General features: G+C 49.5%; 2 protein-coding genes across 3 annotated transcripts; both read right to left on the minus strand.

The window, feature by feature from the left end:
* Window positions 1–24,915: 24,915 nt before the first annotated feature.
* LOC142924091 (U3 small nucleolar ribonucleoprotein IMP4-like) lies at window positions 24,916–31,622 on the minus strand. Its single transcript, XM_076065524.1, has 5 exons — window positions 31,182–31,622; window positions 30,343–30,452; window positions 28,961–29,084; window positions 27,449–27,520; window positions 24,916–27,015 (listed from the first exon to the last, which is right to left on the minus strand). The coding sequence occupies exons 2-4, from the start codon at window positions 30,391–30,393 to the stop codon at window positions 27,462–27,464; spliced, it is 234 nt and encodes a 77-aa protein (XP_075921639.1). The 5' UTR covers window positions 30,394–30,452; window positions 31,182–31,622; the 3' UTR covers window positions 24,916–27,015; window positions 27,449–27,461.
* A 26,201-nt stretch (window positions 31,623–57,823) lies between these two features.
* On the minus strand, window positions 57,824–64,402 carry LOC142924092 (U3 small nucleolar ribonucleoprotein IMP4-like). 2 transcript variants are annotated; one of them, XR_012941239.1, is made up of 5 exons: window positions 63,273–64,402; window positions 61,890–62,013; window positions 61,259–61,354; window positions 60,352–60,422; window positions 57,824–59,918 (listed from the first exon to the last, which is right to left on the minus strand). XR_012941239.1 is itself a non-coding variant. In XM_076065525.1 (4 exons), the coding sequence occupies exons 1-2, from the start codon at window positions 63,321–63,323 to the stop codon at window positions 61,840–61,842; spliced, it is 225 nt and encodes a 74-aa protein (XP_075921640.1). In that variant the 5' UTR covers window positions 63,324–64,402; the 3' UTR covers window positions 57,824–59,918; window positions 60,352–60,422; window positions 61,259–61,839. The 2 variants fall into 2 exon arrangements, 1 of the variants encoding a protein (XP_075921640.1); XM_076065525.1 differs by having other exon boundaries at window positions 61,259–62,013.
* Window positions 64,403–71,762: the final 7,360 nt, after the last annotated feature.

Genomic DNA, 71,762 nt, shown 5'->3' on the forward strand with positions numbered 1-71,762 from the left:
TGCACGACTGCTTTTGTTTTATTTTGTGAATAGGAAAAAGCATTCAACCCCATAATACATGCTGTTTTATTGGTCGCTCGTCCATTTCATATCCCATAGCTTAACAACTCATATATTTGGATTCCTCTCGATGAGGCGAGCAGTACGAGTACCACCTTGATTGGTCTGCGACGTTTCCTTCCAGAGTTATTACCAAAAAAACACAAACATCCCAGAATCCTCTCGGTTTGGGGTCAAAATGTTGTCGCTCATTAAATCCCATAAGAAACGTCGCATCGAATGAATGTGATTGAATTCTCCCCGTCTGGACGAGCGGAATTGAATGGTGCAACTGATTTTGCTGTGCTGTGAAAATTCAGAAATTTGCATGACTGCTTTTGTTTTATTTTGTGAATATCAAAAAGCATTCAACCCCATAATACATGTTGTTTTATTGGTCGCTCGTCCATTTCATATCCCAAAGCTTAAGCATTCATATATTTGGATTCCTCTCGACGAGGCGAGCAGTACGAGTACCACCTTGATGGGTCTACGACGTTTCCTTCCAGAGTTATTACCAAAAAAACACAAACATCCCAGAATCCTCTCGGTTTGGGGTCAAAATGTTGTCGCTCATTAAATCCCATAAGAAACGTCGCATCGAATGAATGTGATTGAATTCTCCCCGTCTGGACGAGCGGAATTGAATGGTGCAACTGATTTTGCTGTGCTGTGAAAATTCAGAAATTTGCATGACTGCTTTTGTTTTATTTTGTGAATATCAAAAAGCATTCAACCCCATAATACATGTTGTTTTATTGGTCGCTCGTCCATTTCATATCCCAAAGCTTAAGCATTCATATATTTGGATTCCTCTCGACGAGGCGAGCAGTACGAGTACCACCTTGATGGGTCTACGACGTTTCCTTCCAGAGTTATTACCAAAAAAACACAAACATCCCAGAATCCTCTCGGTTTGGGGTCAAAATGTTGTCGCTCATTAAATCCCATAAGAAACGTCGCATCGAATGAATGTGATTGAATTCTCCCCGTCTGGACGAGCGGAATTGAATGGTGCAACTGATTTTGCTGTGCTGTGAAAATTCAGATATTTGCATGACTGCTTTTGTTTTATTTTGTGAATAGCAAAAAGCATTCAACCCCATAATACATGTTGTTTTATTGGTCGCTCGTCCATTTCATATCCCATAGCTTAACAACTCATATATTTGGATTCCTCTCGATGAGGCGAGCAGTACGAGTACCACCTTGATGGGTCTGCGACGTTTTCTTCCAGAGTTATTACCAAAAAACCACAAACATCCCAGAATCCTCTCGGTTTGGGGTCAAAATTTTGTCGCTCATTAAATCCCATAAGAAACGTCGCATCGAATGAATGTGATTGAATTCTCCCCGTCTGGACGAGCGGAATTGAATGGTGCAACTGATTTTGCTGTGCTGTGAAAATTCAGATATTTGCATGACTGCTTTTGTTTTATTTTGTGAATAGCAAAAAGCATTCAACCCCATAATACATGCTGTTTTATTGGTCGCTCGTCCATTTCATATCCCATAGCTTAACCATTCATATATTTGGATTCCTTTCGACGAGGCGAGCAGACGAGTACCACCTTGATGGGTCTGCGACGTTTCCTTCCAGAGTTATTACCAAAAAAACACAAACATCCCAGAATCCTCTCGGTTTGGGGTCAAAATGTTGTCGCTCATTAAATCCCATAAGAAACGTCGCATCGAATGAATGTGATTGAATTCTCCCCGTCTGGACGAGCGGAATTGAATGGTGCAACTGATTTTGCTGTGCTGTGAAAATTCAGATATTTGCATGACTGCTTTTGTTTTATTTTGTGAATAGCAAAAAGCATTCAACCCCATAATACATGTTGTTTTATTGGTCGCTCGTCCATTTCATATCCCATATCTTAAGCATTCATATATTTGGATTCCTCTCGACGAGGCGAGCAGTATGAGTACCACCTTGATGGGTCTGCGACGTTTTCTTCCAGAGTTATTACCAAAAAACCACAAACATCCCAGAATCCTCTCGGTTTGGGGTCAAAATGTTGTCGCTCATTAAATCCCATAAGAAACGTCGCATCGAATGAATGTGATTGAATTTTCCCCGTCTGGACGAGCGGAATTGAATGGTGCAACTGATTTTGCTGTGCTGTGAAAATTCAAATATTTGCACGACTGCTTTTGTTTTATTTTGTGAATAGGAAAAAGCATTCAACCCCATAATACATGCTGTTTTATTGGTCGCTCGTCCATTTCATATCCCATAGCTTAACAACTCATATATTTGGATTCCTCTCGATGAGGCGAGCAGTACGAGTACCACCTTGATTGGTCTGCGACGTTTCCTTCCAGAGTTATTACCAAAAAAACACAAACATCCCAGAATCCTCTCGGTTTGGGGTCAAAATGTTGTCGCTCATTAAATCCCATAAGAAACGTCGCATCGAATGAATGTGATTGAATTCTCCCCGTCTGGACGAGCGGATAGGGGGGTTCACGAGGGGGGCATAGGTGGGGGTTGCCAGGGGGGGCAAGGGGGGTGGTCGTGGGGGGGTCGTGTGGGGGGAATGGGGGGTTATGAAGGGGGAGGGGCATGGGGGGAAAGGGGGAGCATGGGGGAGGAGCTTAGGTGAGGGGGAGGAGCTAATGGCTATTACACCACGCCGCGTCTCGCGCCACGTGCTTCCCCTGGCAGTTTGGCCGTTAGGCGTGGAACCGAGCTGTGGGTGAGTGGTGGCGGTGGTGGTGTGAGTCTTTCTACGTGAGTCTGTGTGTGAGTCTCTCTAAGTGAGTCTGTGTGTGAGTCTCTCTGTGTGAGTCTGTGTACGTGTGTCTGGGTCAGTGTGAGTCTGTGTGTAGCAGTGACCCGGTCTCAAATGAGTACCTGGTGCGATGCGTAAACATCGCCACTGGGGAGACAAAGGCGGTCGGGCATGGTGCTAACCACCCACCCCTTCGTGTACCGTGCCGGCCTTCATACGTACTGCTGGCTAACAGCACTTGCCCCTACAGCCTGTTAAGGCACTATGAGGATCGTTGTCTTTGGTGTCCTGTATTAGCAGGAGGAGTGGTGGTGTTAATGTTGGTGTATTAGTGGTGGTGGTGTTAGTGATGGTGGTGTTAGTGGTGGTGTTTGTGGTGTTAATAATGGTGGTGTTGGTGTTAGTGATGGTGGTGTTAGTGGTGGTGGTTGTTCGAGGTATTGTTGCTGGTGTTAGTGATGGTGGTGTTGGTGGTATTAGTGGTGGTCGTGTTAGTGATGGTGGTATTATTGGTGGTATTATTGGTGGTAGTGTTAGTGGTGGTGGTGTTAGTGGTGTTGGTGGTGGTGGAGTTGATGTTGGTGGTGGTGTTTTTAGGGTTCGTAGTGTTAGTGGTGGTGTTAGGAGTGGTGTTAGTGCTGGTGTTAGTTGTGGTGTTAGTTGAGTGGAGCGGTAGTGTAGCGGTTAACGTGCTGCGCTACAAACCTGGCGACCCGGGTTCGATTTCCGCTCACGGCCAACACCAGTAACGATTATCTGAACCGGTCCTGGGCCTCCCCTAGGTAGACTCAGCCTCAAATGAATACCTGGTACGATGTGTAAACATCGCCGCTAGGGAGACAAAGGTGGCCAGGCGTGGTGTTAGCCACCCACCCCCTCGTGTGCCATGCCGACCTTTATAGGTGCTCGCTAGCAGAAATTGCCCCTACAGTATATTCAGGCTATACGGGGGATCTGTCTTTGTTAGTGGTGGTGGTGTTAGCAGTGGTGTTAGTGGTGGTGCTAGTGGTGGTGTTTGTCGCGGTGTTGCTGGTGTCCGAACAAAGGAGCGATGGTCACAACAACGACCTTTGACCTGGGCGGCTGAAATGTAGCACGTTGGCACAGTCATCTCAGTCAGTCAACTCTTGGCACCTGGGTCTGACCTGTGACCTGTCAGTGAGCCTTCAGCATTCCACGTGGTCTCAAAGTGCACCTGGCCTGGCATTTGCCGCTACTTAGTGGCAAATGGCGGTTTTTGTTGTTTTTGTTGTGTTTCGTGTTGTGGGTGAGTGGTGAGGTTGTGAGTCTGTGATGATGATGTGAGTCCGTGTTGATGATGAGAGTCCGCATTGTGACATGACGCGTGTTTAGACATGAGTATTGTCGCACACCATCGGTTTTGTGTGACCCTCGCTTGCGTCTCCCGCTCTCCACGCAGAGACCCGGACCGTGCGAGAAACGCAGTGAGCTCTGAGCACCCTACTCTGCAAGTTGCTGCCATGGAGGTACGTGTGGCTCTTCAACTCGTGTGGTAAAATATGGGTGGACGTGTGTTTTCCCCTCGACTTGTGCCTACCTGTCACCTACCTGTATACCTGGATGTGCTTCTCCTTGTCCGCCTGAGTATGTGTATGTCTATCAGAGCGTGTCTCCGAGATCCTGTTGGTGTGCCTGCCTGTCTACGCGTGAGCATTTACAGCACTATTATCTATCCACTGATGAATGAGAATGCCTTCCTCCCTGAGACCTTGCTACCCCTCAAATGCTGTGATGGAATAATCCGCCAAGCGCCGATTTTGTCGCACCATCTCTCTGGTGGCTCTCCTCTCCGATGTGTTTCCTTCCTTGGCTGCTGCTCCGTTATTATTCTTCACTATCAGCCATTGTTGTCCCTCCTTGCCATGGCTCGTCATGCCCGATCCCCAATCACTCTTTAACAATTTGAACAATCCCTGCGTGTGACCTCAAAATCCACGCATCTTTCATTGTGAATCCAAGCATGGCATCTGATATTGGCCAAATATCCCAATGCTGAGAAACGCCAACATCTCGGCAGGACCCTCCTGAATGTGGAGCCCAGGATCTCAGAGATGCTGGCTCAGTGCTCGCCTTCTGCACTTGCTCCAACATCTTAATCAAGCCAATGTGGTGGACCTTTGTCTTTGTGTGTGTGTAGATGAGCCGAGCTGGAGAGGCTCGGAGTAACGACACGTCTTGCACCACGTGGAGTGCGCTGTCCTCAGAGGGCACCGGCTCCATCTGTAGCAAATCGCCGAAAGGTAAGAACAGTAATGAGGGACGTCACAGTGGCCACGGTAAATAGTGGGACATCACGATGGCCATGTTGCATGGGGGACGTCACAGTGCCTTTGGTGTATGAGAGATTTTATGGTGATTGTATGGGTGATGTCAAGATAGCAATGCTACATGGGGGACTTAATGGTAATCATGTTTTGATTTAAAGCTTTCGTGGCTGCAGGGATTCATATTCTTGGTTCTTTCGGTAAACTCACGTAGAAGGGCAACAATAAAATTATAAAAATATAAAACAATAAAATTCTTACGACGTTTCGACTGCAACACAAGTAATCATCATCAGGTGTGAAAACCACAGCAAGAACCACAGCAAGAAAAATTGAAATTTTCTTGCTGTGGTTTTCACACCTGATGATGATTGCTTGTGTTGCAGTCGAAACGTCGTGAGAATTGTATTATTTTATTATTTTATTGTTTCCCTTCTACGTGACTTTACCGAAAGAACCAAGAATATGGTAATCATGTTGCATTAGAGACTGCATCATGGTTGCCATGTTACATGGGGGACTTCATGGTGGCCATGTTGCATGGGGATAATTATCTGTGCTCTGGCCTCAGTACTGAAACAACATCAAACGCTTTCAGAATTGCTTCTGCGGCCATCTTGAATGCTCTTCCAATATTAGGAAACCACTGAAGCTATGCGCGTTTAAATCATCTAGTTTGACAACTAATATCTATACTCATTCGCTCTTTCGGTAATGTCACGTAGGTAGAAATAAAATAAAACAAATCACGACGTTTCTATCGCAACACAATCAATCTTCATCAGGTGGAACAACCACAGCAATAATAAAATGCTGAAGTAGGTGAGAGAGCTGCTGTGGCAAGAGGTTATCGGTAAGAAAGGGGGGAGGAGCAAGGGGGGGAGAGAGAGGGGAGCTGCGTGAGCGCTAGGGGGAGAAGAAGTGAGGCTGGGGGGGACGTAGGCGGAGGTAGAAGTGGTAAGCTGAGTATGGGACATGGTGGGAAAGTAAATCTGAAAAATCTACCAGTACCTGGCGCGTGTGATGGAAACAACCACAACCAGTTAAGGCGTTACCTAGTTAATAACATCCATCGAATGATTGCTCAATTTGTATCCATCTTCTCGGTTGAAGTTATGTCTATGTTTGTATATCTGTATGGCTTCATGAAAAAACCTTTGATAGTTACCTGAAGGTTTGCAGAGTACCTTGGTCTCGGAAAAAAACAATATCACGCGAGCCCACAGCGTTATAACAATGGTCAGACACGGCAGAGGTATTGGTTCTGCGATGTTTCAGATCTGCCTTGTGTTCGCTAACACGGTCCGCGACATGTCAATTCGTTTTCCCAATGTAACTGCTACCGCAGGTAAAACTCAGTTTGTCGACTCCAGGATATTGCATGTCAGGATGGGATTAGATCACGGATTTTGTGTACTGTATTGAATCGGACTTGGATCTTGTGTTTGTTTAAGATTTTGGAAATATTTTTGGTAACACCTGCTATGTATGGTAAAGTGATGGTTTTGATAGGCGTCTCAGTGGATTGTTTCTACATGGTTGGAGAAACAGCTTTGCGAATAATGCTGTCCCAGTACCCATTCATCTTAAGAGTCTGGTGTACGTGTTCCAGTTCACTGGCTTGGTGGTGTTGGTTGCAAATGCAGTGGCCCTATGGTGTAGTGGGTTGATGAGGGAATTCTTCTGCGCCGGATGGTGGTGGGAATTAGGTTTTAGATAGGTCTCTTCTCAAACAAAACATCCAGGAATTAGTAGCTTACCATCCTTCTCCACTTCCATGGTGAATTTGATGGATGGGTGTATGGAATTTATGTTGTTGAGAAATTGATTCAATGTTGGCAGGCCATGTGGCCAAATGACGAAAGTGTGATCTATGTATCTCTTCCACAAGGAAGGACGTTGGGTGCATGTCTGGATGACATCAGTTTCAAATTTCTCCATGAAAACATTCGCTATCACTGGTGATAAGGGGGGACCCATGTGGGTACCTTGATTTTGTTTGTAGAAAGTACCATTCCTGGTGAAGTAAGTGCCGGTTCAGCGTTTCTACTGCTGCATGATTTTTTTTCCGCCTGAGGACGACCGCTTGTGTTGCGATCGAAACGTCGTCATTTATTTTATTTTATCCATATGTGACTTTACCGAAAAAAACAAAGAGTAAATGTTAGTAAGGCAGTTCCTAACCAAAGTTGGTCCATGTTGGACCAAGTCTTCAATTATTGCTAAGGTGTCAGGTACAGGAACCTTGGTGAACAGAGAGACTACATCAAAGCTGACGAGCAAATCATCTGGGGACAGTGAAATGCCTTTGATTAGATAGATAAAGTGAGCTGAGTTTCATACTGCTGAGGTAGTCTTGCCCGTGAATGGAAGCAAGGTCTCAGACAGAAATTGGGCCAGTTTGTAGGGAGGTGAGTTGATAGTGGAAACGATGGGTCGAAGTGGAGTATCTTCTTTATGGATTTTTGGAAGACCATATAATCTGGGTGGTCTATTAGCAGAAGGTTTTAGGGAGAACTGCTTGAATGGTTCGATTAGAGAAGTCGAATTGGTAATGATATTGTTTGTTTTTATAGCCAGGCAGTTGGTCGGATCTTTGTTGATTTTGGTGTAATTGCTATCATTAAGAAGGTCCTGGATTATGTTGCTGAATGTGGTTTTATCCATGATGACAGTAGCATTGCCCTTGTCGGCTGAGAGGATGACTTTGTCCTCTCTATTTTTTTATTTGGTGAATTCAGAGCGCTCGTCCTTGCTGATGTTATTAATAGGATTCTTAGCATTTTTAAAGATGGTGGCAATTTTAAATCTTGCCACGTCTGTCGGGATGTGTCCCAAGCCTTTGAGGGCTACATCTACCTGGGTTTTTATATCATCCACTGGGATGTGTTTGAGGGTGACAGCAAAATTCAGCCCTCTAGCTAGTACCGATTTTAGGCTATCGGAGATTGTGCTGTTACTCTGATTAATAGCAGTCTTTTTTATGTGTGGATCTGGTTTCTTTTTTGACAAGTTATTGAATTTAGCAATAAGGTTAACCTTGCATTTGGAAGACATTGTTGTGGCAGAAGAAGCAGTCATGTTATCTACAAGGTTCCAATCAGATGCGGACATTTTATCTTTGATTTAAAGCTTTCGTGACTGCAGTAATTCATATTCTTAGTTTTTTCGGTAAAGTCACGTTGAAGGGAAACAACAAAATAATAAAATATATATAACAATAAAAAATTCTCACGACGTTTCGACCATAACTCAAACGGTCGTCTTCAGGTGTGTTGGACCAACACCTCGGCCGTGACAGATCATTGTTATAATTCAGTAGGCTCACATGACATTGACTTTTCCAAGACAGAGGTTCTTTGTAAGCCATCTGGCTTCCATGAGAGATTCGTTCATGAGGCTATCCACATATACAAGCACAGAGACAATTTCAACCGAGAAGATGGATTCTATCTTAGCAATCATTGGAAAGATTTGATAAACCATTTCAGGTCTTAATTGATTGTTCACGCTTACAGTGGCTTTCAGACAGCATACATTATAAAAAATAAAAAAATAAAAAAATGTCGTCTCCCCCCTCCTCTTTTCAGAATATAGATGGACTAGTCCTAAATAAACTGCCAAATCGTTGCGCATGGCGCTAACGTTTTTTTATAAATAAATAAATGCGCCGTTTAAAAATAAATTTATGCAAACCAACACACCTGAAGACGACCGTTTGAGTTATGGTCGAAACGTCGTGAGAATTTTTTTTATTGTTTTATATATATTTTATTATTTTGTTGTTTCCCTTCAACGTGACTTTACCGAAAAAACTAAGATTATGACTTTTTATCTGTTAATGTTAAGTGTGATTGTAGGAGACATTTGTCTAAATTATCAAGTTCAAGCCGGAGTATTCTTATCCTCTCTGAGATTAGAGAAAGGCTAGCTCTGAATAAGATCCGTTTAGAGTTGGGTTAAGTGACAGAAGCAGATGTGAGTTTAAATGTGGTCGGTATTATCTTGTTGTCGCGGCATCTCTTCAGAAAGGTGAGTGACTCGATCATGTGAGCCTTCTTGTCTCGCAGTCTGTTAAAGGTTCTAACAGATGTGTGGAACCTATTTGCGTGGTTAGTTTATTAACCTTCCCCCACACTGTTGATTAGCACCATTGGCTACATGCGGTGCAAAAGAATTTCAACATACATAGCTGGGATTGGCAAAAACATCCCAATCCTGAAATATTTACCCTATAAATTGCTCAAAAGTTTGGTTCACACACCTGTTGTTGTTATTCTCCTCGTGCCTACAGAAATCCTGGCTCACTTTGGCCCTCACTTGACCGACCGCGAAAAGCTGGAGCTCGCAGCCATGCAAGAAGTGTGGTACTTTGCGCTCGACAACAAACCCAAGGGATGCAACAGGCATGGATATGATGACGACGAACGTAATTACATTCTGGTGAGGCTCACCACAAAACTACAGCCTTGGGGGCGGTCACAGGGCCCAGAGATAGCGGGGTTTGTGGCTTCTTATTATTGCACCTGAATTACCAACCAGGGCACACACCAACGCGCTTCAAAATCAGAATGTTTAATCCCGAGTAAAGCCCTTTTAGATAAGAAGCAATTTTTCAAGGGAATCTTCGCCAGCAGACAGTATCAAAGCATTCGACAATTACACCCACTCACACACTTACTCACCCACCCCCAGACGCACTCACTTGCTGACTCACTCACTCATTCACCCACTCAATCACTCATCGACCCACTCGCCCACTCACCAATGCACTCACCCGCACACATCTGAATCAGAAGTTTATTTCCCGAGTAAAGCCCATTGAGCTCAGAAGCTCTTTTTAAGGGTGACTCAGCCAGCAGACATCTGAGCATTCCAAATTATGGTTAAAAATAACTTCATAATTCCAAGCAAATGTTTTTGTTAAAATTACATTCGCACTTCTTAAACGTTGTGATTTTAACAATAGTCAGTTTAAATGATTATACCTTTTGTTCAGTTCCGACATGATCACCTCCACTACCGCTACGAGGTGCTCAAGATGATTGGGGAAGGAGGTCAAGGCCAGGTGATCCAGTGCCTTGACCACAAGAGGAACACCCTGGTAGCTGTAAAGATCCTGGTGTCACCGTCGAGGTAAGACTTCAGAGACGTGCCATCACGAGGCCGACGTTGTTAAGTCCATTGTCGTGCAATGCGGTGGTGACACTCATGCTTCACAGCGAGAAGGGGGGCCTTGGTTCGGCTCCTGACTCGGGCACCATCGTGTGTGGAGTGTGTACCTTCTACCCCTGTTCTGCATCGGTTCCTTCTAGGTACTCTGGTTTTTCGTCTCTAAAGCTTAAAATACATACACACAGTGTGAACTGGTATCGTCCAAAACATCCCATTGCTACAAGATTACCTCCACATTACAGTAAGTCATCATTTAATGCTGTAGATACATTCATGAAAAGTTCCGCGTTAAGCGAAAAAGCATTGAGCGAAAAGAATCTCTCCATAAATAATGTAACAATAAAGTTTGGCGAGATGCAATGTATGCATACACTGTGAGATGATGAGACCAATAACTGAGGCTATGCTATAGTAATAGGTTTTACCCTTTTAACTGGCACAAAAACTGACACCTTCTTTGGTTCTTTCGGTAATGTCACGTAGAATGAGAATAAAATAATAAAATAATACAATAAAATTCTCACGACGTTTCGGCCACAACGCAAGCGGCCGTCTTCAGGTGAAAGTTACACACCTGTCGGGACGACAGAGCTCAACACACCCGAGACGGCTTTTCTTAGAGCTTAGTCTCCACTGGTGTTGGACCAGAAGAGTGGAGACTAGGCTCTAAGAAAAGCCGTCTCGGGTGTGGACCAGTCAAATTCAAGGACAGTGCATATTATTATCAGAGTTGTCTCTTTTGTTTGCATTTTGACTGCTTGTGTTGTGGTTATTGCAAACATGATGCCTTGAATAAAGGTGTCAGTTTTTGTGCCAGTTAAAAGGGTAAAACCTATTACTATATCTTGTTACTGGCAAAGGAGGTCTCATAATGAGGCTATGCTGTCACGTTACTTTTATCATTCCGAGTACTGTATCATACCGCTCAACAGTGCAGCTCAAAAAAGTATTTTGTTGTCGACTACTCACAAACCACGTTATGATGGGCTTATTCCGTGTTATAATGGGTGCGTATCTTGTTAGAATGTGCGTGTTCCATGTTGTAATGGTCGCGTTTCTTGTTACAACGGACACATTCTGCATTGTGTAAAAAGTGTTGAAGAACCACGTTATAACGAAAACGCGTTGTTTTAACGGGCGTTTGCATTTAGTTTTCCCGAATGACCAATCCGATTTGAATGGCTCTTCACCTTCAAATCCTATTGGGTACCCTACGCCAGCTCCTGCGCCCCGTATGGTACCAATGAGAGTCGAGAACGCTACTCTAGCTCACAATGCCGTTAGACCTGGTGAAAGTATATTTAATTATTAATTCTGAATAGCATTTGCCTCTGGGTGTCCCTTAAGCAAGTGTAAGTTATTAATTTGTGGACTTCCTCTGCGCAGCTCCAAGGAAGAAACATTGCAGAGGATGGAGCTCCAGATAGCTCTGGAACTTCAGAGTGAGGACAGCAATGAAGATTACAACGTCATCAAAGTCCTAAACAGCTTTGATTTCAGGGGACACCACTGCCTTGTCCTGGAGCTGTTGAAGTATGTACCGCGTGTTCCATCTCCCCCTCCCTCCGCTAATAGCGTGGTTAACTGATTAACTAAACAAACTTTTTTGTTTTCGTGGGAAAGTCCACTGACCTATTAGTTATTTTTTTGTAAGCGACCTGCCCACAAATGATAGCTTAACAAAGTAACTTATCACGTGGAAATGTATAGCAGCCAAATACTATGAATGCATGTCGATTCGAAATGTGGAGGGGAAAACCAGAGGACCTACAGAATAATCCACATGATCACAGGGAGAACATGCAAACTCCAAATGTACATGCGTCAGGTTCGGGATCAAACCCCACGACCTTACCAGGCGGAGTTGTTATCTTCTCCCCATGGATAACCCTCTACCACCTGGCAAAAATGCCAATGAAATCAAGTTGTCAAGTGGGCAAATGAGCCAACTAATTTGGTTCATCGACAAACCAACGACCTGAACCTACACTGAACTATGACTCTGAATATTGGTCGTGAACATGCACGAACAATATTAAGATTGTTGTTAGCAGAATCAGCACAGCATTTAAGGAGATGACACTGACACTGTGTTGGTGTTGTTTCTGCTTTTGTCTCTCTCACAGGGAGAGCCTTTATGATGTGATGAGAGAATCGGGGTTCCGGTTGGACATGGAAATGGTGAAAAGTTATACCAGGGGAATCCTCATGTTCCTGTCCCACATCTCTTCCAGGAACATAGTTCACGCGGACATCAAGCCAGTGAGTGGACACAGCATTCAGTATGATTTTGTTGCAGAGGCGTATTGTTAGTAGGGAATCGTTCCACGGAGAAAACCGGCCACATTAGTCACAAGATCTATGCGTTCGCTGTTTCCATCTAACTGGAAGGAGGCAGGGTCATTGTACCCCTGGTGAAGATAATGCGGTATGAATTAAACTGTAGTGTAGAGTCGTGTCGGTATTGGGGACTCACCATAGACAAAACCGGCAACGTTGATCACAGCGTTGCCCCAGTCCTTCGGAGACAGAAACTGGAGCAAATAAAGACTATTTCCTAAGTGTGCCAAACGTGTATTTTGACCTGACAGCTGCCCGTTGTCGGCTTCCACACTGCGAATGGAAAACTTCCGAAGACAAACGCGCGGTGGATAGCGTCATGGAATACGCGAGCTCTCATGTGTAGCTTTTGGTCCGTAACCCGTTAAAGGGCACTCTTGCAGCTGTGAGCTCAATGCACTCTCCTGTCAGAGGAACCATGATCAGTTGTCAATAGAGCTGCCCTCCTTTACTTCGTTGGTCCCTTAGAGTGCTTTGAACATGAGCCTCAAATCAAATCTCTTTTCTAGATGCAATTGAAAGGGGCAACCCCCAGTAATAGCTGTCAACAAACATCAAATGTTGCACTTGACTGACGCTCGTTGACGGCACTACGCCTCGTCTAGTTCCCCTGTTTAGCGTAGGTGGTGGTACGTGATCGTTCCACTGCTGGCTGAATGTTATCGGCATAACCTCTGCATTTGAATTCATTCTGCCCCTTCTCCTGCAGGAAAATGTTCTCATCAAGGACACCGTGACCGGCACTGTGAGGGTCACGGACTTTGGCACGAGCTTTTTTGTGGAAAGTCAACGTGAGTGACCTCTCCTGGGTGTGTGAGCGTCTGCGTGTGGGTGTTTGTCTGATTGTGTATATGTGTGAGTATCTGCATCTCTGTACATGTGACTGTTCATGTGTGTGATGAAGATGCTGTTTAAGAAACAGTGAGTACACAAACACATATATGTGTTGTTCTTGTGATTGGTGTGCAGCTATGAATGTTGGTGGGACTCTGGAATACTCGGCTCCGGAGCTGCACTTGGGCTACAGCTTGACCTGTGGCGTAGACATGTGGGCGCTGGGTTGCACGGTGGCGGAGTTGGCGACGGGCAGGCAATTATTTCAGTCCGACAGTGACAAAGATTACCTCCCGCGCTGCATTGAGGTATTTCCCACTGGGCGTCCATCCGCTCGTGATGCCCCTCTCTTTCCTTGGAGTCGTGGGTTTTGGGGGTGGCAGGAGGGGAGGTGGCCACTTAGTGATCTGGCGAATAGCGGCCGTCGTATGTTGTGTATGAGTGTACACGTGTCCATCTTGTACGTGTGAGGGGAGCAGTAGTGTAGCGGTTAGCATGCTGCGCTCATGGCCCACACTAGTGATGATTATCTGAACCGGTCCTGGGCCTCCCTTAGTTAGACTCAGCCTTAAATGAGTACCTAGTGCAGTGTGTAAAATACCTGGGTCAATGTGGCCCACCACCCCCTGTCTCTGTGTGCCATAATGCTTGCCCTCAACAAGCGCTGCTGCTGTTGTTACGCTATACTAACATCACTTGCCCCTACAGTCAGCCGAGGATACACAGGTGACCTTTGTCTTTGTCTCAACCATGTGCAGATTCTGGGAATGCCTCCACGATACATGGTGAATTCAGCTCCCGACAGAAGGCAGTTTTTTGGTGAGTTAAAGGGTGGTGCGAGTGACGGACCGGATTCAGTTTTAAGAAGAGGCCTGGGGCTGTTGTTATTTTTTTGGTGGGAGGGGGGGGGGGGGAATGGCCTCTTTTTATTTTAAATTCCTTTGGTGAGTGGGTGGGTAAGTCGGTGTGTGGGCAAGTAGGTTGTAGGGTAAGTGGGCGAATTGGTCAGTGGTTAAGCGGGTGGGCGGGTGAGTGGGGGGGGGGGGTGGTTCGGTGATTGGGTAGGTGGGTAGGTGAGTGAGTGATTGTGTAGGTGGAAGAGTGGGTGGGTGGGTGAGTAGGTTGATGGATGGGTCGGTAAGTGGGTAAGTAGGTGACGTGGTGGTTGGTGACTGCATCTGTCCCGCTGTGCATGGCTCCCGCAGACCGTCAAGGAAAGATGTTGTGCCCAGGCAAGAAAAGGGTACCGGGGAGCTTCCCACTTGAAAGGGTGCTCAAAAGCCACGACCCGGCGTTTGTGGAATTCGTCAGCTTCTGTCTGCGGTAAGACACACCCACCACCCCCTCCCAATGAGGATCCCCCCCCCTCCAATTGATCGGCGATCACTCTCCACCGATCGCCAGGAAAATGTGGAGCTGAGTGGGACTGCCGATGTGCAGTACCACCGGTGTCAAGATCGACCTCTGTGGAGGATGGGGAGGTCCGTGCAAGATGCTGCTGGCCAATGCGATGCTCGGGGCATTTTTAGTCTACTGGGCATCAGAGGATTGCCACTGTTCCTGCTGCTTCCGCTGCTGCCGTGCATTCCTAACCTTGTAGGAGAAGGGAAGCAACTTCAATGCTCTCACCACGCTTCTCTCACTACGTGTGGCGCGTGTGTCTCCCACGCGTCTCTCAACAGATGGGTTCCGGATTCTCGTATGACGCCAGCGCAGGCGCTGGATCACAGCTGGCTCCGGACCGCGGCCACCAGCACCACCAGCAATGCCACCACCACTGCTACTCCTGGCCGTGTCCAGTGCTTTGGAGCTGCTGAACGACGGTAACCCACATTCTGCTGACCAATTTTCAAGGCAGACCATAGAGAGGTGTGGGGCCCAGGGCAAGTCACAACTCCCACATGGAGAAAGTGGCCCAAGTATGGGCATCAAACCCAGGTCCCTCTTTGGCTGTGAGTTCCAGCCCTGCCGCCCACAAACTAACACACGGAGAGTTCAAATCTCACCTGTACATTCGGTTATATACGGATGTATTTTTATAATTGCTTTCTGGGTGAGGACAAATAATGAAGTGGCCATATCTTTGCCATGTAGGTAACCCTTCATCCACTGTGACATCGCCAGCTCCCCCCCTCCCCCCCGATGGTGGGGGAGGGGATGGCTGCGATCCCTGCTGTAGCAGTAAGTTGGAACAATGTCGTGCGCATATCTTCACAGAGCGGAGCCGGCGCTGCCCCCATTCTCTTTGCTCGCCTGGGCCTCTGATTGGAGGCTGAAGGTTGTGGAGGAAGAGGAAACCCAGGTGGAGGAGCTGGTGTTGCAGGAGGAAGAGACCCTGGTGGAGGAGCTGGTGGTGCAAGAGGAGGAGACTCTGGTGGAAGAGCTGGTGGTGCAGGAGGAGGAGACCTTGGTTGAGGAGCTGGTTTTGCAGGAGGAGGAGGCCTTGGTGGAGGAGCTGGTGGTGCAGGAGGAGGAGACTCTGGTGGAGGAGCTGGTGGTGCAGGAGGAGGAGACCTTGGTGGAGGAGCTGGTTTTGCAGGAGGAGGAGACCTTGGTGGAGGAGCTGGTGGTGCAGGAGGAGGACACCCTGGTGGAGGAGATCGTTGTGGAAGAGATGGTGGTGGAGGAGAAGGAGAAAACAAGGAAAGAGGATCAAGTGATGGTGATGCAGGAGAAGAGGAAGCCAGGGGGCCTGGCCCGCATGGGGAGAGTCATCCGCTCACTCCTCCGACGCGTGCTGCTGTGTGGTGGCCGGTCCACCGCACAGTAGAGATGGTGGTGGTCGTTGATCGGTCTGATCCATGACCACTATCACCACACCTACCACACACACCCTGCACCCACCCACCCCGTGACACCCACCACACTCCACACACACCCTGCACCCACCCACCCCGTGACACCCACCATCCACCACACTCCACACACACACCCTGCACCCACCCACCCCATGACACCCGCCACACTCCACACACACCCTGCACCTACCCACACTGTGACACCCACCACCCACCACACTCCACACACACCCTGCACTCACCCACCCCGTGACACCCACCATCCACCACACTCCACACACACACCCTGCACCCACCCACCCCGTGACACCCGCCACCCACCACACTCCACACACACACCCTGCACCCACCCACCCCGTGGCACCAACCACCCATCACACACCACACACACCCTGCACCCATCCACCCCGTGACACCCACCATCCACCACATTCCACACACACCCTGCACCCACCCACCCCGTGACACCCATCACCCACCACACACCCTGCACCCACCCACCCCGTGACACCCACCACACTCCACACACCCTGTACCCACCCACGCCGTGACACCCACCACACACCACACTCCAAACACCCTGCACCCACCCACCCCGTGACACCCACCACACTCCACACACCACACACCCTGCAACCACCCACCCCGTGACACCCACCACACACCACACACCCTGCACCCACCCACCCCCTTGACACCCACCACCCACCACAATCCACTCACACCCTGCACCCACCCACCCTGTGACACCCAACACACTCCACACACCCTGCACTCACCCACCCCATGACACCCACCACTCACCACACACCCTGCAACCACCCACCCCGTGGCACCCATCACCCACCACACACCCTGTACCCACCCACCCCATGACACCCACCACCCACCACACTCCACACACACCCTGCACCCACCCACCCCGTGACACCCATCACCCACCACATACCCTGCACCCACCCACCCCGTGACACGCACCACCCACCACACTCCACACACCCTGCACCCACTCACCCTGTGACATCAACCACACTCCACACACACCCTGCACCCACCCCGTGACACCCACCAGCCACCACACTCCACACACCCCCTGCACCCACCCACTCCGTGACACCCACCACCCACCACACTCCACACACACCCTGCACCCACCTACCCCGTGACAACCACCACACACCACACTCCACACAAAGGGTTAAGGGTTTTGAGGGTTACGTGTTTAAAGGATTAGGGGTGGAGAGATCTAGGGGTTTATAGAATTATGGTTTTAACAGTAAAGGGGTATAGAGTGTTAGGGGGTTTGGGATTTTTTGTTGTATTTGGGTTATGGTTTCAAAAGGTGAGGAGTTTAGATGGATAGGGTTTTATGGGTAAATCGGTTTAAAGGGTTAGGGATTTAGAGGATTATAAGTTAAGGGTTTAGAGGTTTACAGGGTGATGGGTTTAGGGGTTTAGAGGGTTAGGTATTTAGAGGGTGTGTGGTTTAGAGGTTTAGGTGTTTAGAGGCTGAGGGTTTTAAGGGTAAAATGTTTTAGAGGTTTAGCGGTTTAGAAGGTGATTAGCTTAGAGGGTTAGGGTTTTAGAGGGGTACAGTTTAGAAGGTTATGGGTTTATAGGGTTATAATTGTAAGGAGTTTGGTGTCCTGAGGTTTAGACGGTTTATGGGTTTCGATTGTTAAAGGGTTAGTGGTTTAGAGGGCTTGGAGTTTATAAGGTTACGTGTTAAGGGTTTAGAGGTTTTGGGGTTTTTTAGGGGATAAGCGTCTTCGATGTTTTGGGGGTTTCTAGGGTTATGGTGTTTAGGGGTTGAGCGTTTTAGGGGTTGAGGATTTTAAGGGTTAGGGGTTTAGAGGGTTGGTGTTTAGAGGGTTAGGGGTGCAGAGATCTAGGGCTTTTGAGAATTCGGATTTTAACGGTAAAGGGGTTTAGAGTGTTAGGGGGTTTGGGGTTTCAGGGTATTTGGGTTCTGGTTTCAAAGGGTGAGGAGTTTAGAAAGGATTTGATTTAATGGGTAAAGGCGTTTAGAGGGTTTGGGATTTAGAGGATTATAAGTTGAGCCGTTTAGAGGTTTACAGGGTTATGGGTTTAGGGGTTTAGAGGTTTAGGGGGTTAGAGGGTGAAGGTTTTAAGGATAAAGGGGTTTAGAGTGTTATGGGTTTCGAGAAGTAGCTGTTTAATGGGTTTATGGGTTTCGATTGTTATAGGTTAAGTGGTTTAGAGGGTTAGGAGCTTAGAAGTTTCGGGGTGTTTCGGGGATAAGGGGTTTCGTGGTTTATAGACTTCGAGGGTTTAGGGGTTGAGAGTGTTAGCGCTTGAGGGGATTCAAGGGTTAGGGGTTTAGAGGGTTAGGGTTTTAAGGTTAAAGGGCTTTATAGTGTTAGGTGTTTAGAGGATTGGGCTATTAGTGGTGTAGGAGTTTAGAGGGTGAGGGGTTTAGCAGGTTAGGTGCCGAGAGGGTTACGGTTTTAGGGGTTGCGGAGTTTAGATGGTTTGGTGTTTAGACAGTTAGAGTTTTGGGGGTTTATGGGTGGGGTTTTCGAGGGAGAGGTTTTTAGACAGTTAGGGTTTTAAGGGTAAGGTCGTTTAGAGGATTAGGTGTTTAGAATGTTAGAGTTTAGAAGATTTTGGGGTTAGAGGGTTGGGGGTTTAGAGAGTTAGGTGTTTAGAGATGTATGGGTTTCGATTGTTAGAGGTTGAATGGTTTAGATGGTTAGGAGATTAGGAGGTTATAATTGTATGTGTTTAGGGGTTTAGAGGTATGGGGGTTTTGAGGGTTAGGGGTTTATAGGGTAATGGGGTTTAGCGGTTTAGAGGGTTATGGGTTTTGGGATTTGGGAGTTTAGAGGGTTTAACACCAAGACTTTGACAACTAATATTATCCATACTAAAGGTGTTTTGGATTTCTCTCCAACACTTAATGGCACTTTTTTATTGTCATGACAAACTTTACTAATTGGCTGTGTCGGGTGGTGTCTGGTTTAACGACACATTTATATTTACACGATCTAACCCGAAAATATATTTATTATGGGTTTAGAGGGTTAGGGGCTTAGAGTGTTATGTGTTTAGAGGGTTAGCGTTTTAGGGGTATAGGTGTTTTAAGGGTTAGGTGTCTTGAGGGTTAGTTCTTTAGAGGGTATGGGTGTTAAATGTAGATTTGAAGTTTTCGTGACTGCAGGGATCCATACTCTTTGGTTCTTTCGGTAAAGTCACATAGGTAGAAATAAAATAAAACAAATCGCGACGTTTTGATCGCAACACAAGCGATCTTCATCAGGTGGGACAAAACACAAGCGATCTTCATCAGGTGGGACAACCACAGCAAGAAATGCTGAAGTCGGCGGGAGAGCTGCCATGGCAAGAGGTTATATAGTTAAGAGAGGGGGGAAGAGGCAAGGGGACAGAGAGAAAAGGGGGGGGGGGGGTGTGGGGTAGGAAGAGGGGGGGGCACGTAAGCGCTAGAGGAAGAGGACGTTAGGCTGGTGGGGGGTCATGGGCGGGGCAGCAGTAAAACCGGCAGGTAATGATGGAAACAACAACACAAGTTAAGGCATTACCTGGTTGATAACATCCTTCCAGTGATTGTTTAATTTGTATCCATCTTCTCGGTTGAAGTTTTGTCTATACCCTGGAGTCTACAAACTGAGTTGTAACTTCGGCCGCAGTTACGTTGGAGAAATAAAACGACACGTCTCGGACCGTGTTCGCGAACACAAGGCGGATCTGAAACATGGCAAACCAATACCTCTGCCGTAGTGGCCATTGTTATAACGCTGTGGGCTCGCATGATATTGTTATTTTCGGAGGCCAAGGACAAAACTTCAATCGAGAAGATGGATACAAATTAAACAATCACTGGAAGGATGTTATCAACCAGGTAATGCCTTAACTTGTGTTGTTGTTTCCATCATTACCTGCCGATTACTGCTAGCCCCGCCCACGTCCCCCCACCCCAGCCTCACGTCCTCTTCTCCTAGCGCTCACGCGGCCCCCCTTCCTCTCCCTACCCCACACCCTCCCCTCTCTCTCCCCCCTTGCCTCCTCCCCCATCTCATACCTGTATAACCTCTTGCCACGGCAGCTCTCCCGCCGACTTCAGCATTTTCTTGCTGTGGTTGTCCCACCTGAAAATATCACTTATGTTGCGATCGAAACGTCGTGATTTGTTTAATTTTATTTAATTTATACCTACGTGACTTTACTGAAAGAACCAAAGAGTATGGATTCCTGCAGTCACGAAAGCTTCAAATAAAGATTAAAATAGTTTAGTTTAATTTGTTTATTTTTGAACAGTTTGTCTTTCCTGTCATTTTTTGTATTTTTTTTAGTTATGTTCTGACCTGCCCGATTGGACAGCTGTGAAAACAGATCTTTGTAGCTCATCGATTTCATCCAGTGTAAATAAATATTCAGATTTAAATTTTATTGACCTCTGTGCGAGTCTATGGATTTCTGAGTTTGTGGGCCTCTGTGAGTGTATGGGTCTCTGTCTGAGTCTATGGATCCCTGTGTCCGTATATAGGGTCGCCGTATGAGTCTGAGTGTCTGAAGGAATGTATGGGTCTCTGTTGGAGTCTATGGGTTTCTGGTTCTGGGTCTGAGTGGGAATCTATGGTTCTCTGAGTATGGTTGTTTGTGCGAGTCTTAAGTGCACAAACTGAACTTAAAAAGGGCATTGAGGGGTGCGGAATCCAAGTTGACTATTAAGCTCCCCGCAGTGCAAGCCAGCTCTCTAGTCGTGTCATCATACAGCCCCTGTAATTCTTTATAATAATAATTAGACTTACTCCAGGAAAGCCACGCTGAGTCATAGTAAGGTCCTGAATTTGGTTTTTATTGTAAGATCTTTTCAATCAATGAATAACGAATGCTTACACAAGTGGGGGGAAACCGGAGCACCCGGAGAAAACAAACGTATGTGAAGGGGCAGCAGGCAGCATTTTAAACCGTACAGGTGACGATGGCGATGATCCCACTTGCTATAATGCCTTCTCCTGGCCAGTCAGATGCTTTCTCCTGGCCAGCCAGGAGAAGGCACCTCAATGTCCACGGGAAGGGGGTTTCACAATATTTACTGTGTGATCCACCAACCCTTGCTGCCTTCTACAGTGCTGGATCGCAGGCTTGCGTCACCACCTTCTGGCGAGTATTTGTAGTTATTATTTAAAGCTATATAGCACTCACAAGAACGACTCAAGAGGCGCGAGGAGCCACAGACATGCAGGAAGGAAGCCACGTGGTGAGCCAGCACCAACGATTGTCCAGGCTCTACGGTACTCTATGTATGGAGGCATTATTGGCTAATTAATAACGAGTGTTTGTACAAGTGGGGGAAATCGGAGCACCCAGAGAAAAGCCACGTGTGTGAAGGGGCAGCATTTTAAACCGTACAGGTGACGATGGCGATGAGTCCACTTGCTGTACTGCCTTCTCCTGGCGAGGCAGGTTATGCACCTCGACTTCCACGGGAAGAGGATTTCACAACACCATTGTGCGGTGATTTACGAACCCTCGCTGCCTTCCCCAGTGCTGGATTTGAGACGTGCACCACTAACATCAGGCGAATGATAACAACAACAACAATAACTATACTTATTACTTGGTAGCAACAGGCGAAAGAAAACAACAGGCAAATTATAACAGGCCAATTAAAACAGGCGAATGATAACAGGCAAATGAAAACAGGCGAATGATAACAGGCGAATGATAACAACAGGTGTATGTTTAGAACAGGCGAGTAATAACAACAATTATTATTTACACTTAGAACTTGATAACAACAATATTTATACTTATAACGTGATCAAGCAGGCCTCAGAGGTGCGAGGAACCACAGACAATCAGGAAGGAAGCCACTTGGTAAGCTGGCACCAACGATTGCCCAAGCTCTGTGACCCTATTGATACGTTTTTATCGACCAGATAGGGAGCGTTACGTGTGGGGGGGAAACCGCCCCCTTCGGTGCCTCCATGGTCCAATAGCTGGTCTTCTTGGCGCCACGGTCCCGAGCCCCCTAAAAGTTCCTCATGGAGCAAATCAACGGGTGGGCCATTGCCTTGTCAGGGCTCATTCATTGCTCCGGATCCCACCTGAAAATGCCAGGCGCAGATCCCCACATCATTAAAGCCACGGGTGCATTTATCCCAGATATAAACAATTGCAAACTATTTGACTATTTTTTTTTACTTTAACCAGGCAAGGCCCACTGAGCTATACAGCTCTCTTTCAGAAGCGGCCACACAATTACAGCTCAACAAATTGGCTTATTACGTGGACATTAGTAGCCAAATACTCTAAACATGTGCTAATAAATGTGGAGGGAAAACCCGGAGGATCCGGAGAAAAATACACGCGACCACGGGGAGATAGCATACAAACTCCAAATACAAAGGTGTCAGGGTAAGGATTTAATACACGACCTCCTGTATACCCTACAAAATAGTTAACATCTCGCCACCGTGGCGCCCAATTCTGATCACATGACATAGCAAAACGAACGTCGCGGTGCATAGCAATAATTCAATTGGGCAATTACTGAGCGTTCATAAACGTGAGGGGATACAGGAGTACCCAGAGAAAACCCACTCGTGCAAGGGGGCAACCCTCTATCCCATGCAGACAGAGATGGTGCTTATCCCACTTGCTGTACTGCCTTCTCCTGGCCAGCCAGGATATGCCACCTCAACACCCACTACACCATGAACTTTGTGAACCGAGTTTAAATTTCTGGCCACGGCTAACATCAGTGGCTATCTCCCTCTTCCTCTCTCGTCCCTGCTATTATCTCCCTCTTCTTCCCGCGTCCCTCCCACTATCTACCTCTCCAATCCGTCCCACCATCTCCCTCTTCCTCCCTCGTCCCTCCCACCATCTCCCACTTCCTCCCCAGTACCTTCCACTATCTCCCTCTTCCTCCCACTTGGCTCTACTAGTAATCTCCCTCTTCTCCCGTCCCTCACACTATCTCCCTTTTCTTCCCCCATCCTTCCCACTATCTCCCTCTGCATCTCCAATCCCTCGCACTCTCTCCCTCTTCCTTCCTCTTCCTTCCCACTATCACCTTCTTACTCTAACCGATCTGCCTAATCCTCCCAAATAACTCCCACTATCTCCCTCTACTTCCCCAGTCGCTCCAACTATCTCCCTCTTCATTCCCCTTTCCTGCCACTATCTCCCTCTTCCGCCCCCTTCCCTCCCACCATCTCCCTCTTCCTCTCCCGTCCCCCCCGCTATCTCCTTCTTTCCCTCACATCCCTCCCACCTCCTTCCTCCCCCGTCCCTCCCACTATCTTCTCATCCTCCCCCATCCATCCCACGATCTTCCTCATCCTCTCCCGTACCTTCCGCACCTTCCTTATTTAACACCATCAGGTTCACAGACTCGCCCTCGCTTCTCCCAGTCAAATAGCCTAGCTTAGACACAACCCCCACCATGTTACACTGACGGCATCGACCGAGACAGCCAACAACTATCCGGCCGCCCAATTATCTAGTGAAGACGGCAGCGACCAAGTCGGCAAAGACGACAGTGCCGACGAGACGACTCCACTTCCCAGAACGTGCAACCACGAGCTCTCGCTCTCCGCTGCTTTTATCCGACTCGGCCGCGCCTCCCTTCTCCAACCCACGAGCGGGTTCCAGTGTCTTCCAGGGAGGGTCTCTGTGATCCTTGCCCCAGTGCCTCCGCCCTGCTGACAAACCCGCATGAGGCTCACTGGCGTGTGTACTCCCCGTCCACCGCAGTTGCCGCTGCTGGACAACTATTACTCTACAGTTGTACTGCCCCTCTGTACCGTGCCCCCGAGCCATCAACACGGACTCACAGCATCAACACAGACTCACATGATCAACACAGACTCACAGCATCAACAGACTCACACGATCAACAGACTCACAGCATCAATACGGACTCACACCATCAACACGGAAACAGGGTCAGTGAGCAAGATGGCGGATGAGTGCATACATGATGTGAGTGGTGGTGAGTTCAAGTTAAGCACCCAGTTTTAAATCTCATTTACTCCCACCATCACCACCACCACCCTACATACAACAGTCGGAAGTAAATGCCTACACACCCTACATACAATCGTCAGTAGTAGTGGGGAGAAGAGGGCATCAGTGGGGGCGAGGCATGAAGCGTTGAGAAGCCCTCAGATACTCCATAAAACCCCGAGTTTCATGGAGTATAATTTTCAGCATTACAGTTCCATTTTTTTACGTTAACAAATGTCTCGCCATATATTACACCGTATAGGTAACTAGATTGGGCGAGGGATGGTCTTTTTTGTTGAACAATCAATAAAGCTACGGTGTTGTACTGTGCCCGTATCCGTGTACGGTACTGTGCACTAAAGGAAGAAAAATGGAGCGGCTGAACCTCACTGCCTCCTTACCGGAGGCTGTAAACATCAAGTGACCTGAAAACTGCGATGGGACGTGAAAGACAACATGGAGAGACAAGAGGGCGCCACGTGTGTTCTTCCATGGCAGCAGCAGCATCATCGCAGGCAATGAGGTTCAAATGGGCACAGGAACTTTGAGGTGGACCCACGAGTGTTTGAGCCACAGCGGCGTGCAATCGGCGACCTCTATACGCTTGGCGCAATCCGCACCGTCATTTCACGGAGCCCTTGTCCACTCGACGAGTGCGACGACGCCATCCCACCGTCATTCGGCGCCTCGTGGTGACATCACAACAGCAAAGCGACAGGTGTTGTTTATTCATTTCTTGAGGCAATTCGAGGGCCCGGTTACATCGCGTTGTGATACATGCACACACCGTCAACATATACTACACCGGTTATAAAAAAAAAGCAGGGGATAGAAAGGTGGGGGAGCGGACCCGACCACAGGTATTGTTTAAAAGACGTCAAGCGGACCGGGGGTTTTAAATGCAAGTCCATGCGGACACCAACATCCGAACGATTGTACCAATAAATCCTGAACCTTCTGGAAGATTTCAGCTCCCGCTGGTTTGGATCAGGGTGATGTTGGGGCAAATTCCATTAATTGGGAAAGGTGGCAATCTTGTGGGAATGTCCTCGCCAGAGAAGAAACTTGTCGCTTCCATGTTTTATTTTCATCCGACATCCCATTAGCGAGATCCAGAGCGTGACGGACTCATATGGAGTCGGCCTCCTGTAATTTTTCTGGTCTCATTCTCACCACAGGTGAAGGCAGAGCCACACATCAACGTGCCAATGGGGCCACGGTTGAAGTGGTGGGGCCACGGTTGAAGTGGCGGTGGCCACGGGTCATGTGGCCTCTATGTATTTTCCATGTTGAAGGCCGATTGCCCCAAACATTGCCCGTCATATGCAGTGTCACTGAATAACGTGTGAAACATACTGTAGCATATACAAAATTGTATTTTCTTCATACATTAAATACAATAAACACAATAAACATGAAATGCGTATAGGACATTTATAACTCTCTCAATGACCAAACTTGTATTTTATGAACACACTTATACGAGCAAAATATGACAAAAGTGTTCCAGATTTCAGTTTCAATTGAGACTGAAATCCGGAATCATTACCCCCTACTGACAGACTAATAATACCCGCTCGCAGGCCAAGTGCTGATTCACCTTGGGGCCTCGCCTGGTATAGAGGTCGTGGGTTAAATCCCGACGCCTGTATATCTGGAGTTTGCATGTTCTCCCCGTGACCGCGTGGATTTTTCTCTGGGTCCTTCGGTTTTTCCCTCCACATTTAGAAACATGCGTTTAAAAGTATTTGGCTGCTATATATTTCTGCGTGACAAGCCACTTTATAGCGCTTTCATTTGTGGCCCGGTCGTTCCTGAAAGAGAGCTATACAGCTGAGTGGGCCTTACCTGGTAAAATAAAAAGAGATTAGTTTTGTTAGTTTATTTTGTGCCACAGGGGGACAGCTACAGGGAGGGGGGTGCCCATTAAAATGGTCGAGATGAGATGCAACTTAAGGCGCTTGTGACTTCCCAAAAATATTATTTATGGCAGGTTTTCACATCTAAACATCCCGGGTGGCATTGAAGCCAAGAGCTCCCACCCTAGGTGAGTAGCTACGAGAGCGGTGCTGTGCACGGCGACACGCCACTTTCTCCATCTGCCTGACTTGGTATTTTCTTTTTTGTTACTTAAATAAATGTTAATGTTTCGTTTTGTGTACGCGTGTATGTACACCGTTTGGGGAGCGGTGGTGCAGCAGTTAGCGCACTATGAACTCAGCCATCTGAGTACGTGGTGTGGGGTGTGTATAACATCGCAAAACTGGGGAGGACAAAGGCAGCCAGACGTGGGGCTGGCCACACAACCACTTCTGTGCCATGCCGGCCATCATAGGTGCTACCCGTTAACAGCACTTGCCCCAGCAATCTGTTAACGGCGATACGGAGTACCTTTGTCTTTTTGTGCAATTGTGTGCTTCTGTGTGCGACGCATGCGACGATGTGCATGTTTGTGTTTGATAAATGTACATCCACAATGTGTGTGTGACGCGTATGATGCGCGTGTGTGACGACGGTTGGAACAGCGATTCACGCACTGCCCTATCCACGCGGCGACCTCTCCTCAACGTCTTGAGCCTCGGCGGAGAGCGCCGCGAGGTTCGACTCCAACTCCGGCTTTCCAGGGACAAACCCCCCCCCCCAATGCCCCTCCCCCCAGGCCCATGGGGGGGGGGGGGGAAGTCGCTCCCCTCCCTCACTCCACGCTCAGGAACTTCCTCTTCTTCGCCGTGTTCATGTACGGTCGCCAAGGCCACTCCACCTCGGCGGTGGCCGCGTTGTCCAGCGTGCCCAGTTTAATCTCATAGACTGCGCGACACACAAAAGCAAAGATCCCCCCCATGCAGCCTTTAACAGACGGCGTGGGAAAAGCGCTGTTCGTGTGTTAGCATGTAGGAAAGCCAGCACGGCACACCAAGGGGTGGGTGTGGGTGGCCAGCATTACGTCCGATCATCTTTGAATTTACACATCGCATCCGGGGTGGGGGAATGCGAGTTGGGTCACGGTACAGCGAATGCGACCAGAGCAGCGACCCCACCGACTCAAGTTCCGATCCGCTCTACAAGTCACCCGCGGGCCACCTAGCCCGAGGCTAGACTCTTACATTCAGCCCATCATCCTCTTAGGGGTCGATAAAATGTACAACCACTTCGTAGGGAAGTCCACAAGGAATGTGGAATTTCCACCGCCTCTGCAGGGGTGTAAAGTGGAGACGAGTAACAATGTGTCAGGCAGACTTACGCTCCATCTCGAATCACGGTCCCACCTCCTTCAACTCGATGTCCTTGCCGTCGAGCTTGTAGACGTTGTACACTGTTGGGAGGGGGGGGGGGCACAGAAGTCACGGGAGGGGATGCGGCAAGTTACACGGACCGCGCTGGACTCTCATTACGTGTCCTCGCAAACGTTTGCCAGTTAGAGGCCAGCGGCCACCCTGTTTAAAACTGCGGATGCATTAACAAATGAACAACATTACGCGCCTTCAGCTTCAGAGATGGCGTTAAATAAAAACTCTTTGCTGTTGCGCGAAAACTAAAGTAAAACGAAACTATTTTTATTTTACCACTGAGCTATGTAGCTCTTTTTCACATAAAAATGTATAGCAGCAAAATACTCGAAATTCAAGTTTCTAAATGTGTAGGGAAAAACCCGGAGGACCCGGAGAAAAATAAAAGTGACCAGGAGGAGAACATGCAAACTCCGAATATACACGCGGACACACAGCACCTGGCCCAAAAGTCTGCTCACTCTTTCCCATTCCGAGACATCTGCAAGTTGCCGGGTGGTAGGTGTACGCGCGAGCGGCTCGGCGTTAATTTTATTTATAGAGGCGTAGCGCTGCTGTTTTTAAAAGGCGTTGCCCTCACCGCAGAGAACCGTAGTGACACGACCGGCACTCTATGGAACAAAACTGTGCCACACGCCCTCCCGCATGGCCTTATGGGAGCCTCGGTATGTCTTCAGGTCAGAAGACGTACTTGAGTTTTTCTTACGGTTCCGTTTCGACAACGTATATGTACATCATGGAAATGAGAAAGGGTTATAGCCTTTACGAGGGATCTTTGTGCTTTGGGGATGGGGGAGGAAGATGTGGGTGAGACTGGCACGGTGCCCGCACGCACCCTCTTTCCGAGTCGTGACGTGAAGTTGTGCATCACGAGGTGTGGGAATGCCTCGGACATCATGTCCACGTCCGCATGTCGTGCCGCATCACCACGCTCGAGAGTGTCAAGTACACCGTGGCATCGTACCACGTGTCACATGAACAGCACGCCGGAAAGTTAGACACACCACAGGTGTCACACAGACTATACTGGAGAGTTAAACAGACTGCCCTTCCATCTGCGGCATCATACCACATCACACCACATACACAGTTAAAACACCACAATTCCATGTCTGCAGCGTCATACTACACACCGCACATCGTACGCACAGCTAAATACACCTCCATCCCCGTCTGTTGCACCGCATCACACACGTCACACCATGCATCACACCGGGGAGCGGGAGCGGAGTGGCTATCTCATTACACTACAAATCCGGTGACCTGACTTCGATTTCCGGTGTGTCCAAGCATCGACAGTGGGGAGACAAAAGGGGCCAGATGCGGTAATGACCACACCACCCACCCCGCCGTGTGCCCTGCCGGCCTTCGTAGGTCGCTCGACAAACAGCACTTGCCCTGACAGCCTGTTAAAGGCTACACGGGGGAGCTTTGTCGACTGCGGTGCGTGCGCGTGCCTGGCATACCGCGGTGCTCATGCAGGACGATGAAGTCGTTGACGGCGTTGGCGCAGCACGCCCACACCAGCGCCTGCAGCTTGTGGCCTCCGTGGTTCATCGGCTGAGCGTTCGGCAGGATCAGCTTCATCTCCTGCGGTGGTGGTGGGAGGGTGGTGGTGGTGTGGTAACATGACAGCAAGCGGTCACACGCCGAGTCCGCTCTTCCCACCGGCGTCCGTCCCGGCCACGCTGCTTTCGCCCCCCCCACTTCCCCGCCCCCCCACTGTATCCGACTCGGGTTGTGTTGTTTGTTTTTTCCATTGCGGAAGCCGAGCCGAGCCGTGCCGGTATACGGGGTCGCCAAACCCCGTGTTGGCACAACTGGGATGCACCATTGGAAAAACTTTACTATTTTTATTTTACCAGGTAAGACCCACTGAGCTATGCAGCTCTTTTCCAGAAGCGACCTGGCCACAAATCATAGCTCAACTAAGTGGCTTATCGCCATGTGGAAATTTATAGCAGCCAAATACTCTTAAACGGACGTTGATTCTAAATGCGGAGGGAAAAACCGGAGGACCTGGAGAGAAATCCACGCGACTCCTCGGAAAGAGGCACGCAACTCCAAATATACAGCAGGCATCAGGGTCAGGATTGAACCTGCGACCTCCTGTATACCAGGTGAGGGAGTTAACATCTCGCCACAGTGGCGCCCCCAATGGTACATCTTTCCGTGACCACCGACCGTGCGTAGTGCTACAGTAGATACATTTTCGATGAATGGAAGGGATCGGTCATCGCGAAAAGGCGGACTGAATCGCGAGGAATGAAGTTGACAAAAGCTGCATGCACCAAACCAAAGTGTCCAACGCTCCACCACTTACGACCCCCCCCCCCCCCCACACAGCCTCCACCTTTCATCAACAACCAGATTTCTTCTGGTTAACTCAACGGATGCGAGTTGTCTCACACTGCACAAGCCCGATGATTGGTCGACACGACTCGTGTGAGGTGCAAGGAACTGATTCTAAAGCCGATAGAGAACACGTGTGTGTGTGCGGTAATTTAGCAGTTAGCACGCTGCCCCACAAACCTAGTGACCCGAGGTTTATTTCCGTTCATGGCCAACACCAGTGGCGATTATCTGAACTGGTCCTGGGCCTCCCCTAGATCAACTCAGCCTCAAACGAGTACCTAGTGCGGTGTTTAAACATCATTACCAGAGAGATAAAGGTGGCCAGTTGTGGTGCTAGCCACCTACACCCTCGCAAACAGCACCTGTCCCAAAAACCTGTTAAGGCTATATGGGGGACCTCTGTCTTTGCGCGCTTGTACACATGCAATACACGAGGACCCACATTCCTCGTGTGACCCCAAACCCTGTAGCCCCTGTGACCCCGTGCCCGCACCTTGATGAACTGCTTGAGGAGGGAGCTGGGGTCGCGTGAGGTCGTCGCCATGATGTGTGGGTCCTTCACGCCGGCTCAGCGGTACTCGTCATCCATGTGGCTGCTCACTCCTACTGACACGGGGGGGGGGGGGGGGGTGGATAGAAAGAGGTGGTAGATGGGGCAGGGGGGACGGAGAGGGTAGGTTATCATTTGCCATACTTCACCGTGCAGGTGAGTGAAGGTGTGTGTGTGGGTGGATGGATGGAAGAAGCGACCAGGAATGGTTGAGAATATCACTCTGCAGTGATCGCGTTGATTTTGTGTAGCGAGCTGAGCAATAATGAGACCTGGATGAGTCCCAATTGCAAGAGTGGGTGGGTGATATGGCAGGTGAGTGGGTAAATTGAGTAAAATGATGAGTGAGTGAATGAGTGCGTCAGTGCATGTTAAACCTCTTTGTTACAGCACGTAGCCAACCGTGGTAATCGGAAGTGTGACAAACTAACCACAAAAAGTAGTTCTCAAGAAATGAGTTTGTCAATCTAGACGATGATTTAAAAGTGCAAAGCTCCAGTGGCTTCCTAATATTGTAAGGAAGACCGCTCCAGAAGGAAGACTGCTCCAGAAGCACACGTTATGTGGTGACCACGGCCTTCATTTGACATTCCACAAAAATTTACGCCAGCCATCACACACACACGGCCGACTCTTTTTCCACGTTCACGCCACGGGATTTTTCAAAGTCCACTTGGGAAGCAATCGCCGTGCAGTATTTACGGTCAACGCAACTGCGGCATTAAACCCATTAAACCGGTGGGGGGGGGGGGTTGAGGGCCCGCCGTTCTCGAACCGCGAACCTCCACGGCAAAACACGGTGCCACCGCTTGGCAGGAAGGACCGACGGCGAGCCGGGGATGCGCGCCGACTCGGCGTGTCTAGCGGGCGGAGACGCGCGACGCTTATCCCTCTGCCTCGGGAGTCTCGCGGGAAGGAAGAGAGAGAGAGATGCGAGGAGACGTGATGGTGAGGGATGTGAGATCACCCTCCCCTCCCTGGTCGAACTCCACGGCCTTCTGGAGTTCAAGCGCCTCCCACCGCAGGTCCGTAGGCAGCACCAGGTTTTCTTCGGTGACGACGTCAGGGGGACAGGGGGCAGTGGGTGGGGGGCGGGCAGGGGAGAATTAACAAGGAAGAAAAATCATGCGCACGCATGGATTCATTCGGAAACGCTTTCCAACGCGCGGATGTCTTCTCGCCTGTATTGTCAGACCGTCTTGTCCCATCTTAGTCCGTCTTGCGTGTCTCATTGTCTCTAGATCCGTCTCTAGTCTGTCTTGCGTGTCTCAACGTCTCTAGTCTGTCTCGCTGTCTCTCGTCTGTCTTGTCGTCGCGAGCCCATCTCTAGATCCGTCTCGCCGCCCGTTACCATCGAGCGCCCTCTTGAGCTGCGCCTTCTCCTCTACGAGGACCTTCTTGGCCTCCTGCGCCTTGCGGTAGAGGTACTCGCCGTGCAGTTGCGCCTCCTCAGCTGCACCACCAAACAAAGACAAAGATCCCCCATGTAGCCTTCGACAGGACTGTCGGGTGCAAGTGCTGTTAACGAGCAGCACCTTTGATACACGAAGGGGGGTAGGTGGCCAGCACCACATCCGGCCGCCTTAATTTCCCCAGTGGCGATGTTTACACAACGCACCAGGTACTCATTTGAGGCTGAGTTGACCAAGGGGAGGCCCAGGAACGGAATCATCACCAGTGTTGGCCGTGAGCGGGAATTGAACTCGGGTCGCTGGGTTAGTAGTGCAGCGTAGTGCTAATCGCGAGACGACCATAAACAACAACCGCCATTCGCCACGAAGTGGTGGAGATGTCACCACGGCGCTCGTGCCAGGCTACGTGCAGGTTAAGGCCACATGAAGCGTCGAACGCCCGCTGGCAGCAGGAGGTCACAGACAGACAGACCCAGGTTGCCATTGGTTGCTTGACTGAGATGACTGGCCGATGCACCACCTGTGCCCCCTACTGTGCTACACTACCGCTCCAACCTACACAAACTCTCTTGGGCTATACTCTTTGGTTCTTTCGGTAAAGTCACATAGGCATAAAATATAAAATAAATTAAATCACGACGTTTCGGGCACAACACAAGCGTCCATCATCAGGTGGGACAAACCACAGCAAGAAACAATTGCCGACGTGGGCAAAAGAGCTGCTGTAAACAAGAGACTATATAGGTAAGAGAAGGGGGGAGGATCAGGGAGGAGAGATAGAGAGGGGGGGTATGAGGGGAGTGCTGAAGAGAGCGGGGCTGGGAGTGGGAAGCTTAAGAAATTAGAGATGCGGAAAGTTAAGGCAACACCATAAAGCAGTTAAGGTTTTACCTGGTTAATAACATTCTTCCAATGATTACTCAATTTGTATCCATCTTCTCGGTTGAAGTTATGTCTGTGTTTATATATCTGGATGGCTTGATGAACAAACCTTTGATAGTAGCCCGAAGGTTTGCAGAGCGGCACCACGATACTCCTAGCGACGTCGTTGATTAATGTCTGTAATTAATATCGATGGTGAATCTCTGTAATTAATATCGATGATTCGATTCCACGAGAACAGATTCCACAAGAATCGATTCCACAACTATTTTAGTAAAGCGAAGTACGCGATTCGATTCAAACGTGTTCGTTCCGGTCTCATCAGAATCGGTATTGATTCTGTGCTGGAGGAATCCAATGAGCTATAAAGCTCTTTGATCAAAGATGTGCCAGTAGGGGGCACGGGGTCATAACGTCACAACAAACAATACAAAAACGATAGGAGTGCAAAGGGAATGGTAGCAAACCACTAAAAATAGATGAAATAAACCATATAAGTTCATACTCTTTGGTTCTTTCGGTAAGAAGTCTCGCTCTCCGTTCCACCCACTACAACTGGCGTCAGAAGTAGCCAAATAGTAAGATGAATCGCTATAATGGAGACGCGAAGAAAAACTCGTACCAGGGCTCCAGTGGAAGAGGAGGACGACTCAACACCACTGGGGTTGGCAGCCCCGGAAGGGGGAGGAGAAGCGACGCCGGCCGAGCTGCTCACTGCCCGGCCGCCCGGCGGCTCACCACCGTCGGAGAGGGCGCTTCAGGTGGCTCACTCCCGCCTCGCCCAACTCCTGCACGCGGCGGCATCCATCCTCGACGAAATACATCGCGGGTTATAACCACAACAAATATAATCACAATCACTGCGACCATAATCGCCGTAACCACAAATATAATCATAACCACCAGCTACATAACCACAAGTATAAACACTACTGCCACAAATATAACCATAACCACCACAACCATAACAACCAACATAACCACCACAACAACCACAATGATGCTGATACACTCTCACACCATGTGGGTCCCCTTGTCTCCTTGTGTCTCCCTGTGGGTGAGTGGATGGGTTGGCGAGAGAGTCGGTGGGTTGGCAAGAGAGTCGGTGGGTTGGTGAGAGAGTGGGTGGGTGGCAGAGTGAGTGACCGGTGGCAGTGGGTGACCGGTGACTAAGTGGGTGGGTGGCAGTGGGTGACCGGTGACCAAGTGGGTGGGTGGCAGTGGGTGACCGGTGACGAAGTGGGTGAGAGAGTGGGTGGCTGAGTGGGTGGCTGAGTGAATTGGTGAGTGGATGAGTGCCAGAGTGGGTGGGTGAATGGCTGAGTGGGTGGGTGAGAATCAGCATGTTTTTGCTGGAGGAATCCGATGAGCTATGAAGCTCTTTTTCATAGATGCCCAGAGAGTGGCTGAGTGGGTGGCTGAGTGAGTGTCGGTGGGTGTGAGTGGGAATGAAATCTAACCTGCACCTCTGCATTGCAAATCCAGCGAGCTAACGCCCTGCGTGTGGTGGGGTAAAGTGCGGGCATGGCCACTTTGCTCCAACACGTCCGGACCAGCGTGGAAGAGTAGACCAAATACCTCTATATAGCGGCCTCTAGTGGATGCCTTTTTCCAGCAGCAGGCGATTCGCCTCCACAACAAACCCGTCCCTCCAGGGATAAAAACACACGGCAGTCTGGGAGTGCCTCTCATCAGCTATGGCTCAACACGAGGGCCACTCTGGGGCCGGTTTCCACCGTCAGCGCCTCATCATCAGCAGCAGCAGGGCCGGGCTCTGCTTGAAGCAGCGCCGTGAACTCAGCAGGCGTCTAGGACGTGACGGCTGTGGGCCAGGCGCCTCCTCCTCTGTCTCCCCCCACCGCCGCCGCCGCCACTGCTGACGTGGACACACCGCGCGAGGTTCTGACCTTCAGGCTGAGTCGACGTAGAGGAGGCCCAGCGAGCCGCCGCTTCAGAAGATTTCGCGACCCACTGACGGTGGCCGTGAGCGGGAAACCAAATCAGCCGCTCGCCACCCACAATCCACAGCGCGCGCCGCCTCCACTCGCCCCCTGCCTGACCGGAAGTAGCAGCGGGGGGAGGGGGGTGGGCAATGGGGGCGTGAGGGGGGGGGTTGAGGGGGAGCATGGGCGGGGGTTGCCAGGGGGGGCAAGGGGGGTCGCGAGGGGGGGGATGCTTGGGGGGGGGGTTGTGAAGGGGGAGGGGCAGGGGGGGAAAGAGGGAGCATGGGGGAGGAGCTTAGGTGAGGGGGAGGAGCTAATGGCTATTACACCGCGCCGCGTCTCGCGCCACGTGCTTCCCCTGGCAGTTTGGCCGTTAGGCGTGGAACCGAGCTGTGGGTGAGTGGTGGCGGTGGTGGTGTGAGTCTTTCTATGTGAGTCTGTGTGTGAGTCTCTCTAAGTGAGTCTCTGTGTGAGTCTCTCTGTGTGAGTCTGTGTACGTGTGTGTGGGTCTGTGTGAGTCTGTGTGTAGCAGTGACCCGGTCTCAAATGAGTACCTGGTGCGATGCGTAAACATCGCCACTGGGGGGACGAAGGCGGTCGGGCGTGGTGCTAACCACCCACCCCTTCGTTTACCGTGCCGGCCTTCATACGTACTGCTGGCTAACAGCACTTGCCCCTACAGCCTGTTAAGGCTCTATGAGGATCGTTGTCTTTGGTGTCCTGTATTAGCAGGAGGAGGAGTGGTGGTGTTAACGTTGGTGGTATTAGTGGTGGTGGTGTTAGTGATGGTGGTGTTAGTGGTGGTGTTTGTGGTCTTAATAATGGTGGTGTTGGTGTTAGTGATGGTGGTGTTAGTGGTGGTGGTTGTTCGAGGTATTGTTGCTGGTGTTAGTGATGGTGGTGTTGGTGGTATTAGTGGTGGTCGTGTTAGTGATGGTGGTATTATTGGTGGTAGTGTTAGTGGTGTTAGTGGTGGTGGTGGTGGAGTTGATGTTGGTGGTGGTGTTTTTAGGGTTCGTAGTGTTAGTGGTGGTGTTAGGAGTGGTGTTAGTGCTGGTGTTAGTTGTGGTGTTAGTTGAGGGGAGCGGTAGTGTAGCGGTTAACGTGCTGCGCTACAAACCTGGCGACCCGGGTTCGATTTCCGCTCACGGCCAACACCAGCAACGATTATCTGAACCGGTCCTGGGCCTCCCCTAGGTAGACTCAGCCTCAAATGAATACCTGGTACGATGTGTAAACATCGCCGCTAGGGAGACAAAGGCGGCCAGGCGTGGTGTTAGCCACCCACCCCCTCGTGTGCCATGCCGACCTTTATAGGTGCTCGCTAGCAGAAATTGCCCCTACAGTATATTCAGGCTATACGGGGGATCTGTCTTTGTTAGTGGTGGTGGTGTTAGTAGTGGTGTTAGTGGTGGTGCTAGTGGTGGTGTTTGTCGCGGTGTTGCTGGTGTCCGAACAAAGGAGCGACGCTCACAACAACGACCTTTGACCTGGGCGGCTGAAATGTAGCACGTTGGCACAGTCATCTCAGTCAGTCAACTCTTGGCACCTGGGTCTGACCTGTGACCTGTCAGTGAGCCTTCAGCATTTCACGTGGTCTCAAAGTGCACCTGGCCTGGCATTTGCTGCTGCTTAGTGGCAAATGGCGGTCTTTGTTGTTTTTGTTGTGTTTCGTGTTGTGGGTGAGTGGTGAGGTTGTGAGTCTGTGATGATGATGTGAGTCCGTGTTGATGATGAGAGTCCGCATTGTGACATGACGCGTGTTTAGACATGAGTATTGTCGCACACCATCGGTTTTGTGTGACCCTCACCTGCGTCTCCCGCTCTCCACGCAGAGACCCGGACCGTGCGAGAAACGCAGTGAGCTCTGAGCACCCTACTCTGCAAGTTGCTGCCATGGAGGTACGTGGCTCTTCAACTCGTGTGGTAAAATATGGGTGGACGTGTGTTTTCCCCTCGACTTGTGCCTACCTGTCACCTACCTGTATACCTGGATGTGCTTCTCCTTGTCCGCCTGAGTATGTGTATGTCTATCAGAGTGTGTCTCCGAGATCCTGTTGGTGTGCCTGCCTGTCTACGCGTGAGCATTTACAGCACTATTATCTATCCACTGATGAATGAGAATGCCTTCCTCCCTGAGACCTTGCTACCCCTCAAATGCTGTGATGGAATAATCCGCCAAGCGCCGATTTTGTCGCACCATCTCTCTGGTGGCTCTCCTCTCCGATGTGTTTCCTTCCTTGGCTGCCGCTCCGTTATTATTCTTCACTATCAGCCATTGTTGTCCCTCCTTGCCATGGCTCGTCATGCCCGATCCCCAATCACTCTTTAACAATTTGAACAATCCCTGCGTGTGACCTCAAAATCCACGCATCTTTCATTGTTAATCCAAGCATGGCATCTGATATTGGCCAAATATCCCAATGCTGAGAAATGACAACATCTCGGCAGGACCCTCCTGAATGTGGAGCCCAGGATCTCAGAGATGCTGGCTCAGTGCTCGCCTTCTGCACTTGCTCCAACATCTTAATCAAGCCTATGTGGTGGACCTTTGTCTTTGTGTGTGTGTAGATGAGCCGAGCTGGAGAGGCTCGGAGTAACGACACGTCTTGCACCACGTGGAGTGCGCTGTCCTCAGACGGCACCGGCTCCATCTGTAGCAAATCGCCGAAAGGTAAGAACAGTAATGAGGGACGTCACAGTGGCCACGGTAAATAGTGGGACATCATGATGGCCATGTTGCATGGGGGACGTCACAGTGCCTTTGGTGTATGAGAGATTTTATGGTGATTGTATGGGTGATGTCAAGATAGCAATGCTACATGGGGGACTTAATGGTAATCATGTTTTGATTTAAAGCTTTCGTGGCTGCAGGGATTCATATTCTTGGTTCTTTCGGTAAAATCACGTAGAAGGGCAACAATTAAATTATAAAAATATAAAACAATAAAAATCTCACGACGTTTCGACTGCAACACAAGTAATCATCATCAGGTGTGAAAACCACAGCAAGAACCACAGCAAGAAAAATTGAAATTTTCTTGCCGTGGTTTTCACACCTGATGATGATTGCTTGTGTTGCAGTCGAAACGTCGTGAGAATTGCATTATTTTATTGTTTCCCTTCTACGTGACTTTACCGAAAGAACCAAGAATATGGTAATCATGTTGCATTAGAGACTGCATCATGGTTGCCATGTTACATGGGGGACTTCATGGTGGCCATGTTGCATGGGGATAATTATCTGTGCTCTGGCCTCAGTACTGAAACAACATCAAACGCTTTCAGAATTGCTTCTGCGGCCATCTTGAATGCTCTTCCAATATTAGGAAACCACTGAAGCTATCCGCGTTTAAATCATCAAGTTTGACAACTAATATCTATACTCATTCGCTCTTTCGGTAATGTCACGTAGGTAGAAATAAAATAAAACAAATCACGACGTTTCTATCGCAACACAATCAATCTTCATCAGGTGGAACAACCACAGCAATGATAAAATGCTGAAGTAGGTGAGAGAGCTGCTGTGGCAAGAGGTTATCGGTAAGAAAGGGGGGAGGAGCAAGCGGGGGAGAGAGAGGGGAGCTGCGTGAGCGCTAGGGGGAGAAGAAGTGAGGCTGGGGGGGACGTAGGCGGAGGTAGAAGTGGTAAGCTGAGTATGGGACATGGTGGGAAAGTAAATCTGAAAAATCTACCAGTACCTGGCGCGTGTGATGGAAACAACCACAACCAGTTAAGGCTTTACCTAGTTAATAACATTCATCGAATGATTGCTCAATTTGTATCCATCTTCTCGGTTTAAGTTATGTCTATGTTTGTATATCTGTATGGCTTCATGAAAAAACCTTTGATAGTTACCTGAAGGTTTGCAGAGTACCTTGGTCTCGGAAAAAAACAATATCACGCGAGCCCACAGCGTTATAACAATGGTCAGACACGGCAGAGGTATTGGTTCTGCGATGTTTCAGATCTGCCTTGTGTTCGCTAACACGGTCCGTGACATGTCAATTCGTTTTCCCAATGTAACTGCTACCGCAGGTAAAACTCAGTTTGTCGACTCCAGGATATTGCATGTCAGGATCGGATTAGATCACGGATTTTGTGTACTGTATTGAATCGGACTTGGATCTTGTGTTTGTTTAAGATTTTGGAAATATTTTTGGTAACACCTGCTATGTATGGTAAAGTGATGGTTTTGATAGGCGTCTCAGTGGATTGTTTCTACATGGTTGGAGAAACAGCTTTGCGAATAATGCTGTCCCAGTACCCATTCATCTTAAGAGTCTGGTGTACGTGTTCCAGTTCACTGGCTTGGTGGTGTTGGTTGCAAATGCAGTGGCCCTATGGTGTAGTGGTTTGATGAGGGAATTCTTCTGCACCAGATGGTGGTGGGAATTAGGTTTTAGATAGGTCTCTTCTCAAACAAAACATCCAGGAATTAGTAGCTTACCATCCTTCTCCACTTCCATGGTGAATTTGATGGATGGGTGTATGGAATTTATGTTGTTGAGAAATTGATTCAATGTTGGCAGGCCATGTGGCCAAATGACGAAAGTGTGATCTATCTATCTCTTCCACAAGGAAGGACGTTGGGTGCATGTCTGGATGACATCAGTTTCAAATTTCTCCATGAAAACATTCGCTATCACTGGTGATAAGGGGGGACCCATGTGGGTACCTTGATTTTGTTTGTAGAAAGTACCATTCCTGGTGAAGTAAGTGCCGGTTCAGCGTTTCTACTGCTGCATGATTTTTTTTCCGCCTGAGGACGACCGCTTGTGTTGCGATCGAAACGTCGTCATTTATTTTATCCATATGTGACTTTACCGAAAAAAACAAAGAGTAAATGTTAGTAAGGCAGTTCCTAACCAAAGTTGGTCCATGTTGGACCAAGTCTTCAATTATTGCTAAGGTGTCAGGTACAGGAACCTTGGTGAACAGAGAGACTACATCAAAGCTGACGAGCAAATCATCTGGGGACAGTGAAATGCCTTTGATTAGAGAGATAAAGTGAGCTGAGTTTCATACTGCTGAGGTAGTCTTGCCCGTGAATGGAAGCAAGGTCTCAGACAGAAATTGGGCCAGTTTGTAGGGAGGTGAGTTGATAGTGGAAACGATGGGTCGAAGTGGAGTATCTTCTTTATGGATTTTTGGAAGACCATATAATCTGGGTGGTCTATTAGCAGAAGGTTTTAGGGAGAACTGCTTGAATGGTTCGATTAGAGAAGTCGAATTGGTAATGATATTGTTTGTTTTTATAGCCAGGCAGTTGGTCGGATCTTTGTTGATTTTGGTGTAATTGCTATCATTAAGAAGGTCCTGGATTATGTTGCTGAATGTGGTTTTATCCATGATGACAGTAGCATTGCCCTTGTCGGCTGAGAGGATGACTTTGTCCTCTCTATTTTTTAATTTGGTGAATTCAGAGCGCTCGTCCTTGCTGATGTTATTAATAGGATTCTTAGCATTTTTAAAGATGGTGGCAATTTTAAATCTTGCCACGTCTGTCGGGATGTGTCCCAAGCCTTTGAGGGCTACATCTACCTGGGTTTTTATATCATCCACTGGGATGTGTTTGAGGGTGACAGCAAAATTCAGCCCTCTAGCTAGTACCGATTTTAGGCTATCGGAGATTGTGCTGTTACTCTGATTAATAGCAGTCTTTTTTATGTGTGGATCTGGTTTCTTTTTTGACAAGTTATTGAATTTAGCAATAAGGTTAACCTTGCATTTGGAAGACATTGTTGTGGCAGAAGAAGCAGTCATGTTATCTACAAGGTTCCAATCAGATGCGGACATTTTATCTTTTCATTTAAAGCTTTCGTGACTGCAGTAATTCATATTCTTAGTTTTTTCGGTAAAGTCACGTTGAAGGGAAACAACAAAATAATAAAATATATATAAAACAATAAAAAAAATTCTCACGACGTTTCGACCATAACTCAAACGGTCGTCTTCAGGTGTGTTGGACCAACACCTCGGCCGTGACAGATCATTGTTATAATTCAGTAGGCTCACATGACATTGACTTTTCCAAGACAGAGGTTCTTTGTAAGCCATCTGGCTTCCATGAGAGATTCGTTCATGAGGCTATCCACATATACAAGCACAGAGACAATTTCAACCGAGAAGATGGATTCTATCTTAGCAATCATTGGAAAGATTTGATAAACCATTTCAGGTCTTAATTGATTGTTCACGCTTACAGTGGCTTTCAGACAGCATACATTATAAAAAATAAAAAAAATAAAAAAAAATTCGTCTCCCCCCTCCTCTTTTCAGAATATAGATGGACTAGTCCTAAATAAACTGCCAAATCGTTACGCATGGCGCTAACGTTTTTTATAAATAAATAAATGCGCCGTTTAAAAATAAATTTATGCAAACCAACACACCTGAAGACGACCGTTTGAGTTATGGTCGAAACGTCGTGAGAATTTTTTTATTGTTTTATATATATTTTATTATTTTGTTGTTTCCCTTCAACGTGACTTTACCGAAAAAACTAAGATTATGACTTTTTATCTGTTAATGTTAAGTGTGATTGTAGGAGACATTTGTCTAAATTATCAAGTTCAAGCCGGAGTATTCTTATCCTCTCTGAGATTAGAGAAAGGCTAGCTCTGAATAAGATCCGTTTAGAGTTGGGTTAAGTGACAGAAGCAGATGTGAGTTTAAATGTGGTCGGTATTATCTTGTTGTCGCGGCATCTCTTCAGAAAGGTGAGTGACTCGATCATGTGAGCCTTCTTGTCTCGCAGTCTGTTAAAGGTTCTAACAGATGTGTGGAACCTATTTGCGTGGTTAGTTTATTAACCTTCCCCCACACTGTTGATTAGCACCATTGGCTACATGCGGTGCAAAAGAATTTCAACATACATAGCTGGGATTGGCAAAAACATCCCAATCCTGAAATATTTACTCTATAAATTGCTCAAAATTTAGGTTCACACACCTGTTGTTGTTATTCTCCTCGTGCCTACAGAAATCCTGGCTCACTTTGGCCCTCACTTGACCGACCGCGAAAAGCTGGAGCTCGCAGCCATGCAAGAAGTGTGGTACTTTGCGCTCGACAACAAACCCAAGGGATGCAACAGGCATGGATATGATGACGATGAACGTAATTACATTCTGGTGAGGCTCACCACAAAACTACAGCCTTGGGGGCGGTCACAGGGCCCAGAGGTAGCGGGGTTTGTGGCTTCTTATTATTGCACCTGAATTACCAACCAGGGCACACACCAACGCGCTTCAAAATCAGAATGTTTAATCCCGAGTAAAGCCCTTTTAGATAAGAAGCCATTTTTCAAGGGAATCTTCGCCAGCAGACAGTATCAAAGCATTCGACAATTACACCCACTCACACACTTACTCACCCACCCCCAGACGCACTCACTTGCTGACTCACTCACTCATTCACCCACTCAATCACTCATCGACCCACTCGCCCACTCACCAATGCACTCACCCGCACACATCTGAATCAGAAGTTTATTTCCCGAGTAAAGCCCATTGAGCTCAGAAGCTCTTTTTAAGGGTGACTCAGCCAGCAGACATCTGAGCATTCCAAATTATGGTTAAAAATAACTTCATAATTCCAAGCAAATGTTTTTGTTAAAATTACATTAGCACTTCTTAAACGTTGTGATTTTAACAATAGTCAGTTTAAATGATTATACCTTTTGTTCAGTTCCGACATGATCACCTCCACTACCGCTATGAGGTGCTCAAGATGATTGGGGAAGGAGGTCAAGGCCAGGTGATCCAGTGCCTTGACCACAAGAGGAACACCCTGGTAGCTGTAAAGATCCTGGTGTCACCGTCGAGGTAAGACTTCAGAGACGTGCCATCACGAGGCCGACGTTGTTAAGTCCATTGTCGTGCAATGCGGTGGTGACACTCATGCTTCACAGCGAGAAGGGAGGCCTTGGTTCGGCTCCTGACTCGGGCACCATCGTGTGTGGAGTGTGTACCTTCTACCCCTGTTCTGCATCGGTTCCTTCTAGGTACTCTGGTTTTTCGTCTCTAAAGCTTAAAATACATACACACACAGTGTGAACTGGTATCGGCCAAAACATCCCATTGCTACAAGATTACCTCCACATTACAGTAAGTCATCATTTAATGCTGTAGATACATTCATGAAAAGTTCCGCGTTAAGCGAAAAAGCATTGAGCGAAAAGAATCTCTCCATAAATAATGTAACAATAAAGTTTGCCGAGATGCAATGTATGCATACACTGTGAGATGATGAGACCAATAACTGAGGCTATGCTATAGTAATAGGTTTTACCCTTTTAACTGGCACAAAAACTGACACCTTCTTTGGTTCTTTCGGTAATGTCACGTAGAATGAGAATAAAATAATAAAATAATACAATAAATTTTCTCACGACGTTTCGGCCACAACGCAAGCGGCCGTCTTCAGGTGAAAGTTACAGACCTGTCGGGACGACAGAGCTCAACACACCCGAGACGGCTTTTCTTAGAGCTTAGTCTCCACTGGTGTTGGACCAGAAGAGTGGAGACTAGGCTCTAAGAAAAGCCGTCTCGGGTGTGGACCAATCAAATTCAAGGACAGTGCATATTATTATTATCAGAGTTGTCTCTTTTGTTTGCATTTTGACTGCTTGTGTTGTGGTTATTGCAAACATGATGCCTTGAATAAAGGTGTCAGTTTTTGTGCCAGTTAAAAGGGTAAAACCTATTACTATATCTTGTTACTGGCAAAGGAGGTCTCATAATGAGGCTATGCTGTCACGTTACTTTTATCATTCCGAGTACTGTATCATACCGCTCAACAGTGCAGCTCAAAAAAGTATTTTGTTGTCGACTACTCACAAACCACGTTATGATGGGCTTATTCCGTGTTATAATGGGTGCGTATCTTGTTAGAATGTGCGTGTTCCATGTTGTAATGGTCGCGTTTTTTGTTACAACGGACACATTCTGCATTGTGTAAAAAGTGTTGAAGAACCACGTTATAACGAAAACGCGTTGTTTTAACGGGCGTTTGCATTTAGTTTTCCCGAATGACCAATCCGATTTGAATGGCTCTTCACCTTCAAATCCTATTGGGTACCCTACGCCAGCTCCTGCGCCCCGTATGGTACCAATGAGAGTCGAGAACGCTACTCTAGCTCACAATGCCGTTAGACCTGGTGAAAGTATATTTAATTATTAATTCTGAATAGCATTTGCCTCTGGGTGTCCCTTAAGCAAGTGTAAGTTATTAATTTGTGGACTTCCTCTGCGCAGCTCCAAGGAAGAAACATTGCAGAGGATGGAGCTCCAGATAGCTCTGGAACTTCAGAGTGAGGACAGCAATGAAGATTACAACGTCATCAAAGTCCTAAACAGCTTTGATTTCAGGGGACACCACTGCCTTGTCCTGGAGCTGTTGAAGTATGTACCGCGTGTTCCATCTCCCCCTCCCTCCGCTAATAGCGTGGTTAACTGATTAACTAAACAAACTTTTTTGTTTTCGTGGGAAAGTCCACTGACCTATTAGTTATTTTTTTGTAAGCGACCTGCCCACAAATGATAGCTTAACAAAGTAACTTATCACGTGGAAATGTATAGCAGCCAAATACTATGAATGCATGTCGATTCGAAATGTGGAGGGGAAAACCAGAGGACCTACAGAATAATCCACATGATCACAGGGAGAACATGCAAACTCCAAATGTACATGCGTCAGGTTCGGGATCAAACCCCACGACCTTACCAGGCGGAGTTGTTATCTTCTCCCCATGGATAACCCTCTACCACCTGGCAAAAATGCCAATGAAATCAAGTTGTCAAGTGGGCAAATGAGCCAACTAATTTGGTTCATCGACAAACCAACGACCTGAACCTACACTGAACTATGACTCTGAATATTGGTCGTGAACATGCACGAACAATATTAAGATTGTTGTTAGCAGAATCAGCACAGCATTTAAGGAGATGACACTGACACTGTGTTGGTGTTGTTTCTGCTTTTGTCTTTCTCACAGGGAGAGCCTTTATGATGTGATGAGAGAATCGGGGTTCCGGTTGGACATGGAAATGGTGAAAAGTTATACCAGGGGAATCCTCATGTTCCTGTCCCACATCTCTTCCAGGAACATAGTTCACGCGGACATCAAGCCAGTGAGTGGACACAGCATTCAGTATGATTTTGTTGCAGAGGCGTATTGTTAGTAGGGAATCGTTCCACGGAGAAAACCGGCCACATTAGTCACAAGATCTATGCGTTCGCTGTTTCCATCTAACTGGAAGGAGGCAGGGTCATTGTACCCCTGGTGAAGATAATGCGGTATGAATTAAACTGTAGTGTAGAGTCGTGTCGGTATTGGGGACTCACCATAGACAAAACCGGCAACGTTGATCACAGCGTTGCCCCAGTCCTTCGGAGACAGAAACTGGAGCAAATAAAGACTATTTCCTAAGTGTGCCAAACGTGTATTTTGACCTGACAGCTGCCCGTTGTCGGCTTCCACACTGCGAATGGAAAACTTCCGAAGACAAACGCGCGGTGGATAGTGTCATGGAATACGCGAGCTCTCATGTGTAGCTTTTGGTCCGTAACCCGTTAAAGGGCACTCTTGCAGCTGTGAGCTCAATGCACTCTCCTGTCAGAGGAACCATGATCAGTTGTCAATAGAGCTGCCCTCCTTTACTTCGATGGTCCCTTAGAGTGCTTTGAACATGAGCCTCAAATCAAATCTCTTTTCTAGATGCAATTGAAAGGGGCAACCCCCAGTAATAGCTGTCAACAAACATCAAATGTTGCACTTGACTGACGCTCGTTGACGGCACTACGCCTCGTCTAGTTCCCCTGTTTAGCGTAGGTGGTGGTACGTGATCGTTCCACTGCTGGCTGAATGTTATCGGCATAACCTCTGCATTTGAATTCATTCTGCCCCTTCTCCTGCAGGAAAATGTTCTCATCAAGGACACCGTGACCGGCACTGTGAGGGTCACGGACTTTGGCACGAGCTTTTTTGTGGAAAGTCAACGTGAGTGACCTCTCCTGGGTGTGTGAGCGTCTGCGTGTGGGTGTTTGTCTGATTGTGTATATGTGTGAGTATCTGCATCTCTGTACATGTGACTGTTCATGTGTGTGATGAAGATGCTGTTTAAGAAACAGTGAGTACACAAACACATATATGTGTTGTTCTTGTGATTGGTGTGCAGCTATGAATGTTGGTGGGACTCTGGAATACTCGGCTCCGGAGCTGCACTTGGGCTACAGCTTGACCTGTGGCGTAGACATGTGGGCGCTGGGTTGCACGGTGGCGGAGTTGGCGACGGGCAGACAATTATTTCAGTCCGACAGTGACAAAGATTACCTCCCGCGCTGCATTGAGGTATTTCCCACTGGGCATCCATCCGCTCGTGATGCCCCTCTCTTTCCTTGGAGTCGTGGGTTTTGGGGGTGGCAGGAGGGGAGGTGGCCACTTAGTGATCTGGCGAATAGCGGCCGTCGTATGTTGTGTATGAGTGTACACGTGTCCATCTTGTACGTGTGAGGGGAGCAGTAGTGTAGCGGTTAGCATGCTGCGCTCATGGCCCACACTAGTGATGATTATCTGAACTGGTCCTGGGCCTCCCTTAGTTAGACTCAGCCTTAAATGAGTACCTAGTGCAGTGTGTAAAATACCTGGGTCAATGTGGCCCACCACCCCCTGTCTCTGTGTGCCATAATGCTTGCCCTCAACAAGCGCTGCTGCTGTTGTTACGCTATACTAACAGCACTTGCCCCTACAGTCAGCCGAGGATACACGGGTGACCTTTGTCTTTGTCTCAACCATGTGCAGATTCTGGGAATGCCTCCACGATACATGGTGAATTCAGCTCCCGACAGAAGGCAGTTTTTTGGTGAGTTAAAGGGTGGTGCGAGTGACGGACCGGATTCAGTTTTAAGAAGAGGCCTGCGGCTGTTGTTATTTTTTTGGTGGGAGGAATGGCCTCTTTTTATTTTAAATTCCTTGGGTGAGTGGGTGGGTAAGTCGGTGTGTGGGCAAGTAGGTTGTAGGGTAAGTGGGCGAATTGGTCAGTGGGTAAGCGGGTGGGCGGGTGAGTGGGAGGTGGTTCGGTGATTGGGTAGGTGAGTGAGTGATTGTGTAGGTGGAAGAGTGGGTGGGTGGGTGAGTAGGTTGATGGATGGGTCGGTAAGTGGGTAAGTAGGTGACGTGGTGGTTGGTGACTGCATCTGTCCCGCTGTGCATGGCTCCCGCAGACCGTCAAGGGAAGATGTTGTGCCCAGGCAAGAAAAGGGTACCGGGGAGCTTCCCACTTGAAAGTGTGCTCAAAAGCCACGACCCGGCGTTTGTGGAATTCGTCAGCTTCTGTCTGCGGTAAGACACACCCACCACCCCCTCCCAATGAGGATCCCCCCCCCCTCCAATTGATCGGCGATCACTCTCCACCGATCGCCAGGAAAATGTGGAGCTGAGTGGGACTGCCGATGTGCAGTACCACCGGTGTCAAGATCGCCCTCTGTGGAGGATGGGGAGGTCCGTGCAAGATGCTGCTGGCCAATGCGATGCTCGGGGCATTTTTAGTCTACTGGGCATCAGAGGATTGCCACTGTTCCTGCTGCTTCCGCTGCTGCCGTGCATTCCTGACCTTGTAGGAGAAGGGAAGCAACTTCAATGCTCTCACCACGCTTCTCTCACTACGTTTGGCGCGTGTGTCTCCCACGCGTCTCTCAACAGATGGGTTCCGGATTCTCGTATGACGCCAGCGCAGGCGCTGGATCACAGCTGGCTCCGGACCGCGGCCACCAGCACCACCAGCAATGCCACCACCACTGCTACTCCTGGCCGTGTCCAGTGCTTTGGAGCTGCTGAACGACGGTAACCCACATTCTGCTGACCAATTTTCAAGGCAGTCCATAGAGAGGTGTGGGGCCCAGGGCAAGTCACAACTCCCACATGGAGAAAGTGGCCCAAGTATGGGCATCAAACCCAGGTCCCTCTTTGGCTGTGAGTTCCAGCCCTGCCGCCCACAAACTAACACACGGAGAGTTCAAATCTCACCTGTACATTCGGTTATATACGGATGTATTTTTATAATTGCTTTCTGGGTGAGGACAAATAATGAAGTGGCCATATCTTTGCCATGTAGGTAACCCTTCATCCACTGTGACATCGCCAGCTCCCCCCCTCCCCCCCGATGGTGGGGGAGGGGATGGCTGCGATCTCTGCTGTAGCAGTAAGTTGGAACAATGTCGTGCGCATATCTTCACAGAGCGGAGCCGGCGCTGCCCCCATTCTCTTTGCTCGCCTGGGCCTCTGATTGGAGGCTGAAGGTTGTGGAGGAAGAGGAAACCCAGGTGGAGGAGCTGGTGTTGCAGAAGGAAGAGACCCTGGTGGAGGAGCTGGTGGTGCAAGAGGAGGAGACTCTGGTGGAAGAGCTGGTGGTGCAGGAGGAGGAGACCTTGGTTGAGGAGCTGGTTTTGCAGGAGGAGGAGGCCTTGGTGGAGGAGCTGGTGGTGCAGGAGGAGGAGACTCTGGTGGAGGAGCTGGTGGTGCAGGAGACCTTGGTGGAGGAGCTGGTTTTGCAGGAAGAGGAGACCTTGGTGGAGGAGCTGGTTTTGCAGGAGGAGGAGACCTTAGTGGAGGAGCTGGTTTTGCCAGAGGAGGAGACTCTGGTGGAGGAGCTGGTGGTGCAGGAGGAGGACACCCTGGTGGAGGAGATCGTTGTGGAAGAGATGGTGGTGGAGGAGAAGGAGAAAACAAGGAAAGAGGATCAAGTGATGGTGATGCAGGAGAAGAGGAAGCCAGGGGGCCTGGCCCGCATGGGGAGAGTCATCCGCTCACTCCTCCGACGCGTGCTGCTGTGTGGTGGCCGGTCCACCGCACAGTAGAGATGGAGGTGGTCGTTGATCGGTCTGATCCATGACCACTATCACCACACCTACCACACACACCCTGTACCCACCCACCCCGTGACACCCACCACACTCCACACACACCCTGCACCCACCCACCCCGTGACACCCACCATCCACCACACTCCACACACACCCTGCACCCACCCCATGACACCCGCCACACTCCACACACACCCTGCACCTACCCACACTGTGACACCCACCACCCACCACACTCCACACACACCCTGCACCCACCCACCCCGTGACACCCACCATCCACCACACTCCACACACACACCCTGCACCCACCCACCCCGTGACACCCGCCACCCACCACACTCCACACACACACCCTGCACCCACCCACCCCGTGGCACCAACCACCCATCACACACCACACACACCCTGCACCCATCCACCCCGTGACACCCACCATCCACCACATTCCACACACACCCTGCACCCACCCACCCCGTGACACCCATCACCCACCACACACCCTGCACCCACCCACCCCGTGACACCCACCACACTCCACACACCCTGCACCCACCCACACCGTTACACCCACCACACACCACACTCCACACACCCTGCACCCACCCACCCCGTGACACCCACCACACTCCACACACCACACACCCTGCACCCACCCACCCCGTGACACCCGCCACCCACCACACTCCACACACACACCCTGCACCCACCCACCCCGTGGCACCAACCACCCATCACACACCACTCACACCCTGCACCCATCCACCCCGTGACACCCACCATCCACCACATTCCACACACACCCTGCACCCACCCACCCCGTGACACCCATCACCCACCACACACCCTGCACCCACCCACCCCGTGACACCCACCACACTCCACACACTCTGTACCCACCCACGCCGTGACACCCACCACACACCACACTCCAAACACCCTGCACCCACCCACCCCGTGACACCCACCACACTCCACACACCACACACCCTGCACCCACCCACCCCGTGACACCCGCCACCCACCACACTCCACACACACACCCTGCACCCACCCACCCCGTGGCACCAACCACCCATCACACACCACTCACACCCTGCACCCATCCACCCCGTGACACCCACCATCCACCACATTCCACACACACCCTGCACCCACCCACCCCGTGACACCCATCACCCACCACACACCCTGCACCCACCCACCCCGTGACACCCACCACACTCCACACACTCTGTACCCACCCACGCCGTGACACCCACCACACACCACACTCCAAACACCCTGCACCCACCCACCCCGTGACACCCACCACACTCCACACACCACACACCCTGCAACCATCCACCCCGTGACACCCACCACACACCACACACCCTGCACCCACCCACCCCCTTGACACCCACCACCCACCACAATCCACTCACACCCTGCACCCACCCACCCTGTGACACCCAACACACTCCACACACCCTGCACTCACCCACCCCATGACACCCACCACTCACCACACACCCTGCAACCACCCACCCCGTGGCACCCATCACCCACCACACACCCTGTACCCACCCACCCCATGACACCCACCACCCACCACACTCCACACACACCCTGCACCCACCCACCCCGTGACACCATCACCCACCACATACCCTGCACGCACCCACCCCGTGACACGCACCACCCACCACACTCCACACACCCTGCACCAACTCACCCTGTGACACCAACCACACTCCACACACACCCTGCACCCACCCCGTGACACCCACCAGCCACCACACTCCACACACCCCCTGCACCCACCTACCCCGTGACAACCACCACACACCACACTCCACACAAAGGGTTAAGGGTTTTGAGGGTTACGTGTTTAAAGGATTAGGGGTGGAGAGATCTAGGGGTTTATAGAATTATGGTTTTAACAGTAAAGGGATATAGAGTGTTAGGGGGTTTGGGATTTTTTGTTGTATTTGGGTTATGGTTTCAAAAGGTGAGGAGTTTAGATGGATAGGGTTTTATGGGTAAATCGGTTTAAAGGGTTAGGGATTTAGAGGATTATAAGTTAAGGGTTTAGAGGTTTACAGGGTGATGGGTTTAGGGGTTTAGAGGGTTAGGTATTTAGAGGGTGTGTGGTTTAGAGGTTTAGGGGTTTAGAGGCTGAGGGTTTAAGGGTAAAATGTTTTAGAGGTTTAGCGGTTTAGAAGGTGATTAGCTTAGAGGGTTAGGGTTTTAGAGGGGTACAGTTTAGAAGGTTATGGGTTTATAGGGTTATAATTGTAAGGAGTTTGGTGTCCTGAGGTTTAGACGGTTTATGGGTTTCGATTGTTAAAGGGTTAGTGGTTTAGAGGGCTTGGAGTTTATAAGGTTACGTGTTAAGGGTTTAGAGGTTTTTTAGGGGATAAGCATCTTCGATGTTTTGGGGGTTTCTAGGGTTATGGTGTTTAGGGGTTGAGCGTTTTAGGGGTTGAGGATTTTAAGGGTTAGGGGTTTAGAGGGTTGGTGTTTAGAGGGTTAGGGGTGCAGAGATCTAGGGCTTTTGAGAATTCGGATTTTAACGGTAAAGGGGTTTAGAGTGTTAGGGGGTTTGGGGTTTCAGGGTATTTGGGTTCTGGTTTCAAAGGGTGAGGAGTTTAGAAAGGATTTGATTTAATGGGTAAAGGCGTTTAGAGGGTTTGGGATTTAGAGGATTATAAGTTGAGCCGTTTAGAGGTTTACAGGGTTATGCGTTTAGGGGTTTAGAGGTTTAGGGGGTTAGAGGGTGAAGGTTTTAAGGATAAAGGGGTTTAGAGTGTTATGGGTTTCGAGAAGTAGCTGTTTAATGGGTTTATGGGTTTCGATTGTTATAGGTTAAGTGGTTTAGAGGGTTAGGAGCTTAGAAGTTTCGGGGTGTTTCGGGGATAAGGGGTTTCGTGGTTTATAGACTTCGAGGGTTTAGGGGTTGAGAGTGTTAGCGCTTGAGGGGATTCAAGGGTTAGGGGTTTAGACGGTTAGGGTTTTAAGGTTAAAGGGCTTTATAGTGTTAGGTGTTTAGAGGATTGGGCTATTAGTGGTGTAGGAGTTTAGAGGGTGAGGGGTTTAGCAGGTTAGGTGCCGAGAGGTTTACGGTTTTAGGGGTTGCGGAGTTTAGAGGGTTTGGTGTTTAGACAGTTAGAGTTTTGGGGGTTTATGGGTGGGGTTTTCGAGGGAGAGGTTTTTAGACAGTTAGGGTTTTAAGGGTAAGGTCGTTTAGAGGATTAGGTGTTTAGAATGTTAGAGTTTAGAAGATTTTGGGGTAAAGAGGGTTGGGGGTTTAGAGAGTTAGGTGTTTAGAGATGTATGGGTTTCGATTGTTAGAGGTTGAATGGTTTAGATGGTTAGGAGTTTAGGAGGTTATAATTGTATGTGTTTAGGGGTTTAGAGGTATGGGGGTTTTGAGGGTTAGGGGTTTATAGGGTAATGGGGTTTAGCGGTTTAGAGGGTTATGGGTTTTGGGATTTGGGAGTTTAGAGGGTTTAACACCAAGACTTTGACAACTAATATTATCCATACTAAAGGTGTTTTGGATTTCTCTCCAACACTTAATGGCACTTTTTTATTGTCATGACAAACTTTACTAATTGGCTGTGTCGGGTGGTGTCTGGTTTAACGACACATTTATATTTACACGATCTAACCCGAAAATATATTTATTATGCGTTTAGAGGGTTAGGGGCTTAGAGTGTTATGTGTTTAGAGGGTTAGCATTTTAGGGGTATAGGTGTTTTAAGGGTTAGGTGTCTTGAGGGTTAGTTCTTTAGAGGGTATGGGTGTTAAATGTAGATTTGAAGTTTCCGTGACTGCAGGGATCCATACTCTTTGGTTCTTTCGGTAAAGTCACATAGGTAGAAATAAAATAAAACAAATCGCGACGTTTTGATCGCAACACAAGCGATCTTCATCAGGTGGGACAACCACAGCAAGAAATGCTGAAGTCGGCAGGAGAGCTGCCATGGCAAGAGGTTATATAGTTTAGAGAGGGGGGAAGAGGCAAGGGGACAGAGAGAAAAGGGGGGGGGGTGTGGGGTAGGAAGAGGGGGGGGCACGTAAGCACTAGGGGAAGAGGACGTTAGGCTGGTGGGGGGACATGGGCGGGGCAGCAGTAAAACCGGCAGGTAATGATGGAAACAACAGCACAAGTTAAGGCATTACCTGGTTGATAACATCCTTCCAGTGATTGTTTAATTTGTATCCATCTTCTCGGTTGAAGTTTTGTCTATACCCTGGAGTCTACAAACTGAGTTGTAACTTCGGCCGCAGCTACGTTGGAGAAATAAAACGACACGTCTCGGACCGTGTTCGCGAACACAAGGCGGATCTGAAACATAGCAAACCAATACCTCTGCCGTAGTGGCCATTGTTATAACGCTGTGGGCTCGCATGATATTGTTATTTTCGGAGGCCAAGGACAAAACTTCAATCGAGAAGATGGATACAAATTAAACAATCACTGGAAGGATGTTATCAACCAGGTAATGCCTTAACTTGTGTTGTTGTTTCCATCATTACCTGCCGATTACTGCTAGCCCCGCCCACGTCCCCCCACCCCAGCCTCACGTCATCTTCTCCTAGCGCTCACGCGGCCCCCCTTCCTCTCCCTACCCCACACCCTCCCCTCTCTCTCTCCCCCCTTGCCTCCTCCCCCATCTCATACCTGTATAACCTCTTGCCACGGCAGCTCTCCCGCCGACTTCAGCATTTTCTTGCTGTGGTTGTCCCACCTGAAAATATCACTTATGTTGCGATCGAAACGTCGTGATTTGTTTAATTTTATTTAATTTATACCTACGTGACTTTACTGAAAGAACCAAAGAGTATGGATTCCTGCAGTCACGAAAGCTTCAAATAAAGATTAAAATAGTTTAGTTTAATTTGTTTATTTTTGAACAGTTTGTCTTTCCTGTCATTTTTTGTATTTTTTTAGTTATGTTCTGACCTGCCCGATTGGACAGCTGTGAAAACAGATTTTTGTAGCTCATCGATTTCATCCAGTGTAAATAAATATTCAGATTTAAATTTTATTGACCTCTGTGCGAGTCTATGGATTTCTGAGTTTGTGGGCCTCTGTGAGTGTATGGGTCTCTGTCTGAGTCTATGGATCCCTGTGTCAGTATATAGGGTCGCCGTATGAGTCTGAGTGTCTGAAGGAATGTATGGGTCTCTGTTGGAGTCTATGGGTTTCTGGTTCTGGGTCTGAGTGGGAATCTATGGTTCTCTGAGTATGGTTGTTTGTGCGAGTCTTAAGTGCACAAACTGAACTTAAAAAGGGCATTGAGGGGTGCGGAATCCAAGTTGACTATTAAGCTCCCCGCAGTGCAAGCCAGCTCTCTAGTCGTGTCATCATACAGCCCCTGTAATTCTTTATAATAATAATTAGACTTACTCCAGGAAAGCCACGCTGAGTCATAGTAAGGTCCTGAATTTGGTTTTTATTGTAAGATCTTTTCAATCAATGAATAACGAATGCTTACACAAGTGGGGGGAAACCGGAGCACCCGGAGAAAACAAACGTATGTGAAGGGGCAGCAGGCAGCATTTTAAACCGTACAGGTGACGATGGCGATGATCCCACTTGCTATAATGCCTTCTCCTGGCCAGTCAGATGCTTTCTCCTGGCCAGCCAGGAGAAGGCACCTCAATGTCCACGGGAAGGGGGTTTCACAATATTTACTGTGTGATCCACCAACCCTTGCTGCCTTCTACAGTGCTGGATCGCAGGCTTGCGTCACCACCTTCTGGCGAGTATTTGTAGTTATTATTTAAAGCTATATAGCACTCACAAGAACGACTCAAGAGGCGCGAGGAGCCACAGACATGCAGGAAGGAAGCCACGTGGTGAGCCAGCACCAACGATTGTCCAGGCTCTACGGTACTCTATGTATGGAGGCATTATTGGCTAATTAATAACGAGTGTTTGTACAAGTGGGGGAAATCGGAGCACCCAGAGAAAAGCCACGTGTGTGAAGGGGCAGCATTTTAAACCGTACAGGTGACGATGGCGATGAGTCCACTTGCTGTACTGCCTTCTCCTGGCGAGGCAGGTTATGCACCTCGACTTCCACGGGAAGAGGATTTCACAACATCATTGTGCGGTGATTTACGAACCCTCGCTGCCTTCCCCAGTGCTGGATTTGAGACGTGCACCACTAACATCAGGCGAATGATAACAACAACAATAACTATACTTATTACTTGGTAGCAACAGGCGAAAGAAAACAACAGGCAAATTATAACAGGCCAATTAAAACAGGCGAATGATAACAGGCAAATGAAAACAGGCGAATGATAACAGGCGAATGATAACAACAGGCGTATGTTTAGAACAGGCGAGTAATAACAACAACAATTATTATTTACACTTAGAACTTGATAACAACAATATTTATACTTATAACGTGATCAAGCAGGCCTCAGAGGTGCGAGGAACCACAGACAATCAGGAAGGAAGCCACTTGGTAAGCTGGCACCAACGATTGCCCAAGCTCTGTGACCCTATTGATACGTTTTTATCGACCAGATAGGGAGCGTTACGTGTGGGGGGGAAACCGCCCCCTTCGGTGCCTCCATGGTCCAATAGCTGGTCTTCTTGGCGCCACGGTCCCGAGCCCCCTAAAAGTTCCTCATGGAGCAAATCAACGGGTGGGCCATTGCCTTGTCAGGGCTCATTCATTGCTCCGGATCCCACCTGAAAATGCCAGGCGCAGATCCCCACATCATTAAAGCCACGGGTGCATTTATCCCAGATATAAACAATTGCAAACTATTTGACTATTTTTTTTTACTTTAACCAGGCAAGGCCCACTGAGCTATACAGCTCTCTTTCAGAAGCGGCCACACAATTACAGCTCAACAAATTGGCTTATTACGTGGACATTAGTAGCCAAATACTCTAAACATGTGCTAATAAATGTGGAGGGAAAACCCGGAGGATCCGGAGAAAAATACACGCGACCACGGGGAGATAGCATACAAACTCCAAATACAAAGGTGTCAGGGTAAGGATTTAATACACGACCTCCTGTATACCCTACAAAATAGTTAACATCTCGCCACCGTGGCGCCCAATTCTGATCACATGACATAGCAAAACGAACGTCGCGGTGCATAGCAATAATTCAATTGGGCAATTACTGAGCGTTCATAAACGTGAGGGGATACAGGAGTACCCAGAGAAAACCCACTCGTGCAAGGGGGCAACCCTCTATCCCATGCAGACAGAGATGGTGCTTATCCCACTTGCTGTACTGCCTTCTCCTGGCCAGCCAGGATATGCCACCTCAACACCCACTACACCATGAACTTTGTGAACCGAGTTTAAATTTCTGGCCACGGCGAACATCAGTGGCTATCTCCCTCTTCCTCTCTCGTCCCTGCTATTATCTCCCTCTTCTTCCCGCGTCCCTCCCACTATCTACCTCTCCAATCCGTCCCACCATCTCCCTCTTCCTCCCTCGTCCCTCCCACCATCTCCCACTTCCTCCCCAGTACCTTCCACTATCTCCCTCTTCCTCCCACTTGGCTCTACTAGTAATCTCCCTCTTCTCCCGTCCCTCGCACTATCTCCCTTTTCTTCCCCCATCCTTCCCACTATCTCCCTCTGCATCTCCAATCCCTCGCACTCTCTCCCTCTTCCTTCCTCTTCCTTCCCACTATCACCTTCTTACTCTAACCGATCTGCCTAATCCTCCCAAATAACTCCCACTATCTCCCTCTACTTCCCCAGTCGCTCCAACTATCTCCCTCTTCATTCCCCTTTCCTGCCACTATCTCCCTCTTCCGCCCCCTTCCCTCCCACCATCTCCCTCTTCCTCTCCCGTCCCCCCCGCTATCTCCTTCTTTCTCTCACATCCCTCCCACCTCCTTCCTCCCCCGTCCCTCCCACTATCTTCTCATCCTCCCCCATCCATCCCACGATCTTCCTCATCCTCTCCCGTACCTTCCGCACCTTCCTTATTTAACACCATCAGGTTCACAGACTCGCCCTCGCTTCTCCCAGTCAAATAGCCTAGCTTAGACACAACCCCCACCATGTTACACTGACGGCATCGACCGAGACAGCCAACAACTATCCGGCCGCCCAATTATCTAGTGAAGACGGCAGCGACCAAGTCGGCAAAGACGACAGTGCCGACGAGACGACTCCACTTCCCAGAACGTGCAACCACGAGCTCTCGCTCTCCGCTGCTTTTATCCGACTCGGCCGCGCCTCCCTTCTCCAACCCACGAGCGGGTTCCAGTGTCTTCCAGGGAGGGTCTCTGTGATCCTTGCCCCAGTGCCTCCGCCCTGCTGACAAACCCGCATGAGGCTCACTGGCGTGTGTACTCCCCGTCCACCGCAGTTGCCGCTGCTGGACAACAACTATTACTCTACAGTTGTACTGCCCCTCTGTACCGTGCCCCCGAGCCATCAACACGGACTCACAGCATCAACACAGACTCACATGATCAACACAGACTCACAGCATCAACAGACTCACACGATCAACAGACTCACAGCATCAATACGGACTCACACCATCAACACGGAAACAGGGTCAGTGAGCAAGATGGCGGATGAGTGCATACATGATGTGAGTGGTGGTGAGTTCAAGTTAAGCACCCAGTTTTAAATCTCATTTACTCCCACCATCACCACCACCACCACCCTACATACAACAGTCGGAAGTAAATGCCTACACACCCTACATACAATCGTCAGTAGTAGTGGGGAGAAGAGGGCATCAGTGGGGGCGAGGCATGAAGCGTTGAGAAGCCCTCAGATACTCCATAAAACCCCGAGTTTCATGGAGTATAATTTTCAGCATTACAGTTCCATTTTTTTTACGTTAACAAATGTCTCGCCATATATTACACCGTATAGGTAACTAGATTGGGCGAGGGATGGTCTTTTTTGTTGAACAATCAATAAAGCTACGGTGTTGTACTGTGCCCGTATCCGTGTACGGTACTGTGCACTAAAGGAAGAAAAATGGAGCGGCTGAACCTCACTGCCTCCTTACCGGAGGCTGTAAACATCAAGTGACCTGAAAACTGCGATGGGACGTGAAAGACAACATGGAGAGACAAGAGGGCGCCACGTGTGTTCTTCCATGGCAGCAGCAGCATCATCGCAGGCAATGAGGTTCAAATGGGCACAGGAACTTTGAGGTGGACCCACGAGTGTTTGAGCCACAGCGGCGTGCAATCGGCGACCTCTATACGCTTGGCGCAATCCGCACCGTCATTTCACGGAGCCCTTGTCCACTCGACGAGTGCGACGACGCCGTCCCACCGTCATTCGGCGCCTCGTGGTGACATCACAACAGCAAAGCGACAGGTGTTGTTTATTCATTTCTTGAGGCAATTCGAGGGCCCGGTTACATCGCGTTGTGATACACGCACACACCGTCAACATATACACCGGTTATAAAAAAAAAGCAGGGGATAGAAAGGTGGGGGAGCGGACCCGACCACAGGTATTGTTTAAAAGACGTCAAGCGGACCGGGGGTTTTAAATGCAAGTCCATGCGGACACCAACATCCGAACGATTGTACCAATAAATCCTGAACCTTCTGGAAGATTTCAGCTCCCGCTGGTTTGGATCAGGGTGATGTTGGGGCAAATTCCATTAATTGGGAAAGGTGGCAATCTTGTGGGAATGTCCTCGCCAGAGAAGAAACTTGTCGCTTCCATGTTTTATTTTCATCCGACGTCCCATTAGCGAGATCCAGAGCGTGACGGACTCATATGGAGTCGGCCTCCTGTAATTTTTCTGGTCTCATTCTCACCACAGGTGAAGGCAGAGCCACACATCAACGTGCCAATGGGGCCACGGTTGAAGTGGTGGGGCCACGGTTGAAGTGGCGGTGGCCACGGGTCATGTGGCCTCTATGTATTTTCCATGTTGAAGGCCGATTGCCCCAAACATTGCCCGTCATATGCAGTGTCACTGAATAACGTGTGAAACATACTGTAGCATATACAAAATTGTATTTTCTTCATACATTAAATACAAAAAACACAATAAACATGAAATGCGTATAGGACATTTATAACTCTCTCAATGACCAAACTTGTATTTTATGAACACACTTATACGAGCAAAATATGACAAAAGTGTTCCAGATTTCAGTTTCAATTGAGACTGAAATCCGGAATCATTATCCCCTACTGACAGACTAATAATACCCGCTCGCAGGCCAAGTGCTGATTCACCTTGGGGCCTCGCCTGGTATAGAGGTCGTGGGTTAAATCCCGATGCCTGTATATCTGGAGTTTGCATGTTCTCCCCGTGACCGCGTGGATTTTTCTCTGGGTCCTTCGGTTTTTCCCTCCACATTTAGAAACATGCGTTTAAAAGTATTTGGCTGCTATATATTTCTGCGTGACAAGCCACTTTATAGCGCTTTCATTTGTGGCCCGGTCGTTCCTGAAAGAGAGCTATACAGCTGAGTGGGCCTTACCTGGTAAAATAAAAAGAGATTAGTTTTGTTAGTTTATTTTGTGCCACAGGGGGACAGCTACAGGGGGGGGGTGCCCATTAAAATGGTCGAGATGAGATGCAACTTAAGGCGCTTGTGACTTCCCAAAAATATTATTTATGGCAGGTTTTCACATCTAAACATCCCGGGTGGCATTGAAGCCAAGAGCTCCCACCCTAGGTGAGTAGCTACGAGAGCGGTGCTGTGCACGGCGACACGCCACTTTCTCCATCTGCCTGACTTGGTATTTTCTTTTTTGTTACTTAAATAAATGTTAATGTTTCGTTTTGTGTACGCGTGTATGTACACCGTTTGGGGAGCGGTGGTGCAGCAGTTAGCGCACTACGAACTCAGCCATCTGAGTACGTGGTGTGGGGTGTGTATAACATCGCAAAACTGGGGAGGACAAAGGCAGCCAGACGTGGGGCTGGCCACACAACCACTTCTGTGCCATGCCGGCCATCATAGGTGCTACCCGTTAACAGCACTTGCCCCAGCAATCTGTTAACGGCGATACGGAGTACCTTTGTCTTTTTGTGCAATTGTGTGCTTCTGTGTGTGCGACGCATGCGACGATGTGCATGTTTGTGTTTGATAAATGTACATCCGCAATGTGTGTGTGACGCGTATGATGCACGTGTGTGACGACGGTTGGAACAGCGATTCACGCACTGCCCTATCCACGCGGCGACCTCTCCTCAACGTCTCGAGCCTCGGCGGAGAGCGCCGCGAGGTTCGACTCCAACTCCGGCTTTCCAGGGACAAACCCCCCCCCCCAATGCCCCTCCCCCCAGGCCCATGGGGGGGGGGGAAGTCGCTCCCCTCCCTCACTCCACGCTCAGGAACTTCCTCTTCTTCGCCGTGTTCATGTACGGTCGCCAAGGCCACTCCACCTCGGCGGTGGCCGCGTTGTCCAGCGTGCCCAGTTTAATCTCATAGACTGCGCGACACACAAAAGCAAAGATCCCCCCCATGCAGCCTTTAACAGACGGCGTGGGAAAAGCGCTGTTCGTGTGTTAGCATGTAGGAAAGCCAGCACGGCACACCAAGGGGTGGGTGTGGGTGGCCAGCATTACGTCCGATCATCTTTGAATTTACACATCGCATCCGGGGTGGGGGAATGCGAGTCGGGTCACGGTACAGCGAATGCGACCAGAGCAGCGACCCCACCGACTCAAGTTCCGATCCGCTCTACAAGTCACCCGCGGGCCACCTAGCCCGAGGCTAGACTCTTACATTCAGCCCATCATCCTCTCAGGGGTCGATAAAATTTACAACTACTTCGTAGGGAAGTCCACAAGGAATGTGGAATTTCCACCGCCTCTGCAGGGGTGTAAAGTGGAGACGAGTAACAATGTGTCAGGCAGACTTACGCTCCATCTCGAATCACGGTCCCACCTCCTTCAACTCGATGTCCTTGCCGTCGCGCTTGTAGACGTTGTGCCTGTTGGGAGGGGGGAAGGGGGGCACAGAAGTCACGGGAGGGGTCGCGGCAAGTCACACGGACGGCGCTGGACTCTCATTACGTGTCCTCGCAGACGTTTGCCAGTTAGAGGCCAGTGGCCACCCTGTTTAAAACTGCGGATGCATTAGCAAATGAACAACATTACGCGCCTTCAGCTTCAGAGATGGCGTTAAATAAAAACTCTGTGCTGTTGCTCGAAAACTAAAGTAAAACGAAACTATTTTTATTTTACCACTGAGCTATGTAGCTCTTTTTCACATAAAAATGTATAGCAGCAAAATACTCGAAATTCAAGTTTCTAAATGTGTAGGGAAAAACCCGGAGGACCCGGAGAAAAATCAAAGTGACCAGGAGGAGAACATGCAAACTCCGAATATACAGGCGGACACACAGCACCTGGCCCAAAAGTCTGCTCACTCTTTCCCATTCCGAGACATCTGCAAGTTGCCGGGTGGTAGGTGTCACGTTCACCGCTGAATCTCGGTACGCGCGAGCGGCTCGGCGTTAATTTTATTTATAGAGGCGTAGCGCTGCTGTTTTTAAAAGGCGTTGCCCTCACCGCAGAGAACCGTAGTGACACGACCGGCACTCTATGGAACATAACTGTGCCACACGCCCTCCCGCATAGTCTTATGGGAGCAAAAGGTATGTCTTCAGGTCAGAAGACGTACTTGAGTTTTTCTTACGGTTCCGTTTCGACGACGTATATGTACATCATGGAAATGAGAAAGGGTTATAGCCTATACGAGGGATCTTTGTGCTTTGGGGATGGGGGAGGAAGATGTGGGTGAGACTGGCACGGTGCCCGCACGCACCGTCTTTCCGAGTCGCGACGTGAAGTTGTGCATCACGAGGTATTGGAATGCCTCGGACATCATGTCCACGTCCGGATGTCGTGCCGCATCACCACGCTCGAGAGTGTCAAGTACACCGTGGCATCGTACCACGTGTCACATGAACAGCATGCCGGAAAGTTAGACACACCACAGGTGTCACACAGACTGTACTGGAGAGTTAAACAGACTGCCCTTCCATCTGCGGCATCATACCACATCACACCACATACACAGTTAAAACACCACAATTCCATGTCTGCAGCGTCATACTACACACCGCACATCGTACGCACAGCTAAATACACCTCCATCCCCGTCTGTTGCACCGCATCACACACGTCACACCATGCATCACACCGGGGAGCGGGAGCGGAGTGGCTATCTCATTACACTACAAATCCGGTGACCTGACTTCGATTTCCGGTGTGTCCAAGCATCGACAGTGGGGAGACAAAAGGGGCCAGATGCGGTAATGACCACACCACCCACCCCGCCGTGTGCCCTGCCGGCCTTCGTAGGTCGCTCGACAAACAGCACTTGCCCTGACAGCCTGTTAAAGGCTACACGGGGGAGCTTTGTCGACTGCGGTGCGTGCGCGTGCCTGGCATACCGCGGTGCTCATGCAGGACGATGAAGTCGTTGACGGCGTTGGCGCAGCACACCCACACCAGCGCCTGCAGCTTGTGGCCTCCGTGGTTCATCGGCTGAGCGTTCGGCAGGATCAGCTTCATCTCCTGCGGTGGTGGTGGGAGGGTGGTGGTGGTGTGGTAACATGACAGCAAGCGGTCACACGCCGAGTCCGCTCTTCCCACCGGCGTCCGTCCCGGCCACGCTGCTTTCGCCCCCCCCACTTCCCCGCCCCCCCACTGTATCCGACTCGGGTTGTGTTGTTTGTTTTTTCCATTGCGGAAGCCGAGCCGAGCCGTGCCGGTATACGGGGTCGCCAAACCCCATGTTGGCACAACTGGGATGCACCATTGGAAAAACTTTACTATTTTTATTTTACCAGGTAAGGCCCACTGAGCTATGCAGCTCTTTTCCAGAAGAGACCTGGCCACAAATCATAGCTCAACTAAGTGGCTTATCGCCATGTGGAAATTTATAGCAGCCAAATACTCTTAAACGGACGTTGATTCTAAATGCGGAGGGAAAAACCGGAGGACCTGGAGAGAAATCCACGCGACTCCTCGGAAAGAGGCACGCAACTCCAAATATACAGCAGGCATCAGGGTCAGGATTGAACCTGCGACCTCCTGTATACCAGGTGAGGGAGTTAACATCTCGCCACAGTGGCGCCCCCAATGGTACATCTTTCCGTGACCACCGACCGTGCGTAGTGCTACAGTAGATACATTTTCGATGAATGGAAGGGATCGGTCATCGCGAAAAGGCGGACTGAATCGCGAGGAATGAAGTTGACAAAAGCTGCATGCACCAAACCAAAGTGTCCAACGCTCCACCACTTACGACCCCCCCCCCCCCCACACAGCCTCCACCTTTCATCAACAACCAGATTTCTTCTGGTTAACTCAACGGATGCGAGTTGTCTCACACTGCACAAGCCCGATGATTGGTCGACACGACTCGTGTGAGGTGCAAGGAACTGATTCTAAAGCCGATAGAGAACACGTGTGTGTGTGTGCGGTAATTTAGCAGTTAGCATGCTGCCCCACAAACCTAGTGACCCGAGGTTTATTTCCGTTCATGGCCAACACCAGTGGCGATTATCTGAACTGGTCCTGGGCCTCCCCTAGATCAACTCAGCCTCAAACGAGTACCTAGTGCGGTGTTTAAACATCATTACCAGAGAGATAAAGGTGGCCAGTTGTGGTGCTAGCCACCTACACCCTCGCAAACAGCACCTGTCCCAAAAACCTGTTAAGGCTATATGGGGGACCTCTGTCTTTGCGCGCTTGTACACATGCAATACACGAGGACCCACATTCCTCGTGTGACCCCAAACCCTGTAGCCCCTGTGACCCCGTGCCCGCACCTTGATGAACTGCTTGAGGAGGGAGCTGGGGTCGCGTGAGGTCGTCGCCATGATGTGTGGGTCCTTCACGCCGGCTCAGCGGTACTCGTCATCCATGTGGCTGCTCACTCCTACTGACACGGGGGGGGGGGTGGATAGAAAGAGGTGGTAGATGGGGCAGGGGGGACGGAGAGGGTAGGTTATCATTTGCCATACTTCACCGTGCAGGTGAGTGAAGGTGTGTGTGTGGGTGGATGGATGGAAGGAGCGACCAGGAATGGTTGAGAATATCACTCTGCAGTGATCGCGTTGATTTTGTGTAGCGAGCTGAGCAATAATGAGACCTGGATGAGTCCCAATTGCAAGAGTGGGTGGGTGATATGGCAGGTGAGTGGGTAAATTGAGTAAAATGATGAGTGAGTGAATGAGTGCGTCAGTGCATGTTAAACCTCTTTGTTACAGCACGTAGCCAACCGTGGTAATCGGAAGTGTGACAAACTAACCACAAAAAGTAGTTCTCAAGAAATGAGTTTGTCAATCTAGACGATGATTTAAAAGTGCAAAGCTCCAGTGGCTTCCTAATATTGTAAGGAAGACCGCTCCAGAAGGAAGACTGCTCCAGAAGCACACGTTATGTGGTGACCACGGCCTTCATTTGACATTCCACAAAAATTTACGCCAGCCATCACACACACACGGCCGACTCTTTTTCCACGTTCACGCCACGGGATTTTTCAAAGTCCACTTGGGAAGCAATCGCCGTGCAGTATTTACGGTCAACGCAACTGCGGCATTAAACCCATTAAACCGGTGGGGGGGGGGGGGGTTGAGGGCCCGCCGTTCTCGAACCGCGAACCTCCGCGGCAAAACACGGTGCCACCGCTTGGCAGGAAGGACCGACGGCGAGCCGGGGATGCGCGCCGACTCGGCGTGTCTAGCGGGCGGAGACGCGCGACGCTTATCCCTCTGCCTCGGGAGTCTCGCGGGAAGGAAGAGAGAGAGAGATGCGAGGAGACGTGATGGTGAGGGATGTGAGATCACCCTCCCCTCCCTGGTCGAACTCCACGGCCTTCTGGAGTTCAAGCGCCTCCCACCGCAGGTCCGTAGGCAGCACCAGGTTTTCTTCGGTGACGACGTCAGGGGGACAGGGGGCAGTGGGTGGGGGGCGGGCAGGGGAGAATTAACAAGGAAGAAAAATCATGCGCACGCATGGATTCATTCGGAAACGCTTTCCAACGCGCGGTTGTCTTCTCGCCTGTATTGTCAGACCGTCTTGTCCCATCTTAGTCCGTCTTGCGTGTCTCATTGTCTCTAGATCCGTCTCTAGTCTGTCTTGCGTGTCTCAACGTCTCTAGTCTGTCTCGCTGTCTCTCGTCTGTCTTGTCGTCGCGAGCCCATCTCTAGATCCGTCTCGCCGCCCGTTACCATCGAGCGCCCTCTTGAGCTGCGCCTTCTCCTCTACGAGGACCTTCTTGGCCTCCTGCGCCTTGCGGTAGAGGTACTCGCCGTGCAGTTGCGCCTCCTCAGCTGCACCACCAAACAAAGACAAAGATCCCCCATGTAGCCTTCGACAGGACTGTCGGGTGCAAGTGCTGTTAACGAGCAGCACCTTTGATACACGAAGGGGGGTAGGTGGCCAGCACCACATCCGGCCGCCTTAATTTCCCCAGTGGCGATGTTTACACAACGCACCAGGTACTCATTTGAGGCTGAGTTGACCAAGGGGAGGCCCAGGAACGGAATCGTCACCAGTGTTGGCCGTGAGCGGGAATTGAACTCGGGTCGCTGGGTTAGTAGTGCAGCGTAGTGCTAATCGCGAGACGACCATAAACAACAACCGCCATTCGCCACGAAGTGGTGGAGATGTCACCACGGCGCTCGTGCCAGGCTACGTGCAGGTTAAGGCCACATGAAGCGTCGAACGCCCGCTGGCAGCAGGAGGTCACAGACAGACAGACCCAGGTTGCCATTGGTTGCTTGACTGAGATGACTGGCCGATGCACCACCTGTGCCCCCTACTGTGCTACACTACCGCTCCAACCTACACAAACTCTCTTGGGCTATACTCTTTGGTTCTTTCGGTAAAGTCACATAGGCATAAAATATAAAATAAATTAAATCACGACATTTCGGGCACAACACAAGCGTCCATCATCAGGTGGGACAAACCACAGCAAGAAACAATTGCCGACGTGGGCAAAAGAGCTGCTGTAAACAAGAGACTATATAGGTAAGAGAAGGGGGGAGGATCAGGGAGGAGAGATAGAGAGGGGGGGTATGAGGAGGGGAGTGCTGAAGAGAGCGGGGCTGGGAGTGGGAAGCTTAAGAAATTAGAGATGCGGAAAGTTAAGGCAACACCATAAAGCAGTTAAGGTTTTACCTGGTTAATAACATTCTTCCAATGATTACTCAATTTGTATCCATCTTCTCGGTTGAAGTTATGTCTGTGTTTATATATCTGGATGGCTTGATGAACAAACCTTTGATAGTAGCCCGAAGGTTTGCAGAGCGGCACCACGATACTCCTAGCGACGTCGTTGATTAATGTCTGTAATTAATATCGATGGTGAATCTCTGTAATTAATATTGATGATTCGATTCCACGAGAACAGATTCCACAAGAATCGATTCCACAACTATTTTAGTAAAGCGAAGTACGCGATTCGATTCAAACGTGTTCGTTCCGGTCTCATCAGAATCGGTATTGATTCTGTGCTGGAGGAATCCAATGAGCTATAAAGCTCTTTGATCACAGATGTGCCAGTAGGGGGCACGGGGTCATAACGTCACAACAAACAATACAAAAACGATAGGAGTGCAAAGGGAATGGTAGCAAACCACTAAAAATAGGTTAAATAAACCATATAAGTTCATACTCTTTGGTTCTTTCGGTAAGAAGTCTCGCTCTCCGTTCCACCCACTACAACTGGCGTCAGAAGTAGCCAAATAGTAATATGAATCGCTATAATGGAGACGCGAAGAAAAACTCGTACCAGGGCTCCAGTGGAAGAGGAGGACGACTCAACACCACTGGGGTTGGCAGCCCCGGAAGGGGGAGGAGAAGCGACGACGGCCGAGCTGCTCACTGCCCGGCCGCCCGGCGGCTCACCATCGTCGGAGTGGGCGCTTCAGGTGGCTCACTCCCGCCTCGCCCAACTCCTGCACGCGGCGGCATCCATCCTCGACGAAATACATCGCGGGTTATAACCACAACAAATATAATCACAATCACTGCGACCATAATCGCCGTAACCACAAATATAATCATAACCACCAGCTACATAACCACAAGTATAAACACTACTGCCACAAATATAACCATAACCACCACAACCATAACAACCAACATAACCACCACAACAACCACAATGATGCTGATACACTCTCACACCATGTGGGTCCCCTTGTCTCCTTGTGTCTCCCTGTGGGTGAGTGGATGGGTTGGCGAGAGAGTCGGTGGGTTGGCAAGAGAGTCGGTGGGTTGGTGAGAGAGTGGGTGGGTGGCAGAGTGAGTGACCGGTGGCAGAGTGAGTGACCGGTGGCAGTGGGTGACCGGTGACTAAGTGGGTGGGTGGCAGTGGGTGACCGGTGACCAAGTGGGTGGGTGGCAGTGGGTGACCGGTGACGAAGTGGGTGAGAGAGTGGGTGGCTGAGTGGGTGGCCGAGTGGGTGGCTGAGTGAATTGGTGAGTGGATGAGTGCCAGAGTGGGTGGGTGAATGGCTGAGTGGGTGGGTGAGAATCAGTATGTTTTTGCTGGAGGAATCCGATGAGCTATGAAGCTCTTTTTCATAGATGCCCAGAGAGTGGCTGAGTGAGTGTCGGTGGGTGTGAGTGGGAATGAAATCTAACCTGCACCTCTGCATTGCAAATCCAGCGAGCTAACGCCCTGCGTGTGGTGGGGTAAAGTGTGGGCATGGCCACTTTGCTCCAACACGTCCGGACCAGCGTGGAAGAGTAGACCAAATACCTCTATATAGCGGCCTCTAGTGGATGCCTTTTCCAGCAGCAGGCGATTCGCCTCCACAACAAACCCGTCCCTCCAGGGATAAAAACACACGGCAGTCTGGGAGTGCCTCTCATCAGCTATGGCTCAACACGAGGGCCACTCTGGAGCCGGTTTCCACCGTCAGCGCCTCATCAGCAGCAGCAGCAGGGCCGGGCTCTGCTTGAAGCAGCGCCGTGAACTCAGCAGGCGTCTAGGACGTGACGGCTGTGGGCCAGGCGCCTCCTCCTCTGTCTCCCCCCACCACCGCCGCCACTGCTGATGTGTGCACACCGCGCGAGGTTCTCACCTTCAGGCTGAGTCGACGTAGAGGAGGCCCAGCGAGCCGCCGCTTCAGAAGCTTTCGCGACCCACTGACGGTGGCCGTGAGCGGGAAACCAAATCGGCCGCTCGCCACCCACAATCCACAGCGCGCGCCGCCTCCACTCGCCCCCTGCCTGACCGGAAGTAGCAGCGGGGGGAGGGGGGTGGGCAATGGGGGCGTGAGGGGGGGGGTTGAGGGGGAGCATGGGCGAGGGTTGCCAGGGGGGGCAAGGGGGGTCGCGAGGGGGGGGGGGTGCTTGGGGGGGGGGGGGTTGTGAAGGGGGAGGGGCAGGGGGGGAAAGAGGGAGCATGGGGGAGGAGCTTAGGTGAGGGGGAGGAGCTAATGGCTATTACACCACGCCGCGTCTCGCGCCACGTGCTTCCCCTGGCAGTTTGGCCGTTAGGCGTGGAACCGAGCTGTGGGTGAGTGGTGGCGGTGGTGGTGTGAGTCTTTCTATGTGAGTCTGTGTGTGAGTCTCTCTAAGTGAGTCTCTCTGTGTGAGTCTGTGTACGTGTGTGTGGGTCTGTGTGAGTCTGTGTGTAGCAGTGACCCGGTCTCAAATGAGTATCTGGTGCGATGCGTAAACATCGCCACTGGGGAGACAAAGGCGGTCGGGCGTGGTGCTAACCACCCACCCCTTCGTTTACCGTGCCGGCCTTCATACGTACTGCTGGCTAACAGCACTTGCCCCTACAGCCTGTTAAGGCTCTATGAGGATCGTTGTCTTTGGTGTCCTGTATTAGCAGGAGGAGGAGTGGTGGTGTTAATGTTGGTGGTATTAGTGGTGGTGGTGTTAGTGATGGTGGTGTTAGTGGTGGTGTTTGTGGTCTTAATAATGGTGGTGTTGGTGTTAGTGATGGTGGTGTTAGTGGTGGTGGTTGTTCGAGGTATTGTTGCTGGTGTTAGTGATGGTGGTGTTGGTGGTATTAGTGGTGGTCGTGTTAGTGATGGTGGTATTATTGGTGGTATTATTGGTGGTAGTGTTAGTGGTGGTGGTGTTAGTGGTAGTGGTGTTGGTGGTGGTGGAGTTGATGTTGGTGGTGGTGTTTTTAGGGTTCGTAGTGTTAGTGGTGGTGTTAGGAGTGGTGTTAGTGCTGGTGTTAGTTGTGGTGTTAGTTGAGGGGAGCGGTAGTGTAGCGGTTAACGTGCTGCGCTACAAACCTGGCGACCCGGGTTCGATTTCCGCTCACGGCCAACACCAGCAACGATTATCTGAACCGGTCCTGGGCCTCCCCTAGGTAGACTCAGCCTCAAATGAATACCTGGTATGATGTGTAAACATCGCCGCTAGGGAGACAAAGGCGGCCAGGCGTGGTGTTAGCCACCCACCCCCTCGTGTGCCATGCCGACCTTTATAGGTGCTCGCTAGCAGAAATTGCCCCTACAGTATATTCAGGCTATACGGGGGATCTGTCTTTGTTAGTGGTGGTGGTGTTAGTAGTGGTGTTAGTGGTGGTGCTAGTGGTGGTGTTTGTCGCGGTGTTGCTGGTGTCCGAACAAAGGAGCGACGCTCACAACAACGACCTTTGACCTGGGCGGCTGAAATGTAGCACGTTGGCACAGTCATCTCAGTCAGTCAACTCTTGGCACCTGGGTCTGACCTGTGACCTGTCAGTGAGCCTTCAGCATTTCACGTGGTCTCAAAGTGCACCTGGCCTGGCATTTGCTGCTACTTAGTGGCAAATGGCGGTCTTTGTTGTTTTTGTTGTGTTTCGTGTTGTGGGTGAGTGGTGAGGTTGTGAGTCTGTGATGATGATGTGAGTCCGTGTTGATGATGAGAGTCCGCATTGTGACATGACGCGTGTTTAGACATGAGTATTGTCGCACACCATCGGTTTTGTGTGACCCTCACCTGCGTCTCCCGCTCTCCACGCAGAGACCCGGACCGTGCGAGAAACGCAGTGAGCTCTGAGCACCCTACTCTGCAAGTTGCTGCCATGGAGGTACGTGTGGCTCTTCAACTCGTGTGGTAAAATATGGGTGGACGTGTGTTTTCCCCTCGACTTGTGCCTACCTGTCACCTACCTGTATACCTGGATGTGCTTCTCCTTGTCCGCCTGAGTATGTGTATGTCTATCAGAGTGTGTCTCCGAGATCCTGTTGGTGTGCCTGCCTGTCTACGCGTGAGCATTTACAGCACTATTATCTATCCACTGATGAATGAGAATGCCTTCCTCCCTGAGACCTTGCTACCCCTCAAATGCTGTGATGGAATAATCCGCCAAGCGCCGATTTTGTCGCACCATCTCTCTGGTGGCTCTCCTCTCCGATGTGTTTCCTTCCTTGGCTGCCGCTCCGTTATTATTCTTCACTATCAGCCATTGTTGTCCCTCCTTGCCATGGCTCGTCATGCCCGATCCCCAATCACTCTTTAACAATTTGAACAATCCCTGCGTGTGACCTCAAAATCCACGCATCTTTCATTGTTAATCCAAGCATGGCATCTGATATTGGCCAAATATTCCAATGCTGAGAAACGACAACATCTCGGCAGGACCCTCCTGAATGTGGAGCCCAGGATCTCAGAGATGCTGGCTCAGTGCTCGCCTTCTGCACTTGCTCCAACATCTTAATCAAGCCTATGTGGTGGACCTTTGTCTTTGTGTGTGTGTAGATGAGCCGAGCTGGAGAGGCTCGGAGTAACGACACGTCTTGCACCACGTGGAGTGCGCTGTCCTCAGACGGCACCGGCTCCATCTGTAGCAAATCGCCGAAAGGTAAGAACAGTAATGAGGGACGTCACAGTGGCCATGGTAAATAGTGGGACATCATGATGGCCATGTTGCATGGGGGACGTCACAGTGCCTTTGGTGTATGAGAGATTTTATGGTGATTGTATGGGTGATGTCAAGATAGCAATGCTACATGGGGGACTTAATGGTAATCATGTTTTGATTTAAAGCTTTCGTGGCTGCAGGGATTCATATTCTTGGTTCTTTCGGTAAAATCACGTAGAAGGGCAATAATAAAATTATAAAAATATAAAACAATAAAAATCTCACGACGTTTCGACTGCAACACAAGTAATCATCATCAGGTGTGAAAACCACAGCAAGAACCACAGCAAGAAAAATTGAAATTTTCTTGCTGTGGTTTTCACACCTGATGATGATTGCTTGTGTTGCAGTCGAAACGTCGTGAGAATTGCATTATTTTATTATTTTATTGTTTCCCTTCTACGTGACTTTACCGAAAGAACCAAGAATATGGTAATCATGTTGCATTAGAGACTGCATCATGGTTGCCATGTTACATGGGGGACTTCATGGTGGCCATGTTGCATGGGGATAATTATCTGTGCTCTGGCCTCAGTACTGAAACAACATCAAACGCTTTCAGAATTGCTTCTGCGGCCATCTTGAATGCTCTTCCAATATTAGGAAACCACTGAAGCTATCCGCGTTTAAATCATCAAGTTTGACAACTAATATCTATACTCATTCGCTCTTTCGGTAATGTCACCTAGGTAGAAATAAAATAAAACAAATCACGACGTTTCTATCGCAACACAATCAATCTTCATCAGGTGGAACAACCACAGCAATAATAAAATGCTGAAGTAGGTGAGAGAGCTGCTGTGGCAAGAGGTTATCGGTAAGAAAGGGGGGAGGAGCAAGCGGGGGAGAGAGAGGGGAGCTGCGTCAGCGCTAGGGGGAGAAGAAGTGAGGCTGGGGGGGGACGTAGGCGGAGGTAGAAGTGGTAAGCTGAGTATGGGACATGGTGGGAAAGTAAATCTGAAAAATCTACTAGTACCTGGCGCGTGTGATGGAAACAACCACAACCAGTTAAGGCTTTACCTAGTTAATAACATCCATCGAATGATTGCTCAATTTGTATCCATCTTCTCGGTTGAAGTTATGTCTATGTTTGTATATCTGGATGGCTTCATGAAAAAACCTTTGATAGTTACCTGAAGGTTTGCAGAGTACCTTGGTCTCGGAAAAAAACAATATCACGCGAGCCCACAGCGTTATAACAATGGTCAGACACGGCAGAGGTATTGGTTCTGCGATGTTTCAGATCTGCCTTGTGTTCGCTAACACGGTCCGCGACATGTCAATTCGTTTTCCCAATGTAACTGCTACCGCAGGTACAACTCAGTTTGTCGACTCCAGGATATTGCATGTCAGGATGGGATTAGATCACGGATTTTGTGTACTGTATTGAATCGGACTTGGATCTTGTGTTTGTTTAAGATTTTGG

This window comes from Petromyzon marinus, chromosome 8 (assembly GCF_048934315.1).
Source record: "Petromyzon marinus isolate PM22_M1 ecotype Great Lakes invasive population chromosome 8, UKy_Petmar_22M1.pri1.0, whole genome shotgun sequence".
Lineage (NCBI taxonomy): Eukaryota > Metazoa > Chordata > Hyperoartia > Petromyzontiformes > Petromyzontidae > Petromyzon > Petromyzon marinus.

What these genes read in the sequence shown, in the direction of transcription:
- LOC142924091 (XM_076065524.1), bottom strand. Translation starts at nt 30,393, where the DNA reads ATGGCGACGACCTCACGCGACCCCAGCTCCCTCCTCAAGCAGTTCATC. An exon ending in TCCTCAAGCAGTTCATCAAG is followed by an intron (nt 29,085 to 30,342) that starts GTGCGGGCACGG and finishes CCACCACCGCAG; the next exon opens with GAGATGAAGCTGATCCTGCC. An exon ending in CGTCCTGCATGAGCACCGCG is followed by an intron (nt 27,521 to 28,960) that starts GTATGCCAGGCA and finishes CCCTCCCAACAG; the next exon opens with TGTACAACGTCTACAAGCTC.
- LOC142924092 (XM_076065525.1), bottom strand. Translation starts at nt 63,323, where the DNA reads ATGGCGACGACCTCACGCGACCCCAGCTCCCTCCTCAAGCAGTTCATC. An exon ending in TCCTCAAGCAGTTCATCAAG is followed by an intron (nt 62,014 to 63,272) that starts GTGCGGGCACGG and finishes CCACCACCGCAG; the next exon opens with GAGATGAAGCTGATCCTGCC.